The sequence below is a fragment of the Mytilus galloprovincialis genome, chromosome 2 (genome assembly GCF_965363235.1).
Source record: "Mytilus galloprovincialis chromosome 2, xbMytGall1.hap1.1, whole genome shotgun sequence".
NCBI lineage: Eukaryota > Metazoa > Mollusca > Bivalvia > Mytilida > Mytilidae > Mytilus > Mytilus galloprovincialis.
Window position 1 is genome coordinate 30,298,174 of NC_134839.1, and position 66,270 is coordinate 30,364,443.

Below are 66,270 nucleotides of genomic sequence, written 5' to 3' on the forward strand. Positions count from 1 at the left end.
TTTCTCAAAAAACAGCCCCATCACAGCGGCACTTCGGAATATAGGAACTGAAGTGATCCCATTAACGCGTCGCAGGGGACATCATCGAAATTCCTGGTGTCCGTCCATCCGGTCTTGTTTGCACTCTCATGTGTACAATTCTTGCCAGATTTTTATATCATCAGCAATGACAATTTCGAAAATAAGTCCTAAGCTTTGACCTTTTGAAATATAAATTATAATGGAAATCCCATTGCATTTTCTCTGAAGCTTTTATTTCTCCATTAAAAATAAAAGGAAAAGGAAAAACATTATTTTTTATTAGTTATTGCCCTTGTTCCTTGGTTACATAAAATATGTGCAATGCAGGGGACATATGAACTGTGTTCTTTTATTGAAAATAAAATTAATATGTGGACCTAGATAGAAACTGGAATTTACTGATAAGCCTAGGAATGATCAGGTTTTTTTCACGTCGTCTTTCATGTCACTGGAAACGATATCAGGATATGGTGGTTTAGTTGTCAGTTATGTTGTTAGTCAGTTGTAGAAGCAATCGCTCCGCTAGGCTCAATTTCAGATGAAACATGTCCGAGGATCTGTGCATCGTCCTCTGCACTTGCCGTAGCCGACGACGTATAATCTTTTTACGAAAAAAAATCGAGAACACTTTTCTGCGATTTATCCATCTTGTTTTATAACATGAACTAAATTATCCTTAATAAAAGACCACGCATACTTCATCGGAAATAATTGGATGTTATCCTCATATCTTAACCAGTGGCGTAGCTTGCATGTATGCATATCTTTATTTATAATTTTTTTCCTGTCAAAATGATGTGGATGCTTGAGCATCTGAACATACATGCAAGCTACGCCACTGGTTGTATAATATTGTATTTATTTGCCCTTGTCGCAATTTGCTTATATGGTTTACCACTGAATCAATTAGCTTATATCATAGCAGCACTTTAATTTGATTAATTTGCTAATATGGTTAACTCTTGCGTTCTTAACATGAAGAGATACAAGTTTATATATATTAACATTAATATTATAAACTGTAATTGATTTCATAAAAGTGCAGGCATTTTTTTTTTAAATCTGATTTTTTTCTTCGATTTTTTTTGTTGTTACGCATGAAACCCTGGCAACTAAAGTTAAAATGGTAAACGAATTTTGTTTTAAAGACAAATCAGCATCACTCCCAGTATTTCAATTAGGTTAAATAACTCTACAGATTTTTCAGATCGAAGATTTTTTTGTATACTGACGTTGATTACATTATCCGTGACAATTTGTAGGCGAAGTGTACAATTGATCTTAAAACAGGAAGTGGGAATGTTGGTGGAAGCACAATTATCTATACATGATTCAGTTGGTTGTGGGAAGGAGACGTTCATAAGTTACACAGTTTGAAAATGGCTGAGAGGCATTTTGATTTTTTTTTTTTTTTTTTTTTTTATAGTTTTTTTCACTATGCAATGACAAATTGATGGACTATGAGTTTTTTCTAAATCCTAAATATAATTTTAAAATGATTATCTGCAGAAAATTTTCTACTTTCAATGAAGAATTGTAGATTCGTTGCAGAACAGAAATGTGTATTTTGTAAAATTTGTGTTTCTTTTTTTGTAAAATTGTTTGTTTTAAGATTGTAACGCAGTGATGACTGTTGTACCCTTATTTTGACTATTTTATTTATTATGTCTGTTTTGTTCACACATCGATGTAAATATAACGGAATTTGATGAGACTGTCGTAAAAGTGCTATAAAACCACGTTCAATCCACCTTTTTCTACATTGAAAATGCCTGTACCAAATCAGGAATATGGCAGTTGTTGTTCATTCGTTTGATGTGTTTAGTCATGTGATTAGGGACTTTCCGATTGAATTTTCCTCGGAGTTCAGTATTTTTGTGATTTTACCTTTTTGCTACATGGAACAGAGGGTATTCTGACAAGGAATACATTTCAAATGTTAGAAGCCAACAGTTGATAATCACTTGATATTTGGTTCACGGGGTATTTAACTAGGCTATTTACATGAGACAACGGATTCGATGTCCCCATCCACCAGGAAGTTAATTGCTGCACAGACAAACTAGGTCAAATTTCTATATTCTGGGTATTCCTGGAGTAAACATCATTATATAGTCCAAATTATTTACATATTGGAAGAAAATACTCATGATATTTCTTCTTTTTACTCTTGTCATCAAAATATAAAAACAATTCTCAACTATAGCTAGTTAAAATAGCTTCCGCAGTTTCATTGGCGAAAAAACAGCGCACATTGTTAGTTTAATCAACGACCAGATCAAGCCAGTCGCTAAAAAATCTTTGATATTGGTATATTGCTGCTTTTCCAATATGCACACGGCATTTAAGCGTAAAAGCAAAAAGAAAATGCATAGCATTATTGCTGGTATTCAACTTTTTCCATTCATGAATTCTCGGTTCGGCATCTGTCTGATTAATTTGTACGGGAAGACGAAAACGTTCTTTGCGGAGGTTTCTTTATGCTCTACCATGTTTACAATTTGCCTCATTGTGTGGGTCTAGTACGAACAGAATAGATTTTGATTTCGCATCAACAGTTATTTGGGAGGTATTTACGTTCTAATATCATATGCATTAGATACTTTTTAGTCGACCACCAATCCCATCAACTTGCCTGTTAAGAAAGTAAACCAATTCGGTCGTTTGAAATGACCTATCTGAAGAACTGGACTACTTATATGCATAGCAAAATACATGTTTTCTTTAAAATAAACTCACCAGGAGCAGAGTACAATATAAGACATTATTTTAGACATCATAAGAGCAACATGAAGGGACGACCATTTGATATTCTAGTGTGGAAAATAATGTTTTGGAAATGAATATCCAGGACTTGTAAGAGCTGAAAATAAATATCTTACATTGCAGAAGACAAGGGGTGTGAATTTTCTGCAATACAAAATGACAGAAAGAAATAATTCAGTCTAAAAGCATAGCAAAACGTTCCGCTACAAACAAAATCAGAAGACAAGGGGTGTGAATTTTCTGAAATACAAAATGACAGAAAGAAATAATTCAGTCTAAAAGCATAGCAAAACGTTCCGCTACAAACAAAATCCTGCGAAGCAATATCATGTAAATGAATTACCAATCCACAAACATCCCTCAATGGTGGCATCTTTATACACACCCAACATTAAAACGTGCTTTTTATTTAATTGACAATTTGGCTGTGAAGCTTAACTGGAGACGACACCAATAGGACGCTGCTTCATATGTATATCTAAAGACCGCCTCTGGAATATTACCGTCAAACTCTCGATAATGATGGATTTTGGCATCGAAATTCATGACTTTGCAAATTGATATTATTATTATAGTGCGATTGGTTATTTTAAAAAGTTCTATGACGAAGGTTTATTTTATGACCTTAAGTGTGATGCCCGGTCGGCCAAATTAAAGTTTCAAAAAATTAATCACTAGTCCATTTTAATATTGGGGTGTTTTTTTAAAGGTGCTCTCAGTTTTCCTTTCTTCTAAATTTATACAACTTATCTGCCTAATGACTCATTCATTTTAACTAATCCTGTCAGAATTTATGACTCTTAATTAGTGTACATATTATCAATACACATAAATATGTTGGAATCTTAATCATGCATTTTTGTGGTTTATTCAGTTGTCTACGAATATACACGTAACCATTAGCAACAGCTTACTACAACTAATTCACCTACATACCGTTTGATGGGCGTTTTATTTTAAGAACATATTTTGCTTCAAGCTGTTGTCAGGTTACAAAAATAACTCTAAGTAAGATAAAAATAGCACGCGTTCATTATACATACGTAAACTTATTAACATTATTATATGTACAATCCTTGTTTTTTTATGAATGAAATCACAATAGTACATATTCTGTATAAGACAGAGAGTGGAATTAATGTTGTCTAGCATGTAAGAAAATAAAGAAAAAAGAAGAAAAGACGAAAAATACCCAAAAAACAAGGACTTGTATAGTCTTATATCAAATCCATGAACAAACTTAAGATTTGCTTTTTTGAAAATATAACATATTCATATTATTTATTTGTGTTATTTTAATTGTTTGTGTTTTACACTTATAACATATCTTGTTGATATATGGAACTATTTTCCATTTCATGTCCACGTGATTATTTAACGTTATGATAATCAGCTGATATCAAAGGCTAATAAATAGAACAATTGATTTTTTTCCCGAATGAGATTTCTGGTAGTGTATCTTTTGGCAACAGATAACAACGGTCATGACATTAACATTAGAAAAACATACTCAGAGGCAAATATGATCTTTAATTTCTTATGACAATTGTTCTTTATGTTTTTCTCGGTCATTCTGAACTATAAAAAAAGAACATATTGACCTGGTATACTCATCCCTGAAGATGCACAGCTGGTCCCATCACATTATGTGGATTTACAGTTGCGGCACCTCATAATTGTGGTTTAATATATAAAGGTGTTTACCAACCGTAGATACACTAATTACCGTTTTGGCATAGTTTCGTTTTGGGTAGAGTAGGTCAACTCGTCTTAGGGGAATGTCTGGATGTGTTCATGCCTCAGTACGTCAAGTCAATACCAAAGTAAAAACCGACCACAATTTGATGATTCACAACCAGATAATGTTGGATATTTTCAACAAAGAACGCTTGTATTTTAGGAGTCGTAATCAAACAATAAATATATTTATAAAAACCAGTCAAATTGTTGATACACACTTTTGATTAATTTTTCTAATTCGAAATGCGTTTTGCAACCTTTTCAGAGCGTTTTTCTAGCATCTAAATGCATTGCACTTAATGGCTATTTTTGCCAGGCCGAATTTAATTTAATTTCTTTTCCATGTATTCGGTTAAGCAGTGAGGTCCAGTGGCGGATCCAGAACCATTCATAAGGGGGTCCGCTGACTAACCTAAGAGGGACCCGCTCCAGTCATGCTTCAGTGTTTCCCTATATAATCAACCAAATTTGTCCCACGAAAAGGGGGGGGGCGGGCCCCCAGTCCCCCCTCCTGGATCCGCCTATAAGGTCGTTAATAGTAACAAATGCAATACCTTCCGTTGAACTAATAACGTTAATATGTTCAAATATTAATTATTAGTAACTTTTTCGTTTTCACATTTTTAAGTAAAAATTGGCTACGTTTTGCACCTGTCACTTTGAAAATTACACCTGTGTTATTACCTTGTTACCTTTCAAGGTTAATAAATTTGTTAAATATAAGATATGATTCAATTCTTGCCACACAAAGAAAATCTCCACAAATCAAACTTTGGTGTTTAAAGTCGGAAGGATTGCGCAAATTTTAATATATACTAAAAGTCTTTGGGTATATAGTCAGTCATTGTGATGTGGGTACATTTTTGTGGGTTTGGTGAGATCATCAGATACAGTCATTTATATATATTTACATAGGCGATTAAGTTAGCATCTGTGTTTATTTTTAAGGTTTTTGCAATACTTGAAAATATTTTTATTGAGTGTATATTTATCCACCATTTTCTACATTTGAAAATGCCTGTACCAAGTCAGGAATATGACAGTTCTTGTCCATTCGTTTTTGATGCGTTTTGCTATTTGATTTTGCCATGTGATTATGGACTTTCCGAATTGATTTTCCTCTGAGTTCAGTATTTTTGTGATTTTACTTTTTAATCATTTTAATTTGATAATTTTCAAATCTTCTAGTATCCATTAAAGTAACCATGGAAAAAGTTTAGCTTTTTTTATCTATTTATGTACAAATATAAAACCTTTAAAAAAAATAGTTCAAAGACTAAAAGATACATTGGAAAAATTGGGTTTACAGCTGAAATATTGTCCTTTCCAAACAAAAACAAAAAAACAAATTTACGAAAAATCTATTGTTTTTGCCTTTTCATATGAATTTGTTATTTAATAAAGTAATAAAAAATGGCACAATGGCACAATGTTGACTTAATCTTAAAGTACGTGTATAATTCTATTTCATTTATATAAAATATTATTGATGAAACATGATTACAAGGTAAACGCCTCTATTACTGGATAAACTGGTGCCACCTCTTTTCAATCAGCGGTATACTAGTGTTGCCTTTATTCGATCAAACTTCAAGGTTAACAACAAAGAAAATACAACATGCCAAAAGATTTGAAAGTTGCAGATTTAAATTCATCTTGCTCTTTAAATTGCAAAAATTAAGTTTTTTTTAATTTATTTTCACTCCAAAAATTGATTATTAGACAAAGAAAACAATAAATAACCAGTTGACAAAAAGTTTTCTTTTATTCTCTGGATTGAATATTTGAACACTCGACGGGATGCTGAAATACTGGAACTTTTTATATTATGAAAGATAAAAAAAAAAAGCAAAGCGTTTTAATTTGTCTCTGGTTTACCATATTTCCAAGCGACAAGTAGTCACAATAAACCTTATTCTCACGACTTAATCATGTGACCTACTTTACATCACATGGTTTTATAACGGTAAATTTACTACTGATTGTATATTGATCCTTTAATCAACAAATTTAACAAAGAAAAGTCAAAACTTTAAACGAACAAAGAATATCGTAGGGTGTCACTTAATATCTAATCGAATCACTCATGCAATAAGCGTTTGTTTTGTTTCCATTGGAAACCGCAGATCAGAACATCAGCAACAAGTTCAAGTTTAAGCACGTTGTCAAGACTATTCTTGTTTTGGGCGTATCTGTTTAACCAGACAGTCAGCAGATAGTATATCAATAATTCATGTTTTTTTGTTATGCAATGAATGTAAATGCGAGTTCACTACACTTCCGATGAAATGCAAAACAAAATGCAAGATGCATTTATCTTAACATTTGGATCGTAAATAGTGCGTACTGATGTACTGATGTTCCAGTCCTCCTAGTTATATACGGCATCGTAATCGTAGCTACTAAGTCTGATAAAAAACAGTTTTTGAGTAGATGCCTTTATATCTATTTTTGTGTAACTTGTCCAGGTTATTCCATGTTATTCCAGGTTATTCTCTCTCAGTCTATATATAGTTTTTCTCATACGTTATCTGGGAGTAATACATTATCTATTGGACCCAGATGTTACGACATATTATAAATGCAGTATACATTGCATACGCATGTCCTAATATCATAAGCCAAAGATCACTGGGAAAAGAAAACACAAAATCTCAAAGTAAGACCAGTTACTGAGTTAGTATTTGGACCGATCAAAATCACAAGACCTGCTACGAATGCATGAACCATAAGCTGCTTAGCGATTCCTAACCTATCATTGAGTTTTACACTAAACCTAAAAGGCTATAAACTGTATGTTGGATTTGTATTTTAACCATCATCCTGCATAATAACACATTCGTGATTTTTACGCATTCAATTCAATAAATTAAGTTGTTTTTATCTTTATGTAAATTTTTGCTTAAATATCTAAAATCTAGTACAGGAGTCCATGTCCTAACGGTTATTTATAACGGACGCATTTAACCCCATTTTGACCCTATTTCAAATCCCGCTCCATAGAATACGGTCCCACCTGTCCGACATCTGTCTACCTGAGGTAAAATTCAATAATTTCTTTACGAGAAGTAATCTAAGTTGACAAGTGCAGATGTTTGCTTTATAACGGTTGCTTACAAAGAATCAAAATCTCCAAAAATCATTAAAACATAGTGAAATTGATTGGAAAAAAGTAGGCCTGTAGTCAGGGCGAGTTGTGCGTCATCTGTCGGATTGAATGCGTCATCGATTTATGTGATGTTCGTTAAATAATTCAGTTTTGTAAAGAAGTATTAAATAACTTACAACATAAACATTTATATGTATCTTAATGTTACTGTCTTTTAATCTCTATATTTCCTCTGATTGTGCGTTGATTTAGTACAGAAATGCATAAAACGAAGCTGCATTCACGCATCCCGTTGCTGCATCTCGAAACTGAATAATAAAAAATTTAAAATCTGAAGGTTAAAAGCAACTGTTATTCTAAAAAAAAACAACACTTTTAAGCATTCAATCCAGGTGGCAAACAACTATCCATTTGGTAAATAAACTTATAATCAAACAAATTTCACATCTCCTTCTCAATTGTATTTTCAGCATCAAAGTATACACAAATCACCAACCGTCAAAATGGGAGGTAAAGAAGACACCAAATGATCGGAACTCCTTGTTATTAGCTTCCTTGTATAAGCAACAACCCTTTATCAATTATAAAATACAAGTTCTACACTGCGGAATATAGTTTTACCTCGGGGATCCTTTATTCTATCTGTAGGCGCTGTTGGAATAATGCAAGATATACTCGTCAGAGTATTTTGAGGATTTATGTTGGGATGACCGCTTAAATGTTTAACTACGCCACATTTAGTACATGTCTGTCCCAATTATGCATGGCGCCTGTAAAACAGTGTTTGTTTTTGTATATGGTATTTTTCCTTTTATTGTTTAGTACATAAATCAGGAAGTTACATTTCTCGTTTTAATATTGTTTTACATTCAGCTAGTGCCATTTGGTCTCTGGTGGACAAGTTACACCATATGGCAATCATACCACACTGGCCTTATTATTTTCATATGTATGATTTGTAATATTTCAATGCACAGAAAAGAAATAGCCAGGTCATTCTGTACTAAGTATGCTTGAGCTATTTTCTTTTTTGTAATAAAACAAAAAAAAAACAAAAAATAAAACACAAAAATGGCAACGGTCGTGTTCCGAATGTGTGTACAATGCCATTATGGAATAGTAACTTTAAGTCCAGTTTAATCTGAGTAAATATAAAATGACAAACTTCATATTTTGTTTTAACTAAATACTTTACATGCAATCCTTTTTTTTGCTGAAAATTTTAAAATCAAGACATTTCATTTGTTAAATTCAGAAACGTAAAGCTTTAGGCATATCATTTTAATTATCAGACGAGTTCTTTGACTGAACTGGATCCCTGCATCCATAAACATAGCGTTGAGCAAGCAGTAGTTAAATACTTCGACAGAAATAATAACGATTGGAATCAGGCATATTGTCCATAACCTTAAAGAAATTTAATCTCAAAGACGAGGCAAACTAAAGGTTAAAAAAAAATACAGCAGCTTTAGTACAATAGGTACATTTGCACCCTCATATATATATCAAATAATTGATTATTACTCTTGACATGTTTTATTTATTAATTGATTATGAATTTCAGTAATTAAATGTTCTCAAATATTGAGGCGAGGAACAATGTATTAAAGTTTGTAGATTATACATTTGTACCATAAATAGGATGTACTGTAACCAAACTCGGACATACGTTTTGATACTATACATAATATATTGATTGTTTACAAAATATGTTTTATGTGATACATTTCTACATCTACTTAAAAAAAGTTAACGATGGGTTTTTTGTCTGATCTAAATTTACCAGATTGATATTTTGTAAATATATTATTAACTACTCTAAAATCCTTGTGATAGGAAAATCCCTTTCAACCTGGGAAACCTATAAATAGGAAGTAAATTGGGGAAATTCCATGTACACACACAAAGCAAAGCAAATATTTGGCTCCACGCCAAGTAGGACATGTCGCTGACTGGTTCAACGATCAGTTGATTATTGACGCTATCCTATACGATCTCTTCCGAGATGAATCGTGAAGTCTCGGAACTTTTCCATTCATGAGAGGTATAAACATGAGTATTGATCAACAACAAAAACTGGCGGAAAGACAATTTGTAAACATGTTTACGTTTTAAACGTCCTATAGCTGATTGTTTACGTCAAACAGGCTATTTGCAAGCTTTTATATTTTCAAGGTCGTTTCATTTTCGTCAGAAAGTTGAAGACAATTGATAATGATGTTTATTTTGTTTTATTTATGCAATTTAAATTTGCATTATGATGTCACAATTGCAATTTACAGCGAAATGGACCCCCCCCCCTTTTTCTAGTTTTTACAAATAATATTCTGTAATATTTGAACTTATTTAATGTGCTGTGCTCTTTTCCATACAATATTGTAAGAACAGTATAGTTTATACATTTTAACCTTCTAATAATAACTATAAACTGAATACACATAAACAAAACAAATATTGAAAAAGGGGGATCCATTCCACACGCGCGTGTGACTGCAATTAACATGTTTTATCTTTAATGAGGTCAAATTACAGAATGGGCCCCACCCCCTTCTATATTATAGATATCAGTTTGCATTAACTGATAATAGCAAGGTATAAATAAGGGCCGGTATAGCCCACCAGGCTGTATATCTCTCCTGTGATATGACTGATTTTCTGGTTTACACCGCTTTTTTGGGGGGAGAAACCCATTTATAAAAAACAGTACCATGCCAAAGCATACTGAAGGTCTATGTCAATTTGCTAATAGGTATAATCTATATAACTGAAATATTATTTGTTTCATTTGTGGGATTTTGGTGTTATTTTGTACCGTTAATTGCATTGTAAAAAAGGTGGTTTCCAGTGGCTCTGGTGACTCCAACAGATTTTACCCCTATACCTCCTTGTAAAACCAAAGAGAATAACAATAAGAGAGACATTTACAAATATGATTTGATAAGATGCCAACTGGTTTTAAATGAAAATAAGATATCTGAAATATTTAGAGCAATCGATAAAAAGTGATCTAAGTGTAAGTAAATGTATAAACTGGGCAATCTGCAACCGATACGATTTTTGTTCTGAGTATGCATGAACTAATTATACTGCTAAACGCCAAGAAAGAAAAAAAAAATAAATCAATCTTTTCTCCTTACAACATTGTCTATACAGTTTCTTAGTAAGATAATACTTATATTAAGATTTTAAATAACTTCATTGTCAAAAATTATACGATCGGTTACTGCATTTAATTTGGACATATTTCAGAACAACCATGCATGTAAAGTAACATCTAGAGTTTCCACATATCTCCTTAGCTTCACTGTATGCACTAACCATGCACTATAAATCGAAAATAAATATTGATTATCATTGAGTGACCTTGCACAGAAGACCAGGATGTACGTTGTTTTAACGTCCAGTCTTTGCATGGGGCTTTACCTTTGTATTGATATTATATAATGTGCATATTTCCGTATGGCAGTTTATTCGGTTATTCTAGACTACAAATATATTCTTTTCGTACGGCTCCATTGCTGATAACGATTGTGATGATTTTTTTCAAGTGCGCATTTAGGGGCAACGCAGGGGACCGGCTTCATTATGGAGCTACATATAAATGTAATGCATAGACTTTTAACATGTCCGACTCCAAACATTGTCTAGTTTGTCGCCTTCTTTCTAATTGTTCTGGTTACAATCTTATACCGTTTAAGGTCATGCAGCTCTTCATTACAATGTACTATCCGATTTTTATAGTTCTTAAGATTTGCACATACTCCACTGATCCATGTTAGGGTAACGTTGGAGCGCTCGTAAACATCTTTAAACCTGTCGCATTCTGTATTTGCCTGGCTAGAGCCAGAACCATGCAGTACGTAATCCTGACCTGACTTTAGGTACCAATTCGATTTAGTTACACCTAAGCATGGAAAGCAGATACTAAAAGTATCTGGCCTTGAAGATTCTTTCTGATTCGAAGTGAGATCCGTTCTATGGGAAATGATTACGCATACTTTACGGTTCCGATATACCTTTTTTCCGTGTCCAATTTCAGTTTATACACAAACGTCACGTTAGACCCATATGCAACGATGGGAGCTCGAGAATTACAACGTCGTCTCCATGCGAACCATAACTGATGGATGAAGTCACCAGTGAAATGTTAATGGGTAGGGCGAGTTCCCTTATGAAACAACATATATATGGCATACACATTTGATCAGTCCTAGTCATAATGCTGCCCTCCTTTAACCGGTCCATTTTCAAAATCCTAGAAATAATTGAAATCTATCTAAATCGTTCCATTTTCTAAATTTGCTCAGTGGCAAAACTATGCTGATAAACAGGAAAGTGTCACGCTATAGTATAATACGATATTTACGATTTCTCAACCTCTACATTGAAACATGAATTATCCCGGAATTATCCAGTGGTTGTCGGCGCTGTATCTCATAGGAGGTTTCCCTATCCATTTAATGTCTCAATAAATCTGTATAGTAACAGCTAGAAAAAGATGTATAAATATTTTTCATCCAGGATTTATGGAATCATTAAAAACAAAATAGATTGCAATTACTTATATTTATTTAATATCATGTACCTTACTGGTCCGTTCATTACAAAATCCTTGTTGTGTGTATATGCTTTATTTAATCGAGGTAGAAATGTGAGTTTTCTTAATAAATATAGTGTAATAGTATACATATCAACTACTATAATCCATTGCCACTTGAGTACTCAAACGCAAGTGCAACATAATTAACTGCATACAAAATAAGTGCATGACTTATATGCTAAATAATGAAAATGACACAATGTTACATGACTTATGCTTAATAATGAAAATGACACAATGTCACATGACTTATGCTTAATAATAAAAATGACACAATGTCACATGACTTATGCTAAATAATGAAAATGAAACAATGTCACATGACTTATGCTAAATAATGAAAATGACCCAATGTCACATCCTCTTGCTCTTGACATTGACCAATACTTGAACATTTTATAGCTTTGCATGGTCTACTTTCATAAACTGCCTTATCAGTATTTGCGCAAAAACCTAATTATCCCATAGAACCAGGAAACCCACCTTCACTTATCAAATCACCACTGCGTCAAAAGACTAGAATCGATACATTATCAAATCCAGTAAATAGTGGCAGCTGACGTCAGCAATAAATGTTTTTTTACTAAAATTATTGGTTTTAATCAACATTTTCTTTTCATTTGTAACATATACTTTTTAAATTACCCTTATGGCTATGTTCCATTAAACAGTTACGTATGAAGGGAACAGATTTGTGATCAATTTTTTTTATAGGAGACGTGCACTATATAAAGTTACAAAATGAGCAGAAAACCCTGTAAGGATCTAATGATGTGATGAAAGCTATATATATGAGGGATCCATTGTGGAGAATACTTCATTGCAGGAACTGACTAGAAGATGTTTACTGTATCTATCACAACCATCGATCGGGTTGTGGTGCTCTCTCAACCATCGATCGGGTTGTGGTGCTCTCTCAACCATCGATCGGGGTTGTGGTGCTCTCTCAACCATCGATCGGGGTTGTGGTGCTCTCTCAACCATCGATCGGGTTGTGGTGCTCTCTCAACAAATACATTTGACAGTGGCAAGACATACAGTATTATCAAGATTCACTTAATATGATGACATGAGAGCAGCAATGATTCCAGATTTCAATTAAGAACCTTGCTTTATTATTTTGATGGACAACTGCAATGTATATAAATTAAGTATAAATATTTATAAAACAGCATTACATGTGCCAAGTACTAGCTCCCTGATGAGCTCCCGAAGATTATTCGGGTGTGTTTGTCTAATTTGTCTACGTACTTTGCCATATTGGTTTTAACTTTAGAAACAAATCCACCCTTCTGCCTTTTATGCTCCCTTTGGTAGCCTATTCATTTTTATATACTTTGAAGCGGTCAATGAAAGGAGTTGTGCATGGGTTGTAAGATTTTATCTTACCTCTATATGTATTGTGACTAAGTTACAAATGATCTCCGACTAGCTGAACTAAAGTTATTGAAAACGGGCGAACGGACCACTATATACTCCTAGATCTCCAGCTTTTATATTGTCAACATGATACTTCTAGGGTTCTAATAAGGTTTTTCTTTTGTGTTGATTAGGTCAAGTACTATTATACTATATTAACCATGATGGGTTTGTTTTAAGTATATGTCTTCTTGTACGTACTGTTTTGCTCCAGCAAAATCAACATTGGTTTACCATTATTCTCACTAGTTTTATTTCTGTGCTGCTTTGTCCGAGTAGCATTGACATGCATGGTTTACTATTGACAGGTTTATTTCTCTGCTACTTTGTCCCAGTATAGCATTGACGTGCATGGTTTACTCTTGAAAGGTTTTATTTCTGTGCTGCTTTGTCCCAGTAGCATTGACATGCATGGTTTACTCTTGACAGGTGTTATTTATATGCTGCTTTGTCCAGGTATAGCATTGACATGCATGGTTTACTCTTGACAGGTTTTATTTCTGTGCTGCTTTGTCCCAGTAGCATTGACATGCATGGTTTACTCTTGACGGTTTTATTTCTGTGATGCTTCGCTCCAGCAACAACATAACATGAGTTTATTCTCATCAGTTTTTACTTATGTGTTGCCTTGCTTCAGCAACGTGAACATGAGTTTATTCTTCCTAGGTTATACTTCTGTGCTGCTTTGCTCCAGTAACACGAACATAGATTTATTCCTTAACAGTAGGTATATATATATATTGATATGTTGCTTTGCTCCTGCAGTCATTTTAACAATAGTATTCAAACCCACAGTATCTTGATTTAGAATTATCTGTAATATGGTAATATATATGTCATTTATAGAAAAAGTTTTTTTTTCTTTTCTTAATAATATATCGGAAGAGTGTCAGTTGCTTTGCCAATTATCTTTGACCAATGTTTGTGTGCAGTGTGCAGTGATCCACGATCCTACGCGGCTCATGATCTTGAGGGGAGTTTAAGGCCGATTCATAACCTAAATAAGTTATATAGGAATTCTTCATACACTATAGCTTTAAAGAAGTTTAAACTATTTTCTAACTTTATGAAAATATAACAAGAAGCAAAAAAGGGATTTAATGTCCGGTTATAAAAAGTTAACTGAAGTACTTCCGTCAGTAAGAAGAGTTGGATTTCCAACATATATTTACCGGGTTTTAAAGTAACACAGATGGAATATATTGCAATGTGTGGTCGTTGATTGTACTTTGGCGAAATACGGGTTATAAGGAAATAATCAACTGACCTCAAGAATTTTCTAAGATGTTTTCCTGTGTTGGTGGTATAGGTGGCTATACAGAGATAGGAGTGCGGTTCAGTCGCATTTTGATTCCGGCATATTTTTTTAGTTATGAAAGTTCTTGTGCAACAAAACTCCTTTTTTGACATCTGATGACCGATTTTAAGGCCCTTTAAAGTAGGCGTTTATCAACATAAAAATTGCATCCTTACAAGGCCGTAGCTAGGCATCTTATTTTAGTGAGGCAAAATAATTGAGCCTGGCGAAGCGAGGCGAAATTTTTTTTGGAGGGTATGAAATGAATGGTGCAAAATCCTGCATTCTAGGCATTTTTACAGAGTTTGATAATGTTTTGAATTTGGACACTTTTTATATATTTTTTTTTATATTATAAGACTTTTACTAACACCAAATTTTTAACAACTTTATTAAATTTATATGTAAGATAATCATCCAAATATCACTGATTTGAGTCTGCTGCCAGAACATAGAACAAACATCGATTCAGTAGAGATTGCCAAATTTTTCTATGGCCGGTTCAGTCAACTCGTTTCAGAATCATAATTTGGTCTGCCGATAGCACAATCTCTTGCCACTCATGCATGCTCTTTTCCAAGTTTTCAGTCGTTTCAGGGCAGTCTGTTTTTCTAAAGGAAGCACATTATCATCAACACAATGATCAATGTCTTCTTCCAATTCCTTCTCCATCAGCAATTTGGTAGCAGCATCGGTAGTAACAGTTTTGTTTGCAAAAGGGAATTAAGCTTTCCTGTAAGCACCATCATACAGTTGCAGTTACAAAATATTAAACTCGCTTTTATGCTGACAAAGAGTAGACAAACTAGGGATAGAATGAGATAAGATAAATGTATATGATTCTATCTATAGAGTATATATGATATGGGTACAGGGGAATTGGAATGGAGTTTTTGACGTTTACATGTAGGTCCATAATTTCAAATTATTTCTGGAAATAGTTGGTGGTATTTTAGTTCCAGAATCTATAAATTTAGGGGTTAGGGGTATGGGTTGTCGATTCCGAAACCCCGAATATAAAGAAACGAAATTCCGTAGTCCCGAATAAGTAAAGACAAAATCCTGTGTTAAAGGTTCTACCATTCCTCAATAATATCAAATTGGAATATGGGATATTCTTTCAATTTTTAAGGTTAAAGAAACATGGATAGAAACTAATCCATGCATGTTTCATATTATTTATATTTTATTTATCCGTAAAGAGAAAGATTAAAGTTCGTGAAAGGAATACGCAGACAGGACTGCCCCCTTGCGATGACTTGATTTGTCAAAAGTTGGTTAAACGGAGAAATGAATACGTAGACAGAACTGCCCCCTTCCGAAGACCAGTACTCGATTTGTCAGTCTACTTATCGTTTTTGGATTGTTCTAATGAAGTTATATACAATACTCAGACTCTGTTCACAAAAAAACTAGTTTACTAGAATTATTCCTTCTTTACCTTCAGTGTCGCTTTTCCTTTTCTGCAAGAGCCTGTTTTTAACTAGAGATCCATGATGATTATCATTACTAGGTTAATGTTATCGAGAAACATCACCCGTTGAGATGCTGAGTTATATCCAGGAAGAATAGTTTAAAAGGAATGATGACAAGTTATATAGAAATTAAGGTTGAGACAGAACAACAAATGACTATTATATTGATATATATGTATAAAAAAATAATCAGTGTCGAAATTTTAGTGAGGCTTACCTCAGGGGTAGCTACGGCCTTGTCCTTACTAGCTCGGTTGATGGTTTTTTTTTTCTGATTTTGTAATCTGTATTTTCAAATATACAAATGTACAGACCGGTCATAAGTCTTATTTACACACATTTTCACGCAAAGTTTTCGATTCTTTTGCTAGGTGCGGACTAAGCATTTAATGTTAGGGTGTTTCTCAGAGAATTATTAATAAGAGGACATTGATCAAACTGTTGGCTGTAACCTTAATGTTTTGACATTATGAACTACGCCTGCTTTATGGAATTTATGGATGTTTAATTTATATATATGTATATAACTTCGTTCCTCTTTATAACTTGGATAGGCAACTGTACTAGATATCTCTTAGAAACGTGTCACTATAGTTTTTCTTGAAAATCCGGGTATGAAGGAGTATGTATATATATTCAACATCAAACTTGTATTAATGGACCTCTTTCAAGTATCCTTGGATGGAGTAATAAATTGACATTTTTTTGCAGGGTTCTTTTTTGTTGTTAGGTTGCTGTCTCGTTAACATATACACTATGTTTCCTTTTATTTATATTTCATTTTTAAAATGAATTTAGAGTGCGGGTAGTTTGATCACTTGTGTATCCTAATGAATATTATAACCCTGTTTCGTGGAAAAAATTGATAAAGAATATCCTGGTATATTTGTTGTTTTCGTACATGCAGGATTTTTTTTTGTGTTTAATTTGCAATGTAATCATTTTCCCTGTCCGCTTCTCAAAATCAAAACCGACTTCTTACATAAAACATATAATAAAAGTGGTTTTGCAGTTCATCAAATCTCGTGACCTTCCTTTTCCAGTTGTCGTATTTTTCCTACGCTTCATCGATAGTTTACATATATTGACCTATGTGGTTGGTTTTTTTTTAAATCATGACGAAGTGTCACGGTCTCGGACAATATCAAGCTGATTATGACGTCAGCAGTATGTTTTCCTATCTAAATAGTTACCGTTAGTATAGTATTGATCTTAAATATCGATTTATATTACAGTAATCAAGCTACAGCATTTGTTGACAAACAAATATGTTTCAGCGGAGGCGGTAGAACATGGGAGTGAGAAAGATTCAGTTGTGTAGGCGAACTTCACCCTGATTGTTGGGATTGAAAGAAGTTTAGTTCATGTCGTAACTTAGAACACGTAGAAGTACTTCAATATCCTTAGAACTTCTGACCAATTTTGTAAATTAATATACATTGTATCGATGACCTTTTCCCTTGCCTCCAAGGCAATTTTGTTGCGTAACTGGAATTTATATGTGTGTATTCCCATTGTCAATCGAACAATCAATCGCTAAGGTTGTCTTTGTGTCAATTTAATAGTGACCTTTGTGTGATTTGTATTACCCCTAATAAAAAGATCAAGTTAAAACACAAATTCAGCATGTTTTTAGTAGTCAAATTATAGACTTTTAGCTTGTAGTCCAACAGATATCATATATTTCTTAAACCAACTTCAGTAAGACTTCATAAGCAATGTTTCTGGTGTTTTGTTTTTTTGCTATGTGAATTTGATGTTGAATATGTTTTGTATATTATTTACATGTTTTACATTATGTTTTCAAATAATGAAGTCTTTTGGTAACTTGTCTATTTTTGGCCAAAGAAACGCTAGACAAATTTGAACTCATCCGTTCAAGGTTATTGCTTTCATCAATTCAATTGTTAATTTAGCGTCGATCCACAGCTGACTGGTAATGCAGAGCAAAGGTCATCGAGGTCACAAGTGTCAGGACCATTAAGATGTCAATAGCCAATAGCCCTGGGCAAACAATGTTTTTATGAAATAGCTGAGAAAATCACCACCCATGAAACTGCATCCCTTAAATCATCAATTTGATAAAATGGTTGTTCTTTGAGCTCGGTCAAGTGCAAAAAGGTCCATTGTTTTAGGCATTGAGTTCATGACCATCAATGTAGGTCAAACATTTACTCATGTCATGTTGTACAAATTTCGATACTAAATTTGATAAGTTCACAATTCTTTTTCAATCAAGATGCTATAAGTAAAGTGTTGCTTGCAACATTTTTTTTTACCCATGAATTAGGCTAACACTCATTGAATGCGTGAAAGATTAAGAACCAACAAATATTGCTCAAAGAGGACAATAGTGAATACTAAAAAATAACTAAATATGCTAAATGATGCATCCTCAAATGGAAATATGATACTTTGGATCGATGTGCAGTGTTCTCAGAAGTGTGTTTTGGTTAAGGCTCAATAGCCATTGAAAAATACATCACACCTTTTTGATAAAATAATAAGTGAAAATAAATAAATTTTAAATATTTTATTTTTATTATTTTTGTAGGATTTTTTTTTTACTTTTTTTCTCATCATATTCATAAATAAATAAATATTCTATCTACATACAATAAACATTCATAACATATAAATACAGTCTTAGTTCATACACATAAAATCTGTCCACACTCTCTCATTTGCATATGATTAAAAATTATGATTCACAATCAGTGACACAATGACATGTAAAATTTTGACATGGTTCGCTGATTCATACGTTCATGAACAATGCACTCTCATCCAACAAAGACATTTTCCCGATCCATACTTAAGTCAATAATTTATTCTCATTCACTCATTATTTGATTAAAAGTTTGTATTGTTCAATTTGTAAAGGCAGTGTTGTTATTGATCTCCCATTTAACCGTTAAAGTGTCACTTAAAATCAATCGATAAACCAGTGTGTACCTGTGTACTACCATCTTGGGTAAACAATTTATTTATCTGGATTTAATCCAAAGTTAAGTCCGGTCAATCCTATTTTTAAGTCTTTGGCAAGGATGGACGAAATGAGCGATTTGTTTTGCAACCAATAAATCACTGACCATGATTATCATACAGTTAATGCTATTGGAGTTGGCATGGTAACCGAGTCCACAACGTTCGAACCACAATAAATATTTCCTTTGTCACTAAGTCCGTGATATCCACTTATTGATTTTGTTGTGTTTAAATTAGTGTAGAACACTTCGTCGTTTTCTTCATCGCTATCTTCATCGTCCGCTTCGTCGTCTGCATCATCGCTTGTTGTCCGAGACATATCTTCACAAAGACCACCTAAACTTGTATTAAATACATTTACTAAGGTTGTCATTTGAGAACAGTCTGTTTGCATATCTTCTGTATCTTCGTTAAAGTCAGAAAGTTTTTCATCACATTCCAAACGTCGTTTTTTAATCACGATTACATCATGATCATCCTCTGTTTGTGATTGATCATGATCATGCCTCCGTTTACTAACGCACCCAGAACAGTTGCTGACGTAATCGTTGACCTCATTTGAATCAGTACATTGACTCTCAGAGAGAACATGTCCATTGTGATGCGTATATGTCACTTCACATTTTTCCGTTGTATTATCACAATGAGGATTGTCTGAAACATTTTCATTGTCCACTTTAGAACATTTTGGCGGTGCATTTTCTTTGTCTTCTTGACATGATCTGTTGACTCTATAATCAGTTTCTAATCGCGACCTTTTTACCGCTAGGCTATTGTGTGTACTCAACTGTAAACTTGTAGTATTTGAAACAGAAGAATTTTGATTACTTATCTGTTGATTTGAATGTCCAATTTTAGAATCCGAATTCTGTTGAGCCTTCTTTGCAAGCATTGTTTGTAAATTTTCCATCATATAGGCACTCCGTGCTTTATGTAATACACTAGCTACGAGTAAGTTTTTATGTAAGTTTATCCCTCCACGTTTCTGTCTTGATGCTGCAATCTTTCCCAATGAAAGTGCAATCAGTCTTTGATATTCTGTAGCCATTATATTCTTTCCGAACAGACTTTCCTAAAAGTAAACAATAAGTCCTAGTAATTAATACAATATTTGATCACTGTTTGATAGCGATGTGATCTACACGCGTATAGCGTAGTTAATGAGCAATAACACATACAACATCCTGTTTTGATATCTTAGACTGCCCTGTCTGCCGGACAACCAATCAAAATTAAGGGAAAATCGTGACGTAGAAATTTTGACCAATCACAAACCAGGAAACACGCAAGAATTTCCCTAACATGTGTTCGGCTAAAAATAGATTGACCTCCAAATAAAGAAAAACAAAAATATCGTCATAGCGCCGAGTTCATTCACTGCAGCTGAGTCACGCTATGAGGTGTTGAACAGTGACTTGTCCGATCGGGTTTTTAACCACAGGCCCACTGAATTTAACAAAGAAAAAATCTTCCCTCGAAATATGTTATATATGAGGATTGTGTATTTAAACAGATGAATTTAAAATTTACACATATTGAAATATACAAGGTTACATGAATAATTAGTAATTTATGTAGTGTACAACCCATTCATAAATCATTTCCTGGAGGAAATACACGTTACAAGTATTTCCTCAGTATGACTGTGATTTTACACACATACCATCGATTAATCAATCATCATGCGATCATTATTAAACAATGTAATTGTTCGCTGTCCTACGCACAAATAACCCAAGGAAAAACTAATATTAAATATAGCGGTTTATTGGGATTCTAACTTATAAATTATCTTTAAACACGCACATAATTATGTAACGGGACTGAATATGATTATGAAGTGAAAGAAACGAATTGACAAAAAAGCAAAATGTTTATTGAAGTGTGAAGATAATTTTATTTGCTCTTTTTTTGTTTAATATCCAGGGTTCAATATCTAGGATTTACACATTAATTATGTAATTAAAATACCAGATTGTAAACACACACAGTACGTTAGCCAGGCATAACCATTATCAGATCTTATCAGATCAGCTATGATTATAATAACATGTAACTTGATATATTTTATCTCTTGTTAGAATAATAATTTATAAAATCCGATTATAAGAATAAAAGATATGACCTAACTCAGCTAAAACGCCTCGCCCAATGTATTAAACACACTAGAATTGTTTCTCTTGGTAATTTCCTTATTCTAAGGGTGAATTGCTGAGAAATGGCACACGACTTAAATATATATTTCAGTCACAAACCTCTTATCAAACCTATAGGCTATAGTTTGCAAAGAGGTTTGTGAAAAATATATTTTAAGCCGATATTTGTTAATGCATATTTTATCAACTCTATTCAGTCTGTGGTAGGGTACGGTTCGTGTTGCTCAGTCAATGGAAGTACAATCAAGTATATAATTCGTATTAAATACATCCATGCTCAGTTTTTCGGTCATGTGAATTTGTTTATACCTTTTTAATGGCATTGTCAATTTGTGTTTTTTCTGCATAAAAATGTAACAAGGATCAAATTCTTTCTTTCACGATAAAAATGTCTATTATTAATCACTATTAAATTTAGTCGCCCCGCTAATACATCAATTTTAGTTATTATAATCATAAACATAAAATATTTGAGTGTAAAAATAAGTGCCTAAAAATAACTTACCATGATTAGTTTTTCCATTTCGATGTTGTTTGACAAATAGGTGATTTATTGAATACAAAGGTTTTTATGAAATTTATCTGTCAGAACTGGATTTTTCCAGTAATACGCTTTATCTAATTTTAACTGTCTAAAAATAGAACATAGTAAAACCCAAATATAGATCTAGAAATTGCCAGTAATCACTTTTTTAGGAGTCTTTGACTATTGTGAAAGTTTTCTTTATTAATTACGCAATTTACAAATATGCGCAAGCATAATCTTGTGCATAAGCTCAGTCAAATTGGTTGTCGATATAATTATCAGGTCATTTGATAATTTGAAATTGGTTTTGATGGCGTATTTTTTTAAAAGGTAAATTCGGATTTATTCTTAAATGGTTTAGACTGGGGACGATTTAATAGACGGCGTGCATAAATCTGAGTCCACAAACGTAACGTCTTCAAATAACTGAAATCATTTACGACGTTGGCATTTCCCCCCAGAAAACAAGCGCGTAACAAAAACACTGGACACTTAGTTTATCACATAACTTTAAATATTTACGTTCAACATATTTCTTTTTTCTTTCGAACAAAAAAGTGCAGCAAATGCACATTCTGGAAATATAAATAAATATATGCTAAGAGCAGTGCAATGGAAATGATTAGCGACTATGTCGTAAACCCTTTTCAGAAAATAGCGTTAAAACGTCATTTCTTTAGATTGTAACATAATAGCTGGACATTAAAAAAGTTCAGGTGTTCAGTCGAGACTATCTAATCATTCATATTTTGCAGATTATCTTAAACCTCTGGTTATGCACATTTTGAATACCAAGTCATTTTTAAATAAAAAAATTGCAATTACATATTTTTCTTGCCGATTCTTCCATTTCGATTATTAGTCCTCCCAAATTACTACTTCTTACACATAACGAAGATAATTCCAAACTTATCTACCATGATCGTTTTTGATTTTTTTTTGCGATGAATTTCGTGTGATGTCCGAGTCCGAATCCGAACAATTCTGTAATACGAAAATGCAGGGAAATATGTTGAATTTGTATAAGTTTTAGGTAAAAAACTCTAATTTATGCTTATTTAATGTTACAAGTTACATCGTTTTTTTGCCGTTTTCTATATGTCCGTTTCATGCTGTATAGATTAAATTTTAATTTACCTTACTATTAATGTGGATTTTAATGGCATGCATTTATTATTTTATCATAAAAAAATTCTTATTCTTATTTTTATTCAAAAATATTTTAAACACGGTTGTATAGAACTATTTAAAAAGCGCATTTTACAGTTGCCGTCAACTTTGTGCAACATAATTCTTAATAGAATGGCACTTGTATATGTTTTAGTATTTAAGCTAATGATATTTTACTGTTAGTTTTGATATACAACATGTTTTATAAATGTTATCAAATATTTCATGTTATACGCAATGTTTTATATGTATATTGGAATTATAATGTTCTATACAAGTGGTGAGAATTTAATAAAATATTGAATCTCCAAGTTGAATCTATAAAATTTGTGTATGATTCATCATGTTAATTTAAGTTGAATTATAATTTATAATGCAGTTTTTCATAATTAGACCACCTGTTATCTTTTTTGTTAATTGTATTCACACCAAAGACAATAATTAGATTAGTTAGATTGATATCGATTCCCAAATGAATTTGATCGTAGACCTTTAAGTTACCTTAATTAAAAACGTTATTCTGAGTTTCATTTTCCGTCAAAATCAAACAGATCATAACATGCAAAAATTAGTGAAATAAAAAGTATTTCCTTTTCCCGCTGAATTTTAGATTTGACGGTGATAGTTCTTACATAAATCTGCTAGAAAATTCCTTCTCTAAAAATTTGTAATTTTAAGTATTGTAACAGTCATGCACATTGAGATTAACTTAATTTAAAAAGTCCAAATATTAAATCTACAAGATTTGTATCTAAATTCATGTCTTTACTTTTTTTTAGCAGCTTTCACGATAGTTAGAACAGCCACTGGACTCATCTTATGAATATTTAAAAAAAAAAATGCATATCATGGCATCCAAATAGCAGCCCATCTGGTGCAGTACATGGAGAAAGTGCAATAATGCTAGTGTTTTTATTTTTTATTTATATGATTGCTTGATTGCTTAATTTGTAACGCCTTTTTGTTTCTTTATTATCTGCATAGTGTGCTTAATATTCTTACTTATACTTTGTTTTAATAAATATTTTCTTTTACAATAAAGTTTCCCTTAAATATGACTGAAACTTATCTTCGACTAGCTGTCAGTAACTGCGAGCATTCTCAGATCTGTATACTTATTGTCTTTTTGTTTTGGGATGGATAAGTACCCTGCCACCTCCACTCTTTTTTTTTATATGAAGCTCTGCTTTGAATCACTTTGATGAGTTAATCCCTTTTCAAATGATTTGTATAGTTTGTTCATATGGTGTACTGCAGTTTACAACTGAATAAGGTTCAGGGGAGGTTGGCGCCGTTAAATTACTTTATTTTATAATTGTATAGTGCCTGTACCTTTAGACAGGAGCCTGGGATTCAGTGGATGTCGCTTGTTGCTGCATATCATTTTGTATTATTGTTATTTTGTACCGTTTAATCGAGCCGTTAGTTTTCTCCTTTTAATTGTTTAACATTTGTCATTTCGGGGCTTTTTATAGATTCAACACAGCGACTGAGTAATTCTTGAACACAACGCGTACCTATATACGGGTAAATCAGATGAAGACGATTTTATTTGTTTTTGGCTCCGCCATGTTGGGATGGTGATAACTGCAATTACCATGATCAGTTTAACACCAGTGGAACAGCAAGCTATATGAATGGTCACATAATTACTAGTGTAAAAAAATAAACAGGAAAACCAACTTTATAAACTCCGACAAAACATGGTTAAACCCGTCGCATTTATGCGCCTGTCCAAAGTCAGGAGCATTGAGCATAAATTTGTTAGTCATTTAGTTCATTTATATGTGTGGTTGTTCATTTTCTCTATATTCTCATCTGTAACTATGTACTATTGTGTACCTATAATAGGTACATACATGCACGTACATGTACTGTCATATATAGTTGTAACCATGCACTCAATGACCTCTTAATTTGATAAAACTTATATTGTTTTGTATAGGATATGATCCTTGTGTTCTTTTTTATTCTACCATATAATGACCGCCTTCAAAAATTGAAGATTATGTCACAATAGGGAACTTACAATAAGACATAGATTGATATATATATATATATACAGTATACAAAACTAAAAAAAATATAGGAAAAATGAAAAATGCTCTGTATAATAAATGTTTGATGGCAAAATTGAGTTAATATCGATGCTTTGAAATATTTGAAAGAGTCTACAGATGTTCAATTTACAATGTTATCGGGTAGTTTGTTCCAGTCGGTAATAGTTCTTTGAAAATAGGATTCTTTTCTGTACTGTGTTTTGCAGGAAGGAATTTGGAAGCTGTTCGAATAAAAATGTCTTGTTTATATTTTTTGTGGGATTCATTTTATATCTTTAGGTATTGTTACCTTTTCGTGTTCAATTTTATAAAACATTACTAATCTTGAGTATTTTCTTTTGTCAGAGAGGCTGCGCCATTTAAGGTGTTGTAACGGTACCGTTGTAACATGTTTCCAACTGTGTCTCCTTTTAACTTTGTTTGTACACATACTTGCATATTTTTTGTGTTTGTTGTTAAAAGGCAATCAAGATGTTGAGTTTTAATGAATAAACTATTTGAATTTGAATTTCTTAAAGATACTGGGTGAACTTATCTGATATAAAGATGCCCTCGCTATAAATGTGACTATAATGGAAAACATGTTTACTGTTATAAGTTTTTAACAACAATGTACTATAATAGTATGTGCTAATAAATGTAAGCTTCGTCAGTGTGGTCGATATCTGAGTCTAAACATTTGGAATCAATATGTTTTCGAAAGGAAAATAAGAAAAACAAGAATGTGTCCAAGAATACACGGATGCCCCACTTGCACTATCATTTTCCATATTCAATGGACCGTGAAATCGGGTAAAAATTTAATTTGGCATTACAATTTGAAGGATTATACTATAGGAAACATGTGTACTAAGTTTCAAGTTGTTGGACTTCATCTTCATCAAAAACTACCTTGACCAAAAACTTTAAACTGAAACTCCCACTTTCATTTTCTATGTTCAGTGGACTGTGAAATTTGGGTCAAAAGTCTAATTTGGCTTTAAAATCAGAAAAATCATATCTTAAGCAACATGTGTACTAAGTTTCAAGTTGATTGGACTTCAGCTTCATCAAAAACTACCTTGACCAAATCTTTAAACTGAAACTCCCACTTTCATTTTCTATGTTCAGTGGACTGTGAAATTTGGGTCAAAAGTCTAAGTTTGCTTTTAAATCAGAAAAATCATATCATAAGCAACAAGTGTACTAAGTTTCAAGTTGATTAGACTTCAGCTTCATCAAAACTAACTTGACCAAAAACTTTAACCTGGAGCAGGGCGAACGAACGGACGAACGAACGAACGGACGAACGGAGGCACATACCAGAAAACATAATGCCCTCTACTATAGTAGGTTGGGCATAAAAACTGAAATCAATAACTAGCCAAATCTAGAAATATGAAAGAATATAATTGGTAAATCTAGCAACCGTGTTTCACTCAATTCAAAAGTAGTTGAAGAGAAACAAAATATACCAAGGGGATATTCTAACTCATCGAAAAAGAATGACAATGAGGTGCAGTTTGTATATTGATGTAACAAATATAAAAATATTATTTTATTTTTAATATGATGCGGAATCACATCACAAGTGTTTCATGGAAGTCAATCATGAAAGGGAAACAAACAAATAATGGTTCCGTGAGAAGGGAAGAAATAATGGACTTGTTGAGAAAATTACAATTTTAAGCACAATGTTTTTGATTCTAAAACTAACTCAGATATTATATTTTAAAATTAACTAAGATATTAATATTTTGTTATTATGTGTATAATTATTATTTACTAGAAATACAAAAATACAACTGTATTGTGAAATTGGGTAAAAAGATTTTAATTTTATATTTCCAACTTCAAATCTTAATTGGTTATACCAGAGACATATAATGCAATTATATGTCTCTGGGCTGGTTATACAAATGTATTAAACAATTAGACCTTAGGCCAATTTTTTCGATAAGATTTTCAAAAACAGGTCAATACTGGTATTGCTTAGGGCAGCTTTAAATTCCGGGAAAATACTGGCTAATACTGGTCAATGTGGGTCATTGATAGTTTATAAGATGTTGCTATGGGAAAATAACAGTTACCACCTGTTTAATAACTAGAACAATGGACAGATGATGACAATATAGAGAGTTATTTAATTGCTATGTCCAGTTGACAAGTTTTGAGTACTTAATTTTTTTTAAATTCATTGTACAGTTTACAGAAACTTGCATTGTTAGGTCATATGAAACTCAAATTAAAAAAAAAATAATGCAATGTTTTTTATTACCATATGCTGAAGAACATTTTTAAAAGAAAATTTCTTTTTTGAATTGATGGCTTCCAGACAACAATTCGCCGACATGTTTTCTGTATACAGTTTTATCTCGTAAAATTCCGGTGATCGCAATACACAAGTGCGAAGGGGAAAACCAAACTGGCAGAGAGAGTTAACAGACGTAAACATCGTCCCGTCATCGAAATACACTATACCTTATTGTACACATGCCTACTTGCATATATCCATGCATGCTTCTTAGTTTCAGTACAAATTTACGAAATGGATGCGTAAAAAGTTATAAAATCGTAAGGTATGTATGACTTATGCTTTCCTCCCATTCGCAAAAATGGTATGAACTTTTAATTATATATAATAATATATAAGCTGCGTTTAAGACCCATTTAACTATGTTTACTGTATTATAATAATTAATTTTATAATTGTATCTTGTTTTAATCATGTTGTATGTGGTAAGACTTTAATAAATAAACTCATCAAAGATACCAGGACTAAAATTTTGTATATACGCCAGACGCGCGTTTCGTCTACAAAAAACTTATCAGTGACGCTCGAATCCAAAAAAGTTAAAAAGGCCAAATAAAGTACGAAGTTGAAAAGCATTAAGGACCAAAATTCCTAAAAGTTATGCCAAATACAGCTAAGGTAATCTATTGAATCTGAATCTGAATCCCATTGGTGGCCATGGACTGTTTTCTGCTCTTTTGTCTGGTTGTTGTCTCTTTGACACATCCCCCTTTCCGACATCAATTTTATATATAGTTACACTTGATGCTTTTGACGTTGACGTTTGCACAGCAGTATCTGCGTTATGAGTTTCCACTGTAGATCAATAGTACACATGTAGATAGAGATGCCATGTGTCAATGGTGCAACATATTGATTAATTGACCTATGCCTTCCTAATGTCTAGTGGCAAATATTTCATGAACATTTGAATTTATATATTAGTCACACTTTGATACTAGTTATTATATAAGTGTCATTGGGTGGTATTCAGTATGCATTTGGCAAAAAACGTGATGAAAAAAGCTAAAAGTGATACTGTCAAGGTCACGTGTTATCAACATTTCGTTTCGGCATGTTAAGTTAAATTTAATGACTTGTAATAACATATTGAAATAAAATATAATGCAGGAAAATCGTTGATGGGGAAAAGTATAAATATCATTCTTTCAACTGCCTATATACAACTAGTCTTCAACACTGGTTCGATCAAAGAGGCCGACATTCAGAAAAAGAAATCCGTTAACCTATCCTCTAATACAAATAATATTCGTCTGTAGTTTTGGATTTCTGTGGGGAACAAGTATTAAGAAAAGCTTATTTCAAAATATGTGATGCTGAAAAGTGCTCTAAGAATCGAGAATAGATCAGAATACGAATACGAATTTGTTTATTATAGTGACATTGTGTATATATACAGTATAATAATAATATTTGTCAATACAATGTTTGTACATCCGGTCCATTGGACCTATTAGAACTGTTTGCTGACACTGGAGAGAAAAGCTTCTCCATTTCAGCAAGTATATTCGTAAATGGAGTCATGGTAATCTAAAGTTTAACATTTTTGCCGCGATAATCCTAAAACCAAAATATCAATTCTATATGAACGTATAGATTACAGTTTTCTACACATTGGTATTGTAAAGTATCAGCCGTGAGCCTGAATGTGAGTCTTTGTGTCGAGCGGCTCATATTTTAAGACATATTTACAGAAACCCCAATAATCTGTTTATCGAAACTATTTCTGTTTTTTTTTCTCCTCCAACTCTAAGGAGTTAAACACTTGTTGAAAGTAAAACGCGAACATGTCTCCTTAAACATTGTTATATGACGGGTGATAGAAAAAAAGGAACACAAGATCATACTCGCAAATATTCTGTGGTTTATTTGAAAATAAAACATGAATGAAAAGAGCATGCTGATTCTCCAAGAGATAAAAACGTGCGTCACAATTATTGTTATCGACAACAAATGCATTTCCAGCAGTATTACTTGAACTTTGTGGACATCTGTTAATTTCTTGCTCTTTAAGTTGCAAATGACGGATTTAATCTATAGATTTCAACCATCTCTCTTTTAATTCAGACCAGTAGACTACCAACACGCACATAAAAAAAGATCAAACAGGAAAAGTCATAACAGGAAAAAACAATTAACATTTAGAATATGTATTAACAATTAATTGTATTGTGTTTATGTGGTTTGTTTGTTCCCGGTGGTAACATCCTTCTAGTTTGAACAGACAAAAGATTCTTACAATACCCGCCATGATTTATTTCCTACATTTTGTAATAAAGGCAACAGTAGTATACCGCTGTTTGAAATTCATAAATCTTATGAGAAAAAAACAAATCCGGGTTACAAACTAAAACTGAGGGAAACTCATCAAATATAACATTATAACTACGACACAACTAAAACACAATATTTAAGGATGTATTCTTCTGACTTTTCAGTCTCATTCAGTCTCGTTGAAATCTCGTTCTTGAATTATTTCCAAAACATGTGATACAAGTGAAAAATATCAATGAATTTTAAAAATATTATAATCAAACATAACTCTGTGAAAAAATTGTGTATTTACAATGAATGGATTTTGAGTAATCCAGTTTTCAAATTTTATGACCAATCAAGTCAATATTTTCAGCCAAAATTTTGAGAAAATGGGTTAGAGATACAAAAAATGATTTTACAAGAATCATGTGCATCCCATATAATTTTGGTGTTTTTCAAATTTCTTAAATATGTGTTTTTTCAATCATTTATAACAAAAAAGTTGAAATAATATGCATTTTGTTCTTAAAAAATGAGAAAAATCACAAAAATACAAAATTGACAGCATGGCAAATTTTACTAAAAAAAGCGTCAAAATGTGATAAAACTTTCTTATATTAACACCTACCTATAATTTTTTTAAGTAAAATTTATTCAGATTGATCCACTTCATCTTTATAGAAAGTATGAAAAAAAGTTTAATTGTGGAACTGTGATTTTTTTCACGATAATAGTTCAAAAATAGGTAAAAATCGATGAAAAATAGGAAAATTATCAAAATTGGGCATTTTCAAAGGGCCGTAGCAAAAAAAGAAGTGCACCACCATATGATTTTTTCTTCACCAATTATTTTTTTATAGTCTTATAAATCCGAAAATCAGGTTAAGAAAAAAAGTTTAATTCTAGAAATTTTTGGCTTCTCAGAGGTGTACATCCTTAAATGTAACACTCACAGAAAGGAACTATAGTATAACAATGGCCATTTTCCTGACAGGGTACAGGACATTTTAAGCAAAAAAAAAAATGGTGGGTTGAACCTGGTTTTGTGGCATGCCACGCTTATATGGCAATGTTAAATATCACATTAAAATGACAACATTACATGACAGGACTACAATACAAATAAATCGGAGAACATATAGGACAGATAAAAAGACACGAATAATATGGGGACGAAGTCCCCAATTACGGTAGAAAAATCAATAAAAAAAAAAAAAAAAAAAAAAATCGGGAAAATTTCCCGAATTTTTCATTCTACTAATCAACTCAAAATCGTTAACTTTTTTTTCAGATCTAGTTCCTGTTCCGGTTTTCCCCGCATTTGCGCAGAAATCTGTCTTGTTTGCATGAGACTTTGAAAAGAAAATTATATGTATCAGTCTAGTAAAATATAAGATTGGAACTCAATACAATTTCATTTTTAATAATTGTTTGATTTGAAAAAAACGTTACCTGATGGAAGCGGTTCTTTTGTTTACATTGAATATGACGTCATATGTAACTTAAACAAAGTCACAGCTAAATCCCTAACCACAGAACCGAAATCGGGAACGTTACGGTATTTCCGTTTCCTTTATTAACATGTTTGAGGTAAAAAAAAATAATATGGGGACGAAGTCCCCAATTACGGTAGAAAAAACAATAAAAAAAAAAAAAAAAAAAAAAATCGGGAAAATTTCCCGAATTTTTCATTCCACTAATGAACTCAAAATCGTTAACTTTTTTTTTCAGATCTAGTTCCTGTTCCGGTTTCCCCCTCATTTGCGCAGAAATCTGTCTTGTTTGCATGAGACTTTAAAAAGAAAATTATATGTATCAGTCTAGTAAAATATAAGATTGGAACTCAATACAATTTCATTTTTAATAATTGTTTGATTTGAAAAAAACGTTACCTGATGGAAGCGTTTCTTTTGTTTACATAGAATATGACGTCATAACTTAAACAACGTCACAGCTAAATCCCTAACCGCAGAACCGAAATCGGGAACGTTACGGTATTTCCGTTTCCTTTATTAACATGTTTGAGGTAAAAAAAAAATAATACATACAGACTTCGTCCCCATTCACAGGTTATGCCTGCCTCATATTACATACAGACTTCGTCCCCATTCACAGGTTATGACTGCCTCATATTAGCAAACAAAAGGTACCAGGTTTATTTTTTTTCATATCAAGGAATTATTAAAAATGAAATTGGTATTGCGTTCCTTTCTATTTTATATTAGACTGATAAATATATATTTCAGTCAAAGTTTCATACAAACGAGACCGGAAAAAGGAAGTACATTGTAGATTTCTACGCAGATGCGAGAATTCAAAACATGACATCCAAAAAATTGAACGATTTTGAGTTCATTAGTACAATGAAAATACCAATTTCATTTTTAATAATTCCTTGATATGAAAAAAGGTTTATTATGGGGACGAAGTCCCCAATAACAGTAGAAAAATCAATAAAAAAAAAAAAAAATCGGAAAAATTTTCCCTAAATTTTCATTGTACTAATGAACTCAAAATCGTTCAATTTTTTGGATGTCATGTTTTGAATTCTCGCATCTGCGTAGAAATCTACAATGTACTTCCTTTTTCCGGTCTCGTTTGTATGAAACTTTGACTGAAATATATATTTATCAGTCTAATATAAAATAGAAAGGAAAGTAATACCAATTTCATTTTTAATAATTCCTTGATATGAAAAAAAAAACGTTACCTGATGATAGCATTTCTTTGTTTACATTGCATATGACGTCATAACTTAAATAACGTCACAACTAAAATCCCTAACAACAGAACCAATATCGGAAACATTACGGTATTTCCGTTTCTTTTTTTTTTAAACAAATATTAAAGTTACAAAAAAAATAATTCATACAGACTTCGTCCCCATTTACAGGTAATGCCTGCATCATATTATTTAAAGACAAATCCTTCTATTCAGATCTACCAATAATATCTTCTTTATATTTTATTTTTACTTTAGGCTAGGTAGCAGCTTTAAAATAAGCAAATAAAAAAATGGGGTCACCGACCTCGTTTTCGATTTAAAACGCCATCTTTTTCAGGGAATTTGGAAATTGGGACTTCTAGTCAAAAGCAGTGTCATATTTTTTTTTAAAGTTCGTATTCAATAAAAACTTGTATGTTCTGTTAACCTAGTTGTTAATACAAACTATTTTAATAATATCACCATTTTCTGAGTGGAAAATAATAACGATAAGTTGCTATAATAGTTTTCCCGCCTTTTTTTATTGTGAAATACCTATAAAAAAATTAAGTTTAAAAAAAATTGACCAATAATTTCTCCATGAGTCTTCAATTGAATATGCGTTGTTTATATCTAAACAAAATAAGGAAATAAAAAGATGGGGTCACCGTAATGAAAAAAGAGATATTCCTAAAAAGGGTTAATAATTTGAATTGGCGGGAACACATTGCGCCAATTCTAAAAACAACGTCAAAAGACGTTCGGCCTGTTTAGGCTATATTCTTACAAATTTGCGACAACCCAGTTTCCGTTGTTTGCTGTTTTGTTGTTTGTTTGTTTTAAACTACAATAAATTCGCATTAATCTACACATGAAAGTACTTAGTTTCCAGTCAGTATCACAGACACGTAATATAAAGGCGGTGGTTGGAAAACAATGCGTTGTACAAATGTAAACACGAATGCTTCTATTAACATTTCATTTCAGGTTATTCATAGTGCTTATGTGTTGAACAGAAATTCTTTTTAAAATAGTGAAGGCATTTTTATATAACATTGTTCAATCAAAGTATATCTGAACGACAAGACATAATTTTGCTTCCGATATCATGAATTTTAATTTCGTTTAAGAATGTTGTTCCTTTTTATTTTGATGATAATTACTTAAAATCATTAGAAATCTAAGACTCTGTTTCCACTAACAATAAAGATCGATCAGTTCTGAAATCGCCGATCTTTAGTATTGCAAAAATGAGAAAGATCGATCTTCAATCGGACGAAAACATTCCATCTCCAGATTTAGTTTTAAAAGACCGATTTTTCTTCAAGTGAAAACGCTTTAGATACATCGCGATCGACTTCTCAATCAATCAATCGATATAACATTCCAAGTGTTTTAATGAAGATATGAAAATAACTCTGCGCATGGTCAGTTTAAAAATATTTTTTTAAAAAGCTGATTTCAGTGTTTATTCCTAAATGATTTGACAGAACGTGCCATGGAGATAATAAAAACCAAATAAATATATTCGACGTTTTTACGTTATTCTTCTGAAAATATATTAATGAAAAAAAGGAGATGTGGTATGATTGCAAATAACACAGTTTTCCACAAATGACCAATTGACATAGGAAATTATTAACTTTGGGTCATCGTACGGCCTACAACAATGAGCAAATCCCATAGCGCATATACAGCTATAAAAGGTCCTGAAAGGACAAATGTAACACAATTCAAACTAGAAAATAACAACCAAAAAAATGAATGAAAAACACATATGTAACATATGTAAACAGCAACCACTTAATTACAGGCTCCTGAGTTGAGGACAGGACCCGTTTCAGCGCCTGACTAATACCGTTACTTATTTGTTCCTTATTTTTTTATACGTTGAAATACATTGCACCTATTAGGAAAAAAAATCTTTTCAATTGTTTTCTTGTCTCTGGTGTTAGCTTTGGGTTCTTAAAAGTGAAACATACCTATTACCGGGTATGTACCAGTTTTAGCGCCGATGACCTGCTACTTATTCGCTTACAAAATGTTTGTTATAGTTCGCACCTTTTTAAACAATTCTTTTCCAAATTTTTTTCTTGCCTCTGGTGCTATCTATTAGTTATAAGAGGTAAAAATGTAAAATAACCCTACTAAGGTGTAAATACTCGTTACAGTGCTCGAATGATGCCCTGTTACTTATTCGTTCCATATTCGCTTACTATACGTGTGTTATTCGTACACCTTTTAACAATATCTTTTCAATTGTATTTATTCATTATTTTTTTTTATTTTCCGTAAATTTGCCATATTCAAACGAAATGACCGTTATAAGTAATATTTTTCTGACAATTCTTTGTTTTTAATTACTTATGACATGTTAATCAAAAATAAAATTAATAAATGCAGAAGCATATAATTATCTTATGAACCAAATATTTCCTTATTCAATTTTCTACGATTTTTTGTTAGCGAAATGTTGCTAAAAACTCAGTCTAAGTATACTAATACAGCTGTCATATCGTGAGTATGAATAGAACCGAGTCCGACCTCTGTTCTCAAATCTCATGTTAATTGATTTTTTTCCATTTGCATTCCTCTGTAATTCTTCATTCCGACAACTTTTAAACACAGGCACGATTATGTTTTTTTTATATACAAAAATTGCGCATATATCAAACTTGGTAAATCGGAACAAACTCGGAATGGTCATTTAAAAAACCTACAATGTTAGAAGCATATATGTTAACTTCTCTAGATGTACTTTGTTTTACATGTATGCGTTACTGTTTTGTTGGTGTTTATCAAAAATCTAATTATCATATTCGTGTAAAAATGAAAGTGCCGTAAACATTCAAAATACGTGAGTGCAATTTGCCATATCCATATATGGGTACGTAATGTCCCTATTGCTAAAGATACATTGAATTTTGAGGACATGACCAGAATGATTGATAATTTTCTTACTTTCTTAATGATTTGTAAAATATTGATATAATAAAGAATCTTAAATTAAGGACAACAGTATTAAATTATATATAATAATTTGATTGGCTCATCTTGTTGTCGAGTATCCAGATTCTGTTTCGTTTCTTGACAGTCATTGTTGTGTATTTTTTGTTGTTAGATTGCTGTATAGTTGACTCTCTTTTCATTCTCATATTTTATTCAATTATGTAACATGCCTATTATATAAAAACAATTTTCATTTTCTTCTCATCAAATTAACCTATCAAAACGATTGTCACTCTCTCCATCGGCTCAAAGAGGAATAACTCTAATAAACGTTTCCAGTTCGCAGAAACTGCGACGTCATAAACCGCTGACGGCATAGTACTCTTGCGCTTGTATATGCGCATAAACAATAGAGGGATTTGTCTTTAATACACTAGACGCGCGTTTCGTCCACACAAGACTAACCAGTGACGCTCAGATGAAAAAAGTTCAAAAGCCAAAAACAAGCACAAACTTGTACAAGTTGAAGAGCATTGAGGATCAAAAGGTCCAAAAAGTTGTATCTAATATGGGGATATTACGGTAGAAAAATCAATTAAAAAAAAATCAAAAATTTCGGGAAAATTTCCCGAATTTTTCATTCTACTAATGAACTCGAAATCAGATCTACTTCCGTTTCCGGCCTTGTTTGCACGAAACTTTTAATAAAATGTATATTTATCAACATATTAACAAATATAGGAAGGAATTCAACACCCAATCACTTTTAGTAATGTTTAATATGAAAAAAAGTTACCTGATAACAGCGTTTCTTTGTTTACTTTGAATATGACGTCATAACTTAAATAACGTCACAACAAAATCCCTAACAACAGAACCAATATCGGAAACGTTACGGTATTTCCGTTTCTTTTATCAACATGTTTGAATAAAAAAAAATAATTAATACATACTTCGTCCCCATTCATAGGTAATGCCTGCCCCATATTACTAAAATCCCAGCAAATTTTGATTGTAATTCTAAACGAAAGTAATAGCCCGGAATAATGTAGAAGGGTATTTGTCCAATTCTTTGTTTCGAAATTTTCAAGTATACACACTGTCACTGTGGAAGGAAGTGATGTACATGTATCCACACTATGAACAGGAAAAGGCGTCACAACATATATGAACAATACAATTCGTTAAGATTAATACAAGGTATATTATTCACAAACTGTTAAGCTGTATAGAGCTGGTGACATTTTTAAACCTTTGTCCGAGGTCAATACGAGGATATAACGACCTCAAAGAAGTGTCTGTATTAAACTTATCTTTCTTCTTTGTTTGATCTCAGAGCATTGTCATTTTTTTTCAAGGCCCGACATAACAACCCTTATCGTCTCAGTGAAACTTGAAACCGACTTTCTTACCAATTAAATATGTGTTTTATATATTATAGACTGGATATCAGCAGTAAGAATGCATGTATCACACGCACAATCAAAATCTGTGTTTGGATGTTACACGAGCTCCTCTTCCTCTAACAGAGGGGCGAAATATACCTAAGGGAAGTCAAATTCATAAATAGAAAATAAAATGACAAAACCATCGCTAGAAAAGAAAAGAAGACCAACAGACAAATGATATTAAACAAAACACAACATAGAAAACTAAAGACTAGCTGAGCAACACGAACGCAACCAAACACTGGGGATGATCTCAGGTGCTCCGGAAGGGTAAGCAGATCCTGATTCACAAGACCCAATGGTGTAAATTTGTATTCGATACACTATGAAGGCGTGAGCCCAATTTATTATTGCAGAATGATAGTTTTCAATAATTTAGGAGGGGGTATTTCGGCGATTTTATCATATGTTATCGAAAAACCTAATAAATGTAAAGTATATAATTCCACATCTTGGTGTAAGTTTTCATTTAAAAAGATCATTTATAGAATGAAAATACCTATTGACGCAGGAAATATTGTTTATTGACGTTCTAGGATGTGACAACATGGCACAAATCATAGTTAACATGAGAGCTACTATTAAATTAGTCAGTATCCGGTAAGTCTGAAACCGGAAACTTGAAGAAGCCTATTATACCAATTGCATAATTTTTCTGGAAACTGTTAATAAACTAACATGAAACTTTCATTTCAATTTTTGTTGCGAAACAAGCAGGATAATAGTTTCACAATATTTGAAATGCAAAGACAGACTGATCAGTACTAATACCAATCCATGTAAACTGGTCCTATGGATAAACTTATACTATTCTTAAAGGTTATCAAGTTACCAATATAGTAAGATCTTTATCAGTGCGAACATTGATTTTATTTTTGAAAGTTTAATACATGACTTAACATGTATTTTATTGTCTAATAATTAACACGTATCGTTCTGCATCCTGTTGATATTTATATGCTGCCAATGGCATATCTCAAGGTCAGGCTATTCCCAGACTGCTTATGACGTTTTAAATCTAAATCCGTTAGCGGTGAACTGCAGGATATTTAAGTAATTGAAACATGGTCAATTTATTAGTAGAATATGGGCGTTGAACTTGCTTTAAGTATCTATGAGTACACTTAGGTCGGTACTCTGTGTCCAAGGTCATTTCGGAAAGTTTTAAATGTGTGATTCGTTCCGATCGGATGAGTCGAGTTCCTTTTCGACTAGTTTTATAAAGTGTGTTGTGTAAACACCACTGCCTCAGGTTAGTGGGAGAATCGAACTCTTACAAACATGTCCAACCCCGCCACATTATTGTGTTCTTATTCCGAGCTATACATGAACCTGTAATCATCCAGTGGTTGTCCTGATTGGGTTATGTGTGCCATATATTTGTTTCTGAATAATGTTGAAAATAAGTTTGTTTTCTCTCAAGGTTGTTTCTTACTTTGTATCCAAGATCTCGGAGCCCTTTATTAGCTACCACACTGTATGAGTTCTGCAAAAGGATCATAGAACATGTCGTTTTTTACATCCTTGCCCTTTGTTTTTATGGTGGATAATTGTTTCATTGGTAATACCGATAAAACGAGATTTGACATGATTACAATTTTTGTCTGAACGATGTGAATGAATGTAAAAATATATATATATTTAGGTCACCTACGGCCTTCAAAACTACATCTCATTGTTTTTATATTGAACAAATCTTTAAATTTGATATTTTGGATAAAACTAGTTCTTACACAATAATTCAAGGTTTAAAGTACTTGTTTCTTCATGCTTTAACTATTTAATAGACAACTTAAGTGGAATAGTTCAAATAGACATACGAAAACATTATCATGAACAAAGGTGTTAGATATATAATACTTTCTGTAAGTTTGTACAGGTAGATATAATATGTAACAAAGATACAAGATTTGACAAGTTATATACAATATAATTCAGGTATCACATATTTACCTGTTTGAACCACTTAACTGCAGGACACTGACCTTAATAGTAAAACTAATGGGATCAGTACCTGTAGGACATGTGTCATGTGCATCAGGAGCACTAGAGGTTAACAGGAAGCCAAAGTTTCAGGTTGACATAACTCAAGTGAGGTTATTGACAATATAGGCAGGACATAGTCACAGGAAGTTATTGGTTTAGGTCGTTTACCGACTTGATGTCAACCAACTAAAAAAGGATGTACATGTTCTTCCATTTACTAGTACTAAATTTTGGCATAGTTTTTTTTTCGATAAGACAAATCCTCAGGACAAATCCAGTATTCACATAAAGATTTTTTATGTCCAAGTACGTAGGATTTTGGGGTGCAACGTATGTATAGGGTTTTTTGGTGCAATCGATGGTAGCAAACTTTGTAGATATCAAAAGTACCACAATAAGGAGTCGGTGATTTTCAATATTAACAACCATTATTGAATATTGAAATCAAATAAAACCTGACTAGAAATTAACTTCTAACATCGAAATATTTTGTTTAGATAAAAAAAAAAATTTAATTGATTTAAGAAAAAACTTGACATCTTTACTATGAAAGTACTGACTCATGCAAACCAAGAAGTCTGAATAGAGAGAAATTTAAATGTTTAAAACGTTACATTCTTTATATGTCACACTTGATGTACCAAGACGGTCAAATTACCTTGTAAAATGTAGACAACACACCTAGTAACATACAAGAAATAGATCAATCATTGTCGGCCATACAAAAAATACAGAAAGTGTATCAGATTTTAATATATAATTAATACGTCTACCTATTTCTGCATATGCCAATTATTAAACCAGGACTAGTTCAAAGACCTATATTTAAAATTGCATACATGCAAGAGTTAGAGGATAGTGAAAGTAAAACCTCAACCAAAAGATATAAGAGGACAAAATCAGACGCTATCAATCAACGCAATAGTGAAAAAAAGCAACCATATTCCCGACTTAATACAGGCATTTTTTAAGACAATGGTGGGTTAACCCTGTTTTTTATAGCTTCATAAAAATTCCAGTTGATTAAGCCGATGGCTAAGAAGGACAGCACGCCAATCTAACAAACTCATGCAGATGAAGAGTTCGGTCCAGCGGTGCTGAAAAGGGAGCGATAATCATTCATTAAAATATGTCAATTAAGGAACAGACACGACTATGGATAACATCAATTAAACAAGTATCTTGTCTTAGCTAGGGAGGTATAAATGTACTTAGAACAAAACCAGTCTGATTCAAACAAAAAATTCTCTGAAACTGACACCATATTTGTTACGTTTATAGGACGTGTTTTTCAACAAAAAGTCGGCATTTCCGTGGGATCTAACAGTGTTTCTGTACTTGCCTAGTTTTTGCTTTATACATATGATGCCGACTTCATACAGTAGCTTTTTAGGAAGAATGAAAAGATGGTAGCATTATCATTGAACTTAACGTTCCACTATATAGATGATGTACCCTCTCTAAATAATTAAAACGGTTTGTTTCGACTTATGCGTTAGAATATCCCTTTGGCATCTTCGCCTCTTTTGTACAATGTATATAATTTGACACAACAAAATTAAATTTTTTACTTATTCTATGCTTATTTTGGTCATAAGCTCATATCTTATCAATGTGACTATTTTACCTAATTTATCTGTTGTGTTCACGCCTCGTTGTGGATGTGGTGGAGTTTGATGCGACTGTCATGCATGTGAGAGGTTTAGCGCTATAAAACCATGTTCAATCCACCATTTTCTGCATTTGAAAATGCCTGTACCAAGTCAGGAATATGGCAATTGTTGTCCATTCGTTTGATTTGTTTTATCATTTGATTTTGCCGTTTGATTAGGAACTTTCCGTTTTAAAACATTCCTCGTAGTTCAGTATTTTTGTGATTTTTCCTTTTGGATCATCACTGGTTTATCTTATTTAGCTCCTAGTAACTGGTAAACTCAGCTGAAATTTGGTATCTTTGCTGATTTTTTTATGATAATTTCAGATGCTTTTAAATGATGAATCTAATACTACTACTTTACTTATAATGATCAAAATAAAACAGGAGTAAGGTCATGGAAAAAAATTAAATCATCATAAATACCATGATTGCAATTGTGTATTTGATGTACTTTGTCGTGTTTCCAGTTTGTGGATGTCAATAAACATAAACGGTTTAAAAGGGTAAATATGAATGAGCTTGTACACTTCTATTGTTCCAAAATTAAACACATCGATTGGGCAAAGCACCAAATTTAAACACATCAAAAAAAAAAAAAAAACACATGCCTTTTGAGTGAAAACCGCTAAAATATACCGACGCCAAAACTTCTCAATTTACGGTATCACAAATAAAAATAAATATAAGTTTATCAACTCTGAAAAATTAAGAGCTTTTAGTGTTTTCGTTGTATGAATATCTGTCCATATTGTTGAACACTTTATGTTGTTCCTCAAATGTCCTTTGACTATTTCTTTCAAAGGGTTTTATGTCTCATAGACGTGTTCCTCAACTACCATTTTTTCTTAAAATGTCCTGTACCAAGTCAGGAAAATGGCCATTGTTATATTATAGTTCGTTTCTATGTGTGTTGCATTTAATTGTTGTGTTTCTGTTGTGTCATTGTTCTCCTCACATTTGATGTGTTTCCCTCAGTTTTGGTTTGTAACCCAGATTTGTATTATTTTTCTCAATCGATTTATGAATTTCGAACAGCGATATGCTACTGTTGCCTTTATTTACTCTAACATCGTTAGGTTGATTTTCTATAGGCACTTTATATGTATATAATTCTTTGAAAACATGTATGAAATCAATCTAATAAATCAACGCAAAATAAACAATTAACTATAATAAAATTAACGGTACCAATTTTGTTGCACCAGATGCGCATTTCGACAATACATGTCTCTTCAGTGATGCTCGTGGCCAAAATATTTGAAATCCAAAGCTTATATAAAAGATGAAGAGCTTTAATCCAAAAGGTCCAAAAAGTATAGCCAAATCCGTGAAAGGAATCAGAGCTTTTCATGAGGGAGATACATTCCATAAAATACGTCACAGTTTATGATATTAAATATCTAATCAAAATATTACAACCTGTGACGTACGAAATTTTATTTGACTTGTCAAAAGAGTAAAAATAGAAATATCATTCCTCATTTAGCAACAACATTAAAATAGGCAAATGATCCGTTAAAATTATAAACAAACAGTTCATGCAAAATTAAATGCATTAAAGCCAATTGCAGAAATCCCTTAGCTAACAAAGTTCTGCTAAGCTTAGCAAATGTAAGAGGCAAATAGAATAACAAGAAATACAAATGAACATCCATTCTTATCTCGTATGAAAATCAGAAGTTTATGTCTCAATGAATATTTACATCTATGCAGAGATTTGGTCATAATAACCTATAACAAAAGCTTAATTATAATTACTTTGCAAAGACTTATATAAAACTTAAAAAACTATCAATCTGAGACTAAATTTTAACTCTCTATTTTTTCTTCTTCTAGATATGTCCTGTACCAAGTCCGGAATATAACACCTGATATCATATAGTCTGGCATAACAAATTATAAGCCTGGTACATTTGATAACTATCTATGTATGATGGCGTTTGTTTTTGTAGCAGTTTTAAGTGTTTCTGTTGTTCCGTTGATTTCCTGTAATAGTTGATGTGTTCACCAAGGTTTAAGTTTGTAACCCGGTTTGTTTTTTTTTTCTTAATAAATTGTGTAGAGCGATTTACTACTGTTGTCTTTATTCATATATAAATATAAATAGTAAGCAATGGTAATATCAAGTTTATATTTTTCTCAATTACACCTGGATGTATTCTGCCCAAATATCCGCCATTCATAACGTTTATCTTTACACTTTAATATTATTTTAGGCTTAAATTATTTAGCTCATATGTAGAATATTATACATGCATTTATCCAAACCCGATCTAATTCAGCTATTGTCGTGTGTTGCTGCAAATCATATTTGTTTTAGTGATATTGGGTTTTGTTAGTGATGAGGGCCGTATCATTACAAATAATTGCTTATATGATGTTTTCCATTCGTTTGATGTGTTTGTTAATTTGACGTTTGATAAGGGACTTACCGATTTTAATTTGACGTTTGATAAGGGACTTACCGATTTTAATTTGACGTTTGATAAGGGACTTACCGTTTTTAATTTGACGTTTGATAAGGGACTTACCGATTTTAATTTGACGTTTGATAAGGGACTTACCGTTTTTAATTTGACGTTTGATAAGGGACTTACCGTTTTTAATTTGACGTTTGATAAGGGACTTACCGTTTTTAATTTTCCTTGGAGTGCGGTATTTTTTTTTATTTTTATTTTTTTTGCTAATGTCTAAGTCTTTGGTCTCTGGTGGAGTGTTGCCTTATTGCCAATCATACCACATCTTTTTATTTTTATAAAAACGTATGCAGGAGAACTAAATCAAGATGATAAAAGTTTTAGTAAAATGATAGTTTAGTGGAAGGAAGCAGTTACTTCAAATCAGGAATATGACAGTTATCCGTTCGTTTGATGTGTTCATGCTCTTGATTTTGCCATTTGGTAGCGGACTCTCCGTCCTGAATTTTTCTTGGAGTTCAGTATATTTGTGAATTTACTCTTTCAGGATCTTTTAACTTCGTTTGATATGATTTGATTCAAAATTATCAATTACCAGACCAAGACTTAAAGAATCACTCGTCATCTGGCTCATTTCAACTCGTTTCTAAAGTGATCGATTGTGATCAAATGTACATCAGAAGTTGGTAATTATATTACTGGAGAATTATCATTGAACGCCATTAACTTAATTAAACGTACCGGTTTTACCCAATTTGATGCTGAATCATATATGTATATATTGATTTATTATTGTATTTGCTATAAACCAGACAATTGAGACCAAGCTTTGTATGACGATTTGATGCAGATCTCTAACATTATTTAGATCAAAGAGTTTAGCCTTAATTTGTGTTGAAAATATTTCCCCGTGAATGTTATTTCATAACAACAAAAGACTATTAACATAATCCATAACTTCAGAATTATAAATGCAACCGAGAAAAGTAAGAAATGTCATTACCAAACATTGACTTTGATTGTACAGTCTACAACTGACCATATATAAAGTAGACCAAGAATTTGACGAAACTTTATCTAAACAGAATAACGGATGTCTTAAAGGTCGAATCAAGGAAATAACGCAAAACCTCCGAATATTTTAAAAGGTAAAGTTAAGATAGCGGAGATATTTATTTTTAATATCTTCAAAGCTTATCGGACCTTGATAAAGATCTCCAGCAAAAAAGAATTGGTATTAAGGTACTTTTTAGTAGTGTACCGAGAATCAAGGTTAAAAAAAAAACAGAAATTAACATACATTTATAATTTATTGGAATGCCAAGTGATTTTAAATAAAGCAATTCCCCAAATTTAAGAAAAACGAAAAAAAAACCACTTTAAACTTAATATGTGACAAGGGTTTCATTGTGTTTTCTTCTCTCTCTCTTTACTGTAATAATGCACCATTTGAAATCAAGCGATCATTATACACTTAAAAGGTAGAACGCCATTTAAAGTATGCAGTCGTAATGAATTATTTATCTAAACCAAATAGTGAGTCTATCAAATTTGATATAAGTCTGCGTTCTACATTCTTTAAATTTTAAATATCAATCAAGTACGGCAAAGCACTGGTATATCACCTGTGTATGTAATATCAGTATACGTCACAAATACGTCACACAATTTCGTAATCTGAATATGAAGTGAAGAAATGGGACCAATAGAATAAGGATTTGTGGAAATATAATGAGGTGCTCTCAAGAGTAGTAGTTCTATTGGTAAAATAATAATACAAAAAAAAAAGAAATGTGATATGATTGCCAATGAACCGATTATCTCCCAAAGTCAAAATGTAGGGGAAATAGAAAAAAGTAAGATAAGAAAAATAGCGTACTCCGAGAAAAATTCTAAACGTAAAGTCCCTAACCAAAAAGCAAAATCAAAAGCTCAAACACGTAAAACAATTGGATAACAACTGTCATATTCCTGACTTGGTACAAGCATGTTATTATCAGAACAATTATACGTACAACATGTAAAAATGTGACGTGAAAACCAACAAAGTGCTATATGTTAAAATACAAAATAAATTGCAAAACAAAATCAGTTATTACGAAATAAGAGGTGTTGTACATGGCTGTCAAATTGTAACTTTTTGTCAAAAGAAATGGAAGAATTAAACCATTGTTTGTCCAATAAGCACAACAGAGGTGAACTGTACAACTAAATTTATGCGTTGAAAAAGGTATCCATTGAATTCATATATTGGGTTGGGGGCCTATGTTTTCAAGATGGTGCAAAATCTTAATCTTAAAGATAAAAATGTATGAATAAAAGGGAACGTTTGTTATCAATGAAACAGAAAAACAACGACACAAACAATAAACGTTTCCATAAGAGTAAATCAGAATTATGTGCAAACTTAATTTACAAAGAAGAAGAATCATTTTGTGTAGATCGTAAATACTTAAAAAGAATGACAAAATTGCCAAACTCCCAGTAAAATCAAATAAAAACAAAAAGTAAGAAAATTAAAAACCAATTGTTCAGAGAACAATTGAAAGTCTTTCCACACCAAAGTAATTTTGATAAGAAGGTAGTTTCTTTATACTGATGCGATAAATGATGGTTTAATTATCTTTTTGAGTGATATAAGGGAGATAATATACTACTTCCGGTGAAATGGATGTCACATCTGGTCTCATATGATACCTTCTTTCACACTGATTCCAAAAATATATAGTTTCTATATACTTTTGTATGTAGAATGGGAGATAATTGGCCACTTCCGGTTTGTTGGAAGTCATTTTTAGTCTTCAGTAATCTGTTCATGTATCTATATGACAAATAATATGGATTCTGAGTACTTTTATGTGAAAAAATTGCTAAAAAAGCTACTTCCGGTTTTCTAAAGGTCACTTCCGGTAGCCATTTTTCAAGGTCATTTGTCACTTAACCTTTTGTATAAGGTCAAATGTCTTTATAATGAACTTAATTGAAGTTATAATCAAATAACTTCATATCAAGACATTTCAGGGGCATCAACTCCTATAAGATGCCATTTAATTGTATAAGACTAAATGTAGCATATCTTCATTACAATAAAGCTGACATTTTGCACTTGTTCTTTTATATGTATCTCTCAAAGTGTCGGAGAAAAAGCAAAAACAAGCAAAAGTCACAATTGAGAACTTGACCTTGACCTTTGACCTTGACCTTATTTTCTAAGTTGGGACCTAGGGGACTCAAATAAAAACATTCCAGGGTTATACGGTTAACTGTTAATGAATATAAACACACCGACAAATTTATTTTGTAAAGGTAGATAACTCCTATAAAATTTCATCGAATCGCTTTGATCTAAATGCGCCAAAAATTACTGAGGATGTAACGAACAATTTGTGAAAAGAATTTTGTCGATATCTTTTTTTGTTGCGAAGGAGATGCACACAGATGATAAACAGTGAATAGGGAGATTACTCTTACAAAGAAAATGGTTCGGCTTAGCAGGGTAAAATTTAAAAGCGCATAAACTATACGATACCATATGAGAAATATCTAAGCGACATAAAAAAAATAATAATCAGAAGAAATACAATAAGTCTTTCCACAGAAAAGTGGAAAGACTTAATAAAATGGCAAAATGAAAAAAAGAGAGCTTACACTAATTAAACGAATAGGTAACAACTGTTGTATTCCAGCCTTGGTACAGAAATGTTCTTGTGTAGAACATGGTGGATTTAACCTAGTTTTATAGCTAGCTAAAGCTCTTTCTTGTATGACAGTCACTTAAAATGTCATTATTGACAACGTTGTGCGAACAAAACAAACAGACATAATATAAGGTAAAAATGTCAACAGTCCACATTGTCTTGTAATCTTAATCACGATAAAACAAACAAATAAGTAACAAAGAAGCACAAAAAGGCATATTGACAAATAAAATTGAGAATGGAAATGGGGAATGTGTCAAAGCGACAACAACCCGACCATAGAGCAGACAACAGCCGAAGGCCACCAACGGGTCTTCAATGTGGCGGAAACTACCGCACCCGGAGGCATCCTTCAGCTGGTTTCTAAACAAATATGTATATTAGTTCAGTAATAATGGACGTCATACTAAACTCCGAATTATACACAAGAAACTAAAATTTAAAATAATACAAGTATAACAAAGGCCAGAGGCTCCTGACTTGCATATTAGAAACAATGAAAAACAAGAATATAAAACTTTACCACAGCACTGTAGCACAATGACGAGATGTATAATTACCGAGTTACGTCATATGTAACAAAGAAACAAAAAGGTACATTTTGTACTTAGAATATAGACACAGCACATTAGCAAAAACTAAATACAAGAATACATTTTTTTTTATCATAAGACAATAACACAATGACGGGATGTTTAAGAACAGACCACGTCAAATGGATATTACTAGAACTAAACAGTTAGTACATATAACAGAATTTTTATAACGAGACGTTATTTGACATACCCCTGGTTCATCAATAGACTCATCATAGATTAAAATTTTGTATTTGCGCTAAACATGCGTTTCTTCTACAAAGAACTCATCAATGACGCTCGAATCAAAAAAGTTAAAAAGGCCAAATAAAGTACGAATTTGAAGAGCATTGAGGACCAAAAATTTCAAATTGTTTTGCCAAACCATCTTAGTTAATATATTTCTTAGGTAGAAAAGCCTTCGTGTTTCAAACATTCAAAGTGTTATGAACAGTTAATTTATGATAATAAACATATCAATGATAATTCACTGGGCTAACTTTTAGCTTTTTACGCAGACACTGCTGACGTTGTTCCTCTGTGTAGCATGTTAATACCATTTGTTGATTATAAATGAACCATAACTTTGTTTTTTTATGTCTAAAGAGGTTAGTATGAAAATTCGATTGTCTGAAAGATTTAATGAGTATGAAATACAACGATAAACCGGTATTATGAGACACACTTCGAGTGAATATAAGAAGTTCGTCTCTGGAACATAAAATATTTGTTATACATAATGAATAAGTTCTCTTCATAATTGCTTTAGTTAAGAAGAAGCAAACATCATTATTTGAAACCAAATGCATCATAAGAACAGTTGTGCGCTAGAAAGTGAAATTATAATTGGACAAAGATTACTAGTGGATTTTTCCTCCTTAATGGTATTACCATCCCATGCATTCGTCAGCACGTCTGTTATAAAATTATCATTGATATGGTCAAAATTAGAAATTAATTGTTCACACAAATTTCAATTTTACGAAAATAATTAATGATTTTCAAAAAATTTAATCCTAGTATCTAAAATGGTGAGTTAAATGATACAGTTTAGATAACAAGAATTTTAAAAAGCTGAAAATTTTAACTTATATATATTAACATATTTGCTACAGCTTCTCTAACGTAAAATATATTTTTGTCACATGAAACAATACTCCCACTTATTCGCCCCTAGTTTTGTGGTGGGTTCGTGTTGTTTATTCTTTAACTACTTTCAAAAACACATGATACTAGTGTTGGTTATATTTGTTAACGTGTAAAATTTGCGTACTTTTCATATTATAATTAGTTCTTGCATGATTTTGAAATTTAGTTTTATAATTCAATTTATTTATTTCGATCATTGCAGCAGAAGGTTTTTTTTTTATAATAGAATAAGGGAGCTGAGATCTCATATTGAGTGATAAATTGGTATTTTCCGTCATATTTTTTTTCTTCTAGAAATGTATTCTAGAAAGTAAAATTGAAAAAAAATTAATTAATCAGTATTCACTATTTGGTTGCCAATAAAAAAAATCATTCCTTGAATCAATGAATGTAATTGACTAGAATAATGTTCATATGATTATACTAACGACTTACTAAAATATAATTGAACTGACATTTGTGTCCAATTTATTAGGAAAAAATAAAATGGAAGTTGGGAATATGTCAAAGAGACAACAACCCGACCAAAGAGCAGATATCATCCGAAGGTCACCAAAGGGTCTTCCATGCTGTGAGACAATTCCGCATTCGGAGGTGGACATCAGATGGCCCCGAACAAATTTGTACTAGTTCAGTGAAAATGGACGTCATACGATATATACTCCAAAACATATAAATGAACTAAAATAAAAAAAATAAAAGACTAACAAAGGCTTCTGTCTTGGGACTGATTAGTGTATCTATTATTTTATCCCTTATTCGTACCTTTAACGTTAGTAAAATTTCTCATACGTGTGAAAGGCGATTTTTGACGAATTTCAGAAAAATATAAGAATTGGATTATAGATAATGAATTCGAACAACTAAAATAAACCTACAATACTAAATTCTATCATAGAATGCAAAGAAGTCCTTCTGATTATTTATTACAAACAAGTAAGTTGATATCCGACTTTATATGCTATCATGCTTATCACATAGATTAAAATTCTATTGATGAGACCTACTTTACAGTAAGTTGTCCTTTATATAGCGAACAGAGTAAATTATTATTGGATATAGTAAACAGTTTTTGTACTAATTGTAAAGAATTACCCAATGATGAAACATGTGTCTGGCTGTTCACAAATGAGCATTTACCAACTTTTAAGTGCCTATGAAATGATATTTTTCAGTGTGTAGATATGAGATCCAAAAGGAAACAAAATATATAAATGATATTTGATTATTATGAGATATGTTGTAATAGTAACACGAAGCTCTGATCCTTCCATAACATGATAGAAATATTTGAGGTTCTTGTTTTTATTTTTGATATTGTGCATATTGTTGTGGAATGATGACCTTCGTGGGTTGTAGATTTGATTCTTAAATCTTGTATCTTATCTATACATCTTGCTACAGACTTCCTACGTCGTGTTTTTGTTCATATATTATACTGAAAGATTTGAAACGCCATGTTATTAGTGAGCGTCAAAAGTAACGCAATGTTTTGTTTTCATTTACCGTTAACATTATATATTTTCAAAAAGGTCAATTTTGTATTTCAAAATAGCTCTTTTTTATTATTTTGTAAAAGCCTACCCCCGAAAAAGACTAACTTTTTTTTATTTTAAACTATTATATAAGTCTAACAGGCAAACATAGGATAAAGTATGAATGTATTTTTTGTTTATCTTCTTTTTGCTGATGCAATTTCAGGGGGAAATAAATCTAAATTTACAATCGTTCGTAGCAACGGTAACTTGCAACGGTTTGTTGAAAGCATAATCGAGTACACACAATATTGTTTAATATGAAGAGGTTACATATCTATATGAACGTTAAACCAAGTTGTAGCTAAAAATCATCTAAATACGTTTAATAATGATTCATGAAACATTCATCGACTTAAGGTAGCACAATACAAAGATTTTATAACTCCAACTCCCAAGTTTTAAAATGCTGTAACTTTCTTAATAATGCCTGAAAATTTATAAAAGTGGTAGTTTTGGATAGCTAACAGATTACTCTTTCAAATAAATGCAATTGTTAGTATTATGCAACAATTATGTAACCAATTATAATGTTAACTGTGTCTAAAATATTTTTCACCAAATTTCCACTTTCAAATGAAATTAGCTTCTGCATAGGTATCCCTAGAGAGTTGATTTTATTATATGTTGTTCCTAAGGCCATTATCTACAAAAGGGTGTCTCAGATTTCAGATAGAATGTATAGAACAAATTTTACACCTAATTAAACATTATCTTCTTTTATGTGGTTAGGATGTTTACACTAATTAGAGATTTATGAGAGAATGGAATACAATAGAGACAATCTGAGACACCCTTTTGAAGCCAATGATGTGTTGATTAAGATTTTGTTTAAATTTTCTGTATAGTTAAAGAGATGATAGAGCTAAATTCATTCAAGTGAACTTACCCAGATTTTGCCACTAATTACATAATAATTGATTACATAATGATTGCATAATAAAAATATTGCATTCATTTAAAAGATTAATCTTTTGTCTATCTATATATACGTCTTTTATTATTTTCTATGCATTCATAAGAAAGTTACAGCATTTCAAAGGTTAGTGATTGGAAGTAAAAAAATCTTTGTATTGTGCTACCTTAAAGGGCATGTTTGAATTAATTTCAAAACTTCAGTGACGGCTCCCAGTTCGTACTACGGTTGGTACCGTAGCAAATCGGGAAACCTCTATTAGGGATAAATCAAAGACGCCTTTCGCAGTGCTATCTTACATTTGTTTTAAAAGATTTTTGAAGGTCGTCAACGATGAACCAAAGAATAATAAAACCGATATCTATACTATTAAACGAGAAGACCTCATTTTTGGTGTCGCTTCTCTTCTTTCCACAATAAATTAATCAACACGCCTCTGTGTCCTATAGGTACAGTGCATAGTCGCATTTGTCATCCATTCATATGATTATTCAGATTGAGTTATTTTAGGAGAAAAACGAGAAAAAAGGCATCCGGGTATTGTCCCGTCATTGTACGAAATTTTAAGTCAGATTAGACTTCCGGTTTGCGTGTTTCTGTATACTTTGAACATACATATACTATGATTAAAGTGTATTTTCAGAATTTTATCTGCTATCATTTTCAAGTTTACTATCCACGGCAGTCACAGAGTTTATTAAATAGAGAGGGTCTGTATACTATATCAATGATCACCATGGATCGATTAGTAAACTTAGAATTGAAAGTAAATACGCTTTATTTATATAGTAATGAATCGGTTCATAATATACAGATAAGCGCTAAAATTATTCATGTGAACTTTTGATACTTTTTCTGAAATTCTCCAGTCATTAAATCTTTTACAAAATTCATTGATTACAAAAAAAAAGAAGATGTGGTATGATTGCCATGTTGAGACAACTCTCCACAAGAGACCAAAATGACACAGAAATTAACAATTATAGGTTACCGTACGGCCTTCAACAAAGAGCAAAGCCCATACCGCATACTCAGCTTCAAAAGGCCCCGAAATGACAATGTAAAACAATGCAAACGAGAAAACTAGCGGCCTTATTTATGTACAAAAAATGAACGAAAAACAAATATGTAACACATAAACAAACGACAACCACTGAATTAAAGGCTCCTTACTTGAATAAATGTTCATAACATACTAAATGTATGTTCATATTGAAATTGATAGAAAACCAAAAATTGGGAACTTTGGAAATAAAGGTGGAGGGTAAAAAAAAATATTTTCCTGTCCCCAATAACCTATGACTTATAATACTTTTGCTGAAATTCTCCAGTCATTCTGTATTTAACAAAATTCTTCCAACAACACTTTACATACTGATACTTTAAACTACGCTCTGAATGCCCGCGATTTCGCGGGTGTGTTCTAGTTCAAATAATAGTTGAACCGTAGATAACACATGTAGGTGTATAACTGTAATGTACTGGCGAATAATCTGATTACACACAGTTTTGAGTTTAATTCTTAATAAATAACATTGCACTGTAAAGTTACAAGGGATTAACATAGTAAACGAAGTACATTATGTTTCACACTTACTTTTACCCATCCTAATTGACCATAACAAAAATCAATATTTATGACTAAGATCCTTTAAACATTACGAATGTAAATTATATAATAATTTCTATTAAAGCTATTCATCCAATCAATATATGGTCAAATTTTGAAAACAAACTACAAAGAGACAAACAAATATAGACAGACAGATAAAAAATAAAGACAGAAAAGATGAGGAGATACTGATCATGATAAAATCGAAAAACGAAAATCCAGTAAACAAAAAATTTGTCGCCCGTCAAACTGAGAATAAGATCAAATAAATCACATATGATGCCAAATGACTTTTTACTCTAAGATAAATTGTCAAACTAATCTTAACAGTTTGGTCTTATACTGTACTGATATCCAACTGTCCTATGTTATAGGGGAGGGATAATAATACACAAACAAATTTAATCCCCGTCACATTCATATAAAGTATCATATCAAGTCAATGCATTGTAATTCAGTGATGTGGTCGGATGATATCTGTAGTATTTGTTTTTCGTGAATTCTTTGTTATAAATCAGGTCGTTGATATTTGTTTTTTTTTTCAATTGTGTCTCATTTTTTCATATCGAAGCTATTTATAATTTTTTCATATCGAAACTATTTATAATTTTTTCATATCGAAACTATTTATAATTTACTATACGATAAACGGATTTTGCTCCTTGTTGGCGGGATGCAACTTATAATTGCTTTAATCCACCTCATTTGAACTCAATTAGATAGTTGTCTCATTATCTTGACAATCATACCACATTCCCTTATTTACCACTACAAAGAGCATTAATTTGAGTAGGACGTTTTTAACACCCCAACTATGTATATAATCTCCATATTTTTATCTTGAAATTAGGGTGTCAGGTGAACATTGTAGTGATTTATAGAACTTCCCGAAATAACCTGAATTAGGTAAATAAAGGCAACAGTAGTATACCGCTGTTCAAAACTCATATATCGATAGCGAAAACAACAAATCCAGGTTATAAACTAAAACTGAGGGAAACGCATTAAATATAAGAGGAGAACAATGACACAAAAGAAACACAACATTAAAATGTAACACACGCAGAAACGAACTATAATATAACAATTGCCATTTTGGTCATTTTAAGAAAAAAATGGTGGGTTGAACCTGGTTTTATGGCATGCCAAACTCCTGCAATATTTTCGGTTAAATGGGATTCTAAAATAAAAAGGTAAAATATAATGACTGCTATATTTTGTCTCAGTCCAAACAAATACATGTGTCACATACCATATTGGCATTTTAAAATTAATATTTAAACGATGTTGTCATTGTTGTTAAAAAAAAAACAACACCGAAGATACCTAGCTTATAATTTTACTCCAAACGCGCGTTGATGTGTTGTTATTAAACATTATGTGATCAAAGTTTAAGTTTTAACAACAATTTTGGACAAAACAGTCAGGTTGATCTACTCGTCACATGTAGCACATTCTGTTACAACCTTTGTCCAATCTTTTTCGCTTTCGATTCATTAAAAAAACTCATCATAGATACCAGGATTAAATTTTGTATTTAAGCCAGACGCGCGTTTCGTTTATAAAAGACTAATTAGTGACGCTCGAATTCAAAAAAGTTAAAAAGGCCAAATAAAATACGAATTTGAAGAGCATTAAGAACCAAAATTCCTAGAAGTTTGGCGAAATACAGGTAATATAATCCTGAGGTAGAAAAGCCTTAGTATTTCAATAATTTAAAAGTTTTGTTAACAGTTAATATATAAATATGACCATATCAATAAAACACATGGTACTGCTGAATCTCTATTTTAATCCTACAATTTTCATACTCAGTTTCGTTCTGTATCCCCATTATACGCTCTTGGTCACATGTAGTTATCTTTTCAATTTACTAGTATACACCTTGAATATTCAAAACATGAATCTTCTGGATTCCTTACAACAATTTTTTAAGGCAACAGTTGTTTAGGAATTTTATGCGACTGTCATACAAGTAATAGGTTTGCCTGGCTATAAAACCAGTTTTAATATACTAGTCTACATACCAGCACCAACGAGAAAGTCAAGAATATAATCATTGTTTTCCATCGTTTGAGCTTTTGATTTTGACCTTGATATAGGTCGTTCCGTTTTGAATTTTCCTTGGAGTTCGGTATTTTTGTTCTTTTATAATTTATATACTGAGTGCCAATGAAAACGCAACACTTGGTTTTTCAAAAATTAAATTTATATTAGAAATGATAATCTTTCAAATAAATTGCTCTTGAAAATTTACAATTTTAACAATTGATCGATATCAAACAAAAATGTTTCATTGTCATCTTTCGGGTGCAATAGGTAAACGAAACATCCAATGTCGAATCATCAACTCACAGTCCTAACAAAAATGTTTCAACCCCGTGGTGCAGAGCAATCTCGACAGCACCGTGGAATTGATCATCCCGGACGTTTAATGTGATCCGGAAGAATGTCTTTTGTTCCGCAAAGCAAACTCAAGCTGACTTTATGATATTGGTGGTTGTTTTCATCGTCTAAATCATGTCAAATCTGATGCAAAATTTGCTCGATAGGACCAAAATACGGCGAAAAGCATGACTTTTGGCCAAGGCGGGTGCCAAATGTCTATGTAACCGTCACTGACGGTTTTTGGTACATAATAAAAGATTTTGGGTCTACAGAATTCGATGTTTACACCAGACGGCCGTTTAGATGTCACCAAGGAAAGACTGTGGTGCTCTTTAACAATTTCTGCGCAAATGGTATTTTACTGAAATTGTTCTAAAGGTTCTACCGTGACCACCATTGAACTCTCGTGACCTTTGAACAGCCATCAGAGTTGATATCGGATATGTTAAAGACCAAATATATCGGTCTTGCTGAGCGTTTCTTGCATTTTGTACCCCTATTTGTGGCTTATCATTAATTGATCCATTTTGGTCGAATTTTTGGATGATTTGGGTTATTGTAGAGGCTACAACTTCAGTCTTCTCGTAGTTGTATGCCGTGAAAGGATTTATTGGATCATGCCCAAAACTGCATGTCGCTGGTTGTCAGAAAGTCTTGGCATTTACTCAGAAATTTATTGCAGTTGCATAACAATAAGGGCGGGAAAATTCATAACACTAGCCAAGCTTTAAATGATAAAATCATGAAAATGGTGCGTATGTTGAACAGCGGTGAACTCAGTTTATATCCGTTCAAAATAACCCTTACTTCGCATTTGTTCCAAATATCACGCAACAGTAAAGTTGTCGACAATTGTCTTTCAAGTCATTTTCAACTAACTATACAAAGTTCTAATATAAATAAAATAAAAATTACAAGATCTTTTGGAAAAATAAAAGTGTTGCGTTTTCATTGGCACTCAGTATATCTTAATTTATCAGATGTTTGCTAGAATCTTGTTTACAGACCAATTATTTCAGTTAGAAATCTAAAATCTACGTTGGTATCTTTATGAGGAACTGTTGAAAACCTACAATTGCGTAAATAAAGGCAACAGTATATATCTTTAATACCAAAGTCTAAATAAACTATAAGTACACATTTGAGTTACATCAACATCAATAATACATACAATACATAAATTAACACAAACAATGTGACAGAATAGCAAACGGTTGTAGTAACACATAAACAATATTTTACTATTTCGGCTCTACGCTTGAAAAATCTAAATATAAGTTATAATTTACACAGCTCTTTTACTTCTGTGCTGACATTAGTCCGGCGATTGGTGCAGATATATTGCAAAATTGCTCACTTGATGAGGAAAGCATGAAACTTTACATAGTAGTTCTTGGTTATATACCCTTTGATTTCAGCTATGGACCCACTCTGAAAAATCCAATATGGCTGCCATTTTCAAGATGGCGGAAAAACGGTATAAATATCAAGATTGTCCTAAAGATATTCTATATTATTTCGGAAATGAAAGTAATGATTCTTCAAAAATGGACTTTATGTTCTTGAATTTTTTATCAATTGATATAAAAAAAATAATTTGGTTATTTCTATAACACATACATTTGCAAATATGGCTGCATATACAAAAACAAATAGAGAAATTTAAAATGTTAATCAATATGTTACATGTTATTGTAATTGTTCTTTAAACGCTTTCAGTTTTAATGGTTGGAATGAAATAGGTTGAAACGAGTCGATTGAACGTTAATATATGTCGGTTAAATGTGGTGGAATAGTAGGTAACTCATTTGAACTTTGAGGCAGTGCCGAGGGCACCTTGACTCGTGTCTCTTCAATGCCACGTCTTACGTCACTTATCGCGTTTTCATCTGCCGTACCCACTACATCGTCAAATTATTCTATGTAATCATAGGTGTACCTTTCTTCAGGCGGATTAGACGATTGCCATCATTTGAAATGGTTAAGGGGCAACTATTTCCTTTTCCAACTACGTGCGAAACCAATTCGCAACTATTCAGCGAACATGGTCCTAAAATGAAGTCCTGGTCAGCTCTTTTATTAGTTTTAATGGTAACAATCATGTTTGAGTTTGGCGGATCTGTAATGGATCGTTTTATGCAAACTTGCTGAGTTGAAATATCGTTTCCACTGTTAACAAATGCCGCATTTATCACTTTATTGTTGATAGTAATTGTGGTAGTACTTATGTTCATCACTGCGCTCAGTGTGTCCAAAATATCTAGCCTAAGTATAACATCGTCTGTTAATGGCTCTTTGCACACATCCCATTGTATGTTTACTCTATTAATGTCGAGAGTCGTTCTTTATAATCTTCCCAATAACAAGCTGTTAACCCAAACCACGTAGCGTTACGTTCTCCAAATCTCCATTTTCTGCCGGAATTAATTTCTCATTCACAAATGTTATCATTGCAGCAGTGTCCACAATATTAATCATGCTTACATTCTGGTCATGTATAGTACCTCGCACTTCTAAGCTCTTTCAAATGGTTCGTCTAATGACAATATCGGACGAGGCCGTCGGCCTCTGTTCAATTTTGTGATGAGGTGATGTTTCATGGCCAATAAACTTTGGAATCGTACGTTGGCCTACTGGCCCGACCCTTTGCTGTTTAAAGACAGTGACTCCATTGTTGGGGTTGCACTTTGATTTGCTCCGTATCCTGTGAAGGTGACCGTTGTCTGAAATCACCGGGATTTCTGGAGTTTTTCCGTGGAGCTGCTAACCGTTGTCCTTAGGGACTATATGATGTCTAGCTTAGTGGGGGTGTTGCTGATCGATAGGCATTAAGCTTGGGTGTATTTCTATCTGGTGATCTACCGCGATTGTATTGCTCAGGAGATCTTCCACGTGTATATTGATCAGGTGATCTTCCATTGAACTGGTGATCTTCCATGATTATTTGATCAGAAGAACCGAGGTTGTGTTGATCGGCCAATCCACGGTTATGCTGATTTGTTGAAAGCATAACATCAGCTAGTTTTGTGACAATTTGTGTGAGGTTATGCACCTTATTATCCAAGGGACTGCTCATATTTCCTTTATTGGTCGGTAATACTACGCCATCAGCAAAGTAGATTTGTTGCTGGTCATAATTGGCACTTTTTGATCCATATATCGCCATTTGGTTTGCTATTGAGGTTTTCAATTGTTTTAACGCCTTGTTGGAGTTTCTGGGTCCCTTTCTATTACATGCCTTGAGGAATCTTTGTCTTTACATCCTCGACGGAATGCTTCGGTTCCAATCTGGTTTGAATCGTCTTTCTTGCTGAAGCGCTGTTCCAAATGAATGCTTTTTTAAGGCCTTTGAATCATCATCTGTGTTTACCTTGCGAGCGTACTCAAAGCCAACATCGGCCTGGCAATCTGGGGCCTACACACGTTTTTCCTGTTTTCCCATTGTCATCTACCGGCAGTTCGTTCAAATTGGTAAATGAACGCCTCCCAAGTCATGGATCCTCTCAATGGAGTTTTTGCAATTTTGGGAGCTGTGGGCTTCGACTCCGGTCCCTTGCACAACGATTTTCTTGCCATCGGGTATATTCTCTCTCAGTGGAGTCAGCCTGCTGTTATGGGAAGCCTGTTAGAGTTCCAGGAGCTGACGAGGTTGTCATAATTGGAGTGATAAATGTGGGATTTGCCATTGACTCGACGGGGATGATACCGTAAGTAGGCACTGCATTCAGCATTGGAGAAACTTGATAGAATCCACTTGCAGCCAATTGTTTCTGTAATGGTGTGCTGCTCTGAACCAAATATTATTGATTCATAGTAAGTGTGCGTAAGAAGACACATAAGCCTTTTGCTGGTATCCTTGATTAGTACTAGAGGTTTATAGTATGTTCTTAAATGGAGATTGTTGAAAAATTTGAACTGTCTCATGCAGGGCCAAGGGCCCTGACATAGGACTTTTGGCTTAAGGTGAAGACACCTTCAACAGAGTTGGCGCGGTTGATGATTCATGCGAACTACAATTGGGGAAAGACCGAAGGCATGGATTTTGTTGTGTACTTTTGGTAAACTTGCGTTGTACTGGCATAGTCAAATTTTTGCTTAGAAGATGTGTCCATTGCAGGAATTTTAACTTCTTTATTTCGATTGTTCACCAATTCATTTACAACAGATGCCAGTTGTTGGAAGGTACCCTGCTGTTCAAATGCACTTTTAAATTTAACTGTGTCTCCTTCCTTAGTTGTTGTCAGCTTGTCCATTCGTCTCACCACAACATTGAATATCTTATTGGTCTGACCATCAATTCCGTCAAGCAATTATTACTAGCCTTGTGGTCTATCCTGTCTTCAGAGATATTGCTCTCATCTGTTCCGTTATTAATATGCATTGCCTCTTTCTGTTCAGCTTGAAACGTAATGAGACCAACACATATTTTATCAATTCGCGCTTTGCTATGTTTTATATTGCGCTAAATCTCAGCTGTACTTTGAGCATTAGATTTTCTATCTGCTAAAAATTCTTGTACAATTGTTTAATAGTCATTTCTGAGCTGTCTTCTGTCAAAGCGTCTTCAGCTGTGGGTTTCTCCATATCCCCAAGTGATTCAGTTTCTGCCATTTCAGTGTTCTTGTCCTTGTTGTCCTCAATTCCTGCCATTTCACTGATATGTGTTTAAATGAATCTCAATTCACAGTTTAATATCTCAAATTGCAAAATATTGCGACCAAAGAAATAAGATAGGCACTGAATAATATCTTAAGGCAGATAAATCCCAAATCACAGCTTTTATGTGTGACCCAAGACAACAAATAGTGCAGCTTTTAATGAAAGCTACTATTGCAGCTTGTTATGAAAGCTACTTCTTTGTGTATGAAATTACAAGCAAGGCAAAATCAAAAAGAACAAACTGGGACAGATACTAAATGACACTATACATCAATAAAATGCTTATATTCAGGTCAATTCTCAATACTGAATATTTGCTTATTTTTCAAGGCGGCCATTTTGAAAATAGCCGCCATTTTGTATTTCAAAGATAGATCAAAACAAACTCTTGCTAAGTACACCAATTCATTTAAATATGTTGATTTGTGTGCTTCCAGCATCATATCCACTGTGGTTTGTGCAATACTTGAAAATATTTTTAGAACGTACGGCAGCCATCTTGAAATAAGCCGCCATATTGAATTTTGAGGGTGGGTCCATAGCTAATTTTGCTCAGTACACAAAAATGTACCATCATGCAAAAATTGGCGCTTTCCTCATTATTTGAGCAATTTTTTCACCGATCGGCCGGACTACATGACTATCTTTTGAATTTTTGAAATACTAAGGCTTTTCTACCTCAGGAATAGATTACCTTAGCTGAATTTGGCAGATCTTTTAGGAATTTTGGTCCTCAATCCTCTTCAGTTTCGTGCTTTATGTTGTCCTTTTTAACTTTTTTAGAATCGAGCATCACTGAAATCCGGGTTACAAACCAAAACCGAGGGATACACATCAACTATAAGAGGAAAACAAAGAAACAACAGGAACACTGAAGGGCAACAAAAAACAAACGTCAACACACATAGAAACAAACTTTTTGATAACAACTGGCCTATTCCTGACATGGTACATGGCATTTCAGAAAAAAATGGTGGGTTGAACCTGGTTTAATGACATGCTAAACTGGATCAACGAATAAAACATAACTGAAACATGTACCAATATTGAACATATAGACTTCGTTCGAATGTACATGGGACATTTCTACCTTGAATTTCTATTCAATTTATTAATTATTAGTATATCAATGAAAAAGTGCTTATCGTGTCAACGTTCTTTTTGACATACGCTAAAAGGTGTTTAACCATGGACCAAAAAGACTTGCAAAATCGGTATCCAAATGTTCGTTCAACCATACAGATACATGAACATGTCATATTTCCATTTTAATCGTACTAAATAGTAACCTGATCACACACCGTTTAGGGTTTAATGCTTAACAATCTCTTTTTCACTGAACAATCAAATGGGATCAAAACAGTACGCGTAACTCATCGTATGACTATAACAACAATGAATATAGTTATGATAAATATCCGTTAGGCATTCAAAATATATGAATTTAAAGTTCTCGATCAGCATTTCTTTCTTACACATTTAAAAAAAAAAACAATATGAAATAAAAATAAACAAATAAGGAATTAAACAAAAACACAAAACTTATAACAGAGTACGGACAAATATACATATATAGTTATCAAAGGTACCAGGATTGTAATTTAATACGCCAGACGCGCGTTTTGTCTGCATAAGACTCATCAGTGACGCTCAGATCAAAATAGGTGTAAAGCCAAACAAGTACAAAGTTGAATGAGCATATAATAGCCATTTTCAGCAAATAAGATCAATCAAAATTGTGATTCAAATTCATTTTCAAAGTTTTATTTAAAGTCGAAATTCAATAAACTACATAAACACAAGTTCGAGTTAGCTTTTCGAATAACAGAATATAATATGCACACATACAAACAAGGTGAAAACAACACAACTTTAAACGTACAGTGTAAAGTAAGGTACCATAGATGACATATAAAAGTTAAAAATATAGTATGCAAACCAAATGATGCCAATTGATAACTGTTTTCTGTAATTAATCTGTGATTAACCAAAACCATGTCCAATGTATATACAAATAATAAAAATAAAAATATGTATATGGTAGGGGGACTGACGTATGTATCATTTCAAATACATGTAACATACCAGGGGCGAAACAGGATATTTGCGATCATTTGAAAGGCATGTATTTCGTGGGCACCGAATAAATATTGCCGAGCTTGGTGAACCGAAAGTTTAATTCCGTTAACTTTGTTTTGCTAAAAGTAATATAAATCATAAGAAATATGATATTTTGTCTACTTTGGTGATCAAATTGGGGTGTTCACTTTTAGCCATATCCTGGGTCCGCTTCTGCATTCATTAACCGTTTACACGACGATGACCTTCCAATGACGTAAGTGACCCTTTTAAACTACATGTATATTACAACACGTTGCTCAAATCTTACATTAACAAAATTTTCACAATAGTGCGATACAATTTCAAATCACGTATACTATTTATAACATTAGTAATAACCATTCCTAAAAATAGTACTTGCCTAATACGGGTGTATTGTCAAATCTACTTATGACGTAAAACCCATACATAATGTAAATCATATGATATGACAATATTTTACAATGTACAAATCTTAAAACATGAATGGTATGTGGGTCATATAGTAAAGGAGTTACGTACTGGTTTTACTCGAGTGTAAAATCTTTTAAATGTCTGCGTAATCGGCCTACAAACTACCTGAATAATATTGTTAACTTAGATAGATATATCGTAAATATTTTTCAGTTTATAAAGTAGGCGTATAAATTTCGTGACCATAAATGTCTATTCATTGTTCGCTTAAGGAAATACGCAATGACCACACCTTACGTGTCCACTATAGTCCATACTACAATTTTTTTCGAATCATGTGATTTTGGTGAAAATTGGCACAATATCAAATGGACTCTCGATTCTTTATTTCGTATAAAATATATAAAACCGATAGCACTCGTTATCTATATTCTTGTTTACCATTGTCCACAGTTTTGTTAGGCGGATCAATTTTTGATAAATTATTATCTTAACGTTTTACATGTACAAAAAGAAATCTCATAGTAGACATCATTAGCAGTCGATAAGCTCGTGTCCTGCAAATGTTTTTTATGTAAGAAGTAGTGTACCTTTTAGAACATGTACTTCTTGTATACTTTATAGGTGACATGAAGATAAGGTAAACAAAGGAAGTGTATTTATAGAATTTTACTTCCTTTTCTCGATTTAAAGTTTAACGTATTGACGGATTAAGATGTAAGTAGTTGTGGGTAGGTGTTAGTCACGAACATAGGTCATAAATATAAGTTCATAACAGTGTAAAAAAAATGTAATCACAAAAATACTGAACTCGGAGGAAAACTCATAACGGAAAGTCCTTCATCAAATGGCTAAATCAAAGCTCAAACACATCAAACGAATGGATGATAACTGTCATATTCCTGGCTTGGTACAAGCATTTTCTTATGTAGAAAATTGGGAATTAAACTTGGTTAAGTAGCTAACTCAATCTCTCACTTGTATGACAGTCGCATAAACTTTCATTATATTCACAACGATGTTTGAACAAAAAAAAACAGACATAGTAGGTACAAATGTCAAAAAGAGGGGTACAGCAGTCATTATTGAGTTATAAACACACTATTTATTATAAAATAAAAGTCTTAAATAGTTGTTTTGATATCATATTGAAACAGCTTCTTTTTGTTTCGAAATGAAGGAATCATCGAATATCATTGGTGAGATTCAATAAAAAAGATAATGCTATAAATGAGGAACAGAGTTTAGAAAAAAGGTGACATTAACAAACATGTTGACGAAATCAGACACGTTCGAAGTCGGATGAAATATATATGAACAGACAGATTACAGAACCAAACATCACCCTGAAACTACGACTTAAACAACAGTTATCAAACATTTAAATCGGGTGCTCTGGCAGAGTTGTGTGTTCCAGATCTAAGCTATATAAAGTGTGATGTCATGATATAATATAATCGTACCATTATGATCTTGTCGGCGTCTCTGAATCAATGTTTTGTTTTCTGTTGAATCTATTGTAAGACTTTGTATGTCTGTTTGGTTTAATATATATATATATATATATATATATAAAATGACTGAATAAATAATCAACGATCAATCTTACAGGGCGATGGATCATGTAATATGATTCTGTACACTACAAATACAAGTCAAAAAGGGTACAACATCACCATTAAATAACTATAAAATGAACAAATATTAGATATTTCGGATAACTGATATCCTTCTTCAATAATAGCACGATGTCAAATGAATCATGTAAAAATATTCAAACTGAGAAACTTTTTCTAAATCTCGAAATTTATACAAATTAAGCGAACACCACTGACGATGATACAATTTTAAAATTTCCAAACACGGCGCAAAGATTACAAAGATATGCCAACTGAAAATAGTTATTTTCGATGTGAACTGGCACAATTTTAAATTTCCAAAGGTTGTGACAGTTTAGATATTATAACTGCATTGAGGGCAGTCCTCAAACAAAAAATTCAAAAATGTCCTAACCGATCCAAGTTTGAATAATATTTCAAATTTGACAACGGTAGGGTAATTGCAACAGAAACTACATATTTAAGCCTCCCAAACGAATAGCAGTCTAATAATAGTTAGAAAAGTAAGTTTGATCTAATGAGGTAAACTAATTGAACGTGGCTACGTACTTATACATCCATCCCGAATGAATGAAGCCCTGTAATTTAAACTGGTATTTTAAAAAGAATTTCGAACTGTAAAGCCGGAGTTACTTGAAATAAGTGAAGACAGGAAAATGAGGGACTCATTCTATGTTTTTGCATTTATGCCCTTTGGGGAAACTGTCCGTAACTTTCTTATCCAAAATCTTTCCCTAGCGACTCTGTCGACCTTCGACCAACCCTCGTTGTGGTCTATGATTGTGATGGCAAGGTTTTTGAGATCAGCTTGTTTGTGCCCAGGTGATCTCAAATGACGACTTACGGGTAGTTCGGGCTTGCAAGTGTAGTCACTTCGATGACCATTCATGCGTTTGTTGAATGGCTGCTCTGTCTCGCCAACATACTGCATGCCACATCGACACTGAAGGAGTATACATCATTCTGGGTTTTGCAAGTTACATTGCAAAAGATAGTGTACACAGACCCAGTCGAGTGGCAAGTAAATGTTTGAGTATTAAGTATTTGTTGACAAGTCAGACAACGTCTGTTACCACATGACTTGCACCATCCTGGAATTGAACAGCTTTTATTTGAGGAGACGTCAGCTCTAACAAATAAGTCTTTGAGACTTGCTGGTCTCCGAAAAGCTAAGACAGGAGGATTGGGAAAGATCTTGGATAATTTAGGGTGTTTGGCAATAGTTTGCCAATTGGCACGGATCAAACGTGAAAGGTTAGTCAAGGCTGGATTGTATGTTAGAACAAACGGGACTATTTTCCTGCGCCTCTTCCGTTTGTACTGTAAGAGGTCATTTCGGCTGATATTGTTAGCGCGCAAACCCCTTATCTATGTCCAATTTTTTATAACCTCGTTTTGTCAAAAATCCGCGAAGTTCCTGTAACCGTTTCGTGACAGCCTCCTCAGAGGAGCAAATCCGCTTGACTCTGAGAGCTTGACTGTACGGGATACTTTTTGTACAGTGTTTGGGGTGACAGCTTTGGGGAGAAAGGTACTGATGTTTATCTGTGGGGTTACAGTAGAGGTCTGTTGATATGACACCGTCCTTTATAGATGTGTTTGTGTCTAAGAAAGATATCTTAGAGTCGGAAATTTCATACGTAAATTTAATAGAATGGTTTTTGTTGGGATTCAATCCATTTCATGTCAACATCATCAATGAAACGGAACCAAGACAAAGGTTTGGATAAAGATGCTGCAATAATTTGTTTTTCTCATTTGCCCATGAAAATATTGGCGTAAGACGGTGCCATTTTCGTCCCCATCGCTGTCCCGTTTATTTGAAGGTAATGATCACCATTAAAGCTGAAATTGTTGCATTTCAGAACCAGAGTAAGCAGCTGGACTAAACATTCAGTAGGTGCTTCTAAAATGTTGCGGGAGTCCCATATTTCCCTACAAGATTGTATGCCGTCATCATGAGGTATGTTAGTATACAATGAGGTGACATCTAAAGTGACAAGGAGGGTTTCCGGAGGAAGAGGGTTCATGGATTCCATTTTACGAAGATAATCTGTAGTGTCTTGAATGTGGGAAGGAAGATTTTCTACATGAGATCTTAAATGAAAATCGACGAATTCCGAGATTTCTCAGTCGGATGGCCGTTTGTGGATACAATGGGTCTACCAGGGTTGTTAACCTTGTGTATATTGGGAAGAAGATACAATCGACCAGGCTTGGCATTCTCTGGTTTTAAATAACCAATTTTTCTCCTCATCTATGTGACCGTCATTATACATGGTTTGTAACGCAGTGATAATTTTGGAGCTAAACTCGGAAGTAGGGTCATAGTCTAGTTTCTTATAAAATCTCTCATCAGAGAGCTGACGCACTGCTTCCGCGATGTAGTTAGCTTTGTCCATTATCACAACGGCGCTGCCCTTGTCTGCTGGTTTTATCACAATATCATCTCGGTTTCTCAGCGATTGTATGGCTTTTTGCTCGTCAGGGGAGGTGTTATAAAATGACGAGTACTTGTTGCTAGCTAGATGAACAACATCCGATTTGATTTTGTCGATAACATCTTCC

General features: G+C 32.7%; 1 protein-coding gene across 1 annotated transcript; it reads right to left on the reverse strand.

The window, feature by feature from the left end:
* Positions 1-18,945: 18,945 nt before the first annotated feature.
* LOC143063340 (uncharacterized) lies at positions 18,946-22,153 on the reverse strand. The gene is made up of 2 exons (XM_076235440.1): positions 22,077-22,153; positions 18,946-20,487 (listed from the first exon to the last, which is right to left on the reverse strand). The coding sequence occupies exons 1-2, from the start codon at positions 22,092-22,094 to the stop codon at positions 19,528-19,530; spliced, it is 978 nt and encodes a 325-aa protein (XP_076091555.1). The 5' UTR covers positions 22,095-22,153; the 3' UTR covers positions 18,946-19,527.
* Positions 22,154-66,270: the final 44,117 nt, after the last annotated feature.